This window comes from Patagioenas fasciata, unplaced genomic scaffold (genome assembly GCF_037038585.1).
Source record: "Patagioenas fasciata isolate bPatFas1 unplaced genomic scaffold, bPatFas1.hap1 Unplaced_11, whole genome shotgun sequence".
In the NCBI taxonomy this organism is placed as follows: Eukaryota; Metazoa; Chordata; class Aves; order Columbiformes; family Columbidae; genus Patagioenas; species Patagioenas fasciata.
Genome location: NW_027288522.1, coordinates 436,182 through 503,635, shown reverse-complemented (window position 1 = coordinate 503,635; position 67,454 = coordinate 436,182).

Below are 67,454 nucleotides of genomic sequence, written 5' to 3'. Positions count from 1 at the left end.
GTTTAGATAAGGGGTTAGGTTTAGATTTGGGGTTAGGGGTTAGGGTTAGGTTTAGATTTGGGGTTAGGTTTAGAGTTGGGGCTAGGGGTTGGGGTTAGGTTTAGATTTGGGGTTAGGTTTACATTTGGGGTTAGGGGTTGGGGTTAGGATTAGATTTGAGGTTAGGGGTTGGCGTTAGGGGTTGGGGTTAGGGTTTGGGGTTAGGTTTAGATTTGGGGTTAGGTTTAGATTTGGGGTGAGGGGTTGGGGTTAGGTTTAGATTTGGGGTTAGGTTTAGATTTGCTTTTAGAGGTTGGGGTTAGGTTTAGATTTGGGTTAGGTTTAGATTTGTGGTTAGGGGTTGGGGTTAGGTTTAGATTTGGGGTTAGGTTTAGATTTGGGGTTAGGGGTTGGGTTAGGGGTTGGGGTTAGGTTTAGATTTGGGGTTAGGGGTTGGGGTTAGGAGTTGGGGTTAGGTTTAGATTTGGGGTTAGGGGTTGGGTTTAGGGGTTGGGGTTAGGTTTAGATTTCGGGTTAGATTTGGATTTGGGGTTAGGGGTTGGGGTTAGGTTTAGATTTGGGGTTAGGGGTTGGGGTTAGGGTTTGGGGTTAGGTTTAGATTTGGGCTTAGGTGTTGGGTTTAGGTTAAGATTTGGGGTTAGGTTTATATTTGGGGTTAGGGGATGGGGTTACGTTTAGATATGGGGTTAGGTTTAGATTTGGGGTTAGGGGTTGGGGTTAGGTTTAGATTTGGGGTTAGGTTTAGATTCGGGGTTAGGGGTTGGGGTTAGCTTTAGATTTGGGGTTAGGTTTAGATTTGGGGTTTAGATTTGGGGTTAGGTTTAGATTTGGGGTTAGGTTTAGATTTGGGGTTAGGGGTTGGGGTTAGCTTTAGATTTGGGGTTAGGTTTAGATTTGGGGTTAGGGGTCGGGGTTAGGTTTAGATTTGGGCTTAGTTTTAGATTTGGGGTTAGGGGTTGGGGTTAGGTTTAGATTTGGGGTTAGGTTTAGATTTGGAGTTAAGTGTTGGGGTTAGGTTTAGATTTGGGGTTAGGTTTAGATTTGGGGTTAAGGGTTAAGGTTAGGTTTAGATTTGGGGTTAGGTTTAGATTTGGGGTTAAGGGTTAAGGTTAGGTTTAGATTTGGGGTTAGGTTTAGATTTGGAGTTAGGGTTTGGGTTAGGTTTAGATTTGGGGTTTAGATTTGGCGTTAGGGGTTGGGGTTAGGTTTAGATTTGGGGTTAGGTTTAGATTTTAGGTTTAGATTTGGGGTTAGGTTTAGATTCGGGGTTAGGTTTAGATTTTAGGTTTAGATTTGGGTTTAGGTTTAGATTTGGGGTTAGGTTTAGATTTTAGGTTTAGATTTGGGGTTAGGTTTAGATTTTAGGTTTAGATTTGGGGTTAGGTTTAGATTTGGGAGTAGGTTTAGATTTTAGATTTAGATTTGGGTTTAGGTTTAGATTTGGGGTTAGGTTTAGATTTTAGGTTTAGATTTGGGGTTAGGTTTAGATTTTAGGTTTAGATTTGGGGTTAGGTTTAGATTTTAGGTTTAGATTTGGGGTTAGGTTTAGATTTGGGAGTAGGTTTAGATTTTAGATTTAGATTTGGGGTTAGGTTTAGATTTGGGGTTAGGTTTAGATTTTAGGTTTAGATTTGGGGTTAGGTTTAGATTTGGGGTTAGGTTTAGATTTTAGGTTTAGATTTGTGGTTAGGTTTAGATTTTAGGTTTAGATTTGGGGTTAGGTTTAGATTTTAGGTTTAGATTTGGTGTTAGGTTTAAAATTGGGGTTAGTGGTTGGGGTTAAGTTTAGATCTGGGGTTAGGTTTAGATTTGGGGTTAGGGGGTGGGATTAGGGGTTGGGGTTAGGGGTTGGGGTTAGGTTTAGATTTGGGGTTAGGTTTAGATTTAGGGTTAGGTGTTGATGTTAGGTTTAGATTTTGGGTTAGGGGTTGGGGTAAGGTTTAGATTTGGTGTTAGGTTTAGATTTGGGGTTAGGGGTTGAGGTTAGGTTTAGATTTGGGGTTAGGGGTTGGGGTTAGGGGTTGGGGTTAGGTTTAGATTTGGGGTTAGGTTTAGATTTAGGGTTAGGGGTTGGGGTTAGGTTTAGATTTGGGGTTAGGGGTTGGGGTTGGGTTTAGATTTGGGGTTAGGGGTTGGGGTTAGGTTTAGATTTTGTTTAGGTTTAGATTTGGGGTTAGGGGTTGGGGTTAGGTTTAGATTTGGGGTTAGGTTTAGATTTGGCGTTTAGATTTGGGGTTAGGTTTAGATTTGGGGTTATGTTTAGATTTGGGGTTAGGGGTTGGGGTTAGGGGTTGGGGATAGGTTTAGATTTGGGGTTAGGGGTTGAGGTTAGGATTAGATTTGGGGTTAGGGGTTGGGGTTAGGTTTAGATTTGGGGTTAGGTTTAGATTTAGGGTTAGGGGTTGGGGTTAGGTTTAGATTTCGGGTTAGGGGTTGGGGTAAGGTTTAGATTTGGGGTTAAGTTTAGATTTGGGGTTAGGGGTTGAGGTTAGGTTTAGATTTGGGGTTAGGGGTTGGGGTTAGGGGTTGGGGTTAGGGGTTGGGGTTAGGTTTAGATTTGGGGTTAGGTTTAGATTTGGTGTTAGGGGTTGGGGTTAGGTTTAGATTTGGGGTTAGGCGTTGGGGTTGGGTTTAGATTTGGGGTTAGGGGTTGGGGTTAGGTTTAGATTTGGGGTTAGGGGTTGGGGTTAGGTTTAGATTTGGGGTTAGGTTTAGATTTGGTGTTAGGGGTTGGGGTTTGGTTTAGATTTGGTGTTAGGGGTTGGGGTTAGGTTTAGATTTGGGGTTAGGTTTAGATTCGGGGTTAGGGGTTGGGGTTAGGTTTAGATTTGGGGTTTAGATTTGGGGTTAGGTTTAGATTTGGGGTTAGGTTTAGATTTGGGGTTAGGGGTTGGGGTTAGGGGTTGGGGTTAGGTTTAGATTTGGGCTTAGGGATTGGGGTTTAGGTTAAGATTTGGGGTTAGGTTTATATTTGGGGTTAGGGGATGGGGTTACGTTTAGATATGGGGTTAGGTTTAGATTTGGGGTTTAGGGGTTGGGGTTAGGTTTAGATTTCGGGTTAGGTTTAGATTCGGGGTTAGGGGTTGGGGTTAGGTTTAGATTTGAGGTTAGGTTTAGATTTGGGGTTTAGCTTTGGGGTTAGGTTTAGATTTGGGGTTAGGGGTTGGGGTTAGCTTTAGATTTGGGGTTAGGTTTAGATTTGAGATTAGGGGTCGGGTTTAGTTTTAGATTTGGGGTTAGTTTTAGATTTGGGGTTAGGGGTAATGGTTAGGTTTAGATTTGGGGTTAGGTTTAGATTTGGGGTCAAGGTTTGGGGTTAGGTTTAGATTTGGGGTTAGGTTTAGATTTGGGGTTTAGATTTGGGGTTAGGTTTAGATTTGGGGTTAGGTTTAGATTTGGGGTTAGGGGTTGGGGTTAGGGGTTGGGGTTAGGTTTAGATTTCGGGTTAGGGGTTGGGGTAAGGTTTAGATTTGGGGTTAAGTTTAGATTTGGGGTTAGGGGTTGAGGTTAGGTTTAGATTTGGGGTTAGGGGTTCGGGTTAGGTTTAGATTTGGGGTTAGGTTTAGATTTGGTGTTAGGGGTTCGGGTTAGGTTTAGATTTGGGGTTAGTGGTTGGGGTTGGGTTTAGATTTGGGGTTAGGGGTTGGGGTTAGGTTTAGATTTGGGGTTAGGGGTTGGGGTTAGGTTTAGATTTGGGGTTAGGTTTAGATTTGGTGTTAGGGGTTGGGGTTAGGTTTAGATTTGGGGTTAGGGGTTGGGGTTAGGTTTAGATTTGGGGTTAGGTTTAGATTCGGGGTTAGGGGTTGGGGTTAGGTTTAGATTTGGGGTTAGGTTTAGATTTGGGGTTTAGATTTGGGGTTAGGTTTAGATTTGGGGTTAGGTTTAGATTTGGGGTTAGGGGTTGGGGTTAGCTTTAGATTTGGGGTTAGGTTTAGATTTGGGGTTTAGATTTGGGGTTAGGTTTAGATTTGGGGTTAGGTTTAGATTTGGGGTTAGGGGTTGGGGTTAGCTTTAGATTTGGGGTTAGGTTTAGATTTGGGGTTAGGGGTCGGGTTTAGGTTTAGATTTGGGGTTAGTTTTAGATTTGGGGTTAGGGGTTGGGGTTAGGTTTAGATTTGGGGTTAGGTTTAGATTTGGGGTTAGGGTTTGGGGTTAGGTTTAGATTTGGGGTTAGCTTTAGATTTGGGGTTTAGATTTGGGGTTAGGTTTAGATTTGGGGTTAGGGGTTGGGGTTAGGGGTTGGGGATAGGTTTAGATTTGGGGTTAGGGGTTGGGGTTAGGTTTAGATTTGGGGTTAGGTTTAGATTTGGGGTTAGGGGTTGGGGTTAGGTTTAGATTTGGGGTTAGGTTTAGATTTGGGGTTAGGGTTTGGGGTTAGGTTTAGATTTGGGGTTAGCTTTAGATTTGGGGTTTAGATTTGGGGTTAGGTTTAGATTTGGGGTTAGGGGTTGGGGTTAGGGGTTGGGGATAGGTTTAGATTTGGGGTTAGGGGTTGGGGTTAGGTTTAGATTTGGGGTTAGGTTTAGATTTGGGGTCAGGGTTTGGGGTTAGGTTTTGATTTGGGGTTAGGTTTAGATTTGGGGTTTAGATTTGGGGTTAGGTTTAGATTTGGGGTTAGGTTTAGATTTGGGGTTAGGGGTTGGGGTTAGGGGTTGGGGTTAGGTTTAGATTTGGGCTTAGGTTTAGATTTGGGCTTAGGTTTAGATTTGGGGTTAGGGGTTGTGTTTAGGTTAAGATTTGGGGTTAGGTTTATATTTGGGGTTAGGGGTTGGGGTTACGTTTAGATATGGGGTTAGGTTTAGGTTTGGGGTTAGGGGTTCGGGTTACGTTTAGATATGGGGTTAGGTTTAGATTTGGGGTTAGGGTTTGGGGTTAGGTTTAGATTTTGTTTAGGTTTAGGTTTGGGGTTAGGGGTTGGGGTTAGGTTTAGATTTGGGGTTAGGTTTAATTTCGGGGTTAGGGGTTGGGGTTAGGTTTAGATTTGGGGTTAGGTTTAGATTTGGGGTTTAGATTTGGGGTTAGGTTTAGATTTGGGGTTAGGGGTTGGGGTTAGGGGTTGGGGTTAGGTTTAGATTTGGGCTTAGGTGTTGGGTTTAGGTTAAGATTTGGGGTTAGGTTTATATTTGGGGTTAGGGGATGGGGTTACGTTTAGATATGGGGTTAGGTTTAGATTTGGGGTTAGGGGTTGGGGTTAGGTTTAGATTTGGGGTTAGGTTTAGATTCGGCGTTAGGGGTTGGGGTTAGGTTTAGATTTGGGGTTAGGTTTAGATTTGGGGTTTAGATTTGGGGTTAGTTTTAGATTTGGGGTTAGGTTTAGATTTGGGGTTAGGGGTTGGGGTTAGCTTTAGATTTGGGGTTAGGTTTAGATTTGGGGTTAGGGGTCGGGGTTAGGTTTAGATTTGGGCTTAGTTTTAGATTTGGGGTTAGGGGTTGGGGTTAGGTTTAGATTTGGGGTTAGGTTTAGATTTGGAGTTAGGTGTTGTGGTTAGGTTTAGATTTGGGGTTAGGTTTAGATTTGGGGTTAGGGGTTAAGGTTAGGTTTAGATTTGGGGTTAGGTTTAGATTTGGAGTTAGGGGTTGGGGTTAGGTTTAGATTTGGGGTTTAGATTTGGGGTTAGGGGTCGGGGTTAGGTTTAGATTTGGGGTTATGGGTTGGAGTTAGGGGTTGGGGTTAGGTTTAGATTTGGGGTTAGGGGTTGGGGTTAGGGGTTGGGTTTAGGTTTAGATCTGGGGTTAGGTTTCGATTTGGGGTTAGGGGTTGGGGTTAGGTTTAGATAAGGGGTTAGGTTTAGATTTGGGGTTAGGGGTTAGGGTTAGGTTTAGATTTGGGGTTAGGATTAGAGTTGGGGCTAGGGGTTGGGGTTAGGTTTAGATTTGGGGTTAGGTTTACATTTGGGGTTAGGGGTTGGGGTTAGGATTAGATTTGAGGTTAGGGGTTGGCGTTAGGGGTTGGGGTTAGGGTTTGGGGTTAGGTTTAGATTTGGGGTTAGGTTTAGATTTGGGGTGAGGGGTTGGGGTTAGGTTTAGATTTGGGGTTAGGTTTAGATTTGCTTTTAGAGGTTGGGGTTAGGTTTAGATTTGCGGTTAGGTTTAGATTTGTGGTTAGGGGTTGGGGTTAGGTTTAGATTTGGGGTTAGGTTTAGATTTGGGGTTAGGGGTTGGGTTAGGGGTTGGGGTTAGGTTTAGATTTGGGGTTAGGGGTTGGGGTTAGGAGTTGGGGTTAGGTTTAGATTTGGGGTTAGGGGTTGGGTTTAGGGGTTGGGGTTAGGTTTAGATTTCGGGTTAGATTTGGATTTAGGGTTAGGGGTTGGGGTTAGGTTTAGATTTGGGGTTAGGGGTTGGGGTTAGGGTTTGGGGTTAGGTTTAGATTTGGGCTTAGGTGTTGGGTTTAGGTTAAGATTTGGGGTTAGGTTTATATTTGGGGTTAGGGGATGGGGTTACGTTTAGATATGGGGTTAGGTTTAGATTTGGGGTTAGGGGTTGGGGTTAGGTTTAGATTTGGGGTTAGGTTTAGATTCGGGGTTAGGGGTTGGGGTTAGCTTTAGATTTGGGGTTAGGTTTAGATTTGGGGTTTAGATTTGGGGTTAGGTTTAGATTTGGGGTTAGGTTTAGATTTGGGGTTAGGGGTTGGGGTTAGCTTTAGATTTGGGGTTAGGTTTAGATTTGGGGTTAGGGGTCGGGGTTAGGTTTAGATTTGGGCTTAGTTTTAGATTTGGGGTTAGGGGTTGGGGTTAGGTTTAGATTTGGGGTTAGGTTTAGATTTGGAGTTAAGTGTTGGGGTTAGGTTTAGATTTGGGGTTAGGTTTAGATTTGGGGTTAAGGGTTAAGGTTAGGTTTAGATTTGGGGTTAGGTTTAGATTTGGAGTTAGGGTTTGGGTTAGGTTTAGATTTGGGGTTTAGATTTGGCGTTAGGGGTTGGGGTTAGGTTTAGATTTGGGGTTAGGTTTAGATTTTAGGTTTAGATTTGGGGTTAGGTTTAGATTCGGGGTTAGGTTTAGATTTTAGGTTTAGATTTGGGTTTAGGTTTAGATTTGGGGTTAGGTTTAGATTTTAGGTTTAGATTTGGGGTTAGGTTTAGATTTTAGGTTTAGATTTGGGGTTAGGTTTAGATTTGGGAGTAGGTTTAGATTTTAGATTTAGATTTGGGTTTAGGTTTATATTTGGGGTTAGGTTTAGATTTTAGGTTTAGATTTGGGGTTAGGTTTAGATTTTAGGTTTAGATTTGGGGTTAGGTTTAGATTTTAGGTTTAGATTTGGGGTTAGGTTTAGATTTTGAGTAGGTTTAGATTTTAGATTTAGATTTGGGGTTAGGTTTAGATTTGGGGTTAGGTTTAGATTTTAGGTTTAGATTTGGGGTTAGGTTTAGATTTGGGGTTAGGTTTAGATTTTAGGTTTAGATTTGTGGTTAGGTTTAGATTTTAGTTTTAGATTTGGGGTTAGGTTTAGATTTTAGGTTTAGATTTGGTGTTAGGTTTAAAATTGGGGTTAGGGGTTGGGGTTAAGTTTAGATCTGGGGTTAGGTTTAGATTTGGGGTTAAGGGTTGAGGTTAGGATTAGATTTGGGGTTAGGGGTTGGGATTAGGGGTAGGGGTTAGGGGTTGGGGTTAGGTTTAGATTTGGGGTTAGGTTTAGATTTAGGGTTAGGTGTTGATGTTAGGTTTAGATTTTGGGTTAGGGGTTGGGGTAAGGTTTAGATTTGGTGTTAGGTTTAGATTTGGGGTTAGGGGTTGAGGTTAGGTTTAGATTTGGGGTTAGGGGTTGGGGTTAGGGGTTGGGGTTAGGTTTAGATTTGGGGTTAGGTTTAGATTTAGGGTTAGGGGTTGGGGTTAGGTTTAGATTTGGGGTTAGGGGTTGGGGTTGGAATTAGATTTGGGGTTAGGGGTTGGGGTTAGGTTTAGATTTTGTTTAGGTTTAGATTTGGGGTTAGGGGTTGGGGTTAGGTTTAGATTTGGGGTTTAGATTTGGGGTTAGGGGTTGGGGTTAGGTTTAGATTTGGGGTTATGGGTTGGAGTTAGGGGTTGGGGTTAGGTTTAGATTTGGGGTTAGGGGTTGGGGTTAGGGGTTGGGTTTAGGTTTAGATCTGGGGTTAGGTTTCGATTTGGGGTTAGGGGTTGGGGTTAGGTTTAGATAAGGGGTTAGGTTTAGATTTGCGGTTAGGGGTTAGGGTTAGGTTTAGATTTGGGGTTAGGATTAGAGTTGGGGCTAGGGGTTGGGGTTAGGTTTAGATTTGGGGTTAGGTTTACATTTGGGGTTAGGGGTTGGGGTTAGGATTAGATTTGAGGTTAGGGGTTGGCGTTAGGGGTTGGGGTTAGGGTTTGGGGTTAGGTTTAGATTTGGGGTTAGGTTTAGATTTGGGGTGAGGGGTTGGGCTTAGGTTTAGATTTGGGGTTAGGTTTAGATTTGCTTTTAGAGGTTGGGGTTAGGTTTAGATTTGCGGTTAGGTTTAGATTTGTGGTTAGGGGTTGGGGTTAGGTTTAGATTTGGGGTTAGGTTTAGATTTGGGGTTAGGGGTTGGGTTAGGGGTTGGGGTTAGGTTTAGATTTGGGGTTAGGGGTTGGGGGTAGGAGTTGGGGTTAGGTTTAGATTTGGGGTTAGGGGTTGGGTTTAGGGGTTGGGGTTAGGTTTAGATTTCGGGTTAGATTTGGATTTGGGGTTAGGGGTTGGGGTTAGGTTTAGATTTGGGGTTAGGGGTTGGGGTTAGGGTTTGGGGTTAGGTTTAGATTTGGGCTTAGGTGTTGGGTTTAGGTTAAGATTTGGGGTTAGGTTTATATTTGGGGTTAGGGGATGGGGTTACGTTTAGATATGGGGTTAGGTTTAGATTTGGGGTTAGGGGTTGGGGTTAGGTTTAGATTTGGGGTTAGGTTTAGATTCGGGGTTAGGGGTTGGGGTTAGCTTTAGATTTGGGGTTAGGTTTAGATTTGGGGTTTAGATTTGGGGTTAGGTTTAGATTTGGGGTTAGGTTTAGATTTGGGGTTAGGGGTTGGGGTTAGCTTTAGATTTGGGGTTAGGTTTAGATTTGGGGTTAGGGGTCGGGGTTAGGTTTAGATTTGGGCTTAGTTTTAGATTTGGGGTTAGGGGTTGGGGTTAGGTTTAGATTTGGGGTTAGGTTTAGATTTGGAGTTAAGTGTTGGGGTTAGGTTTAGATTTGGGGTTAGGTTTAGATTTGGGGTTAAGGGTTAAGGTTAGGTTTAGATTTGGGGTTAGGTTTAGATTTGGAGTTAGGGTTTGGGTTAGGTTTAGATTTGGGGTTTAGATTTGGCGTTAGGGGTTGGGGTTAGGTTTAGATTTGGGGTTAGGTTTAGATTTTAGGTTTAGATTTGGGGTTAGGTTTAGATTCGGGGTTAGGTTTAGATTTTAGGTTTAGATTTGGGTTTAGGTTTAGATTTGGGGTTAGGTTTAGATTTTAGGTTTAGATTTGGGGTTAGGTTTAGATTTTAGGTTTAGATTTGGGGTTAGGTTTAGATTTGGGAGTAGGTTTAGATTTTAGATTTAGATTTGGGTTTAGGTTTATATTTGGGGTTAGGTTTAGATTTTAGGTTTAGATTTGGGGTTAGGTTTAGATTTTAGGTTTAGATTTGGGGTTAGGTTTAGATTTTAGGTTTAGATTTGGGGTTAGGTTTAGATTTGGGAGTAGGTTTAGATTTTAGATTTAGATTTGGGGTTAGGTTTAGATTTGGGGTTAGGTTTAGATTTTAGGTTTAGATTTGGGGTTAGGTTTAGATTTGGGGTTAGGTTTAGATTTTAGGTTTAGATTTGTGGTTAGGTTTAGATTTTAGGTTTAGATTTGGGGTTAGGTTTAGATTTTAGGTTTAGATTTGGTGTTAGGTTTAAAATTGGGGTTAGGGGTTGGGGTTAAGTTTAGATCTGGGGTTAGGTTTAGATTTGGGGTTAAGGGTTGAGGTTAGGATTAGATTTGGGGTTAGGGGTTGGGATTAGGGGTTGGGGTTAGGGGTTGGGGTTAGGTTTAGATTTGGGGTTAGGTTTAGATTTAGGGTTAGGTGTTGATGTTAGGTTTAGATTTTGGGTTAGGGGTTGGGGTAAGGTTTAGATTTGGTGTTAGGTTTAGATTTGGGGTTAGGGGTTGAGGTTAGGTTTAGATTTGGGGTTAGGGGTTGGGGTTAGGGGTTGGGGTTAGGTTTAGATTTGGGGTTAGGTTTAGATTTAGGGTTAGGGGTTGGGGTTAGGTTTAGATTTGGGGTTAGGGGTTGGGGTTGGGTTTAGATTTGGGGTTAGGGGTTGGGGTTAGGTTTAGATTTTGTTTAGGTTTAGATTTGGGGTTAGGGGTTGGGGTTAGGTTTAGATTTGGGGTTAGGTTTAGATTTGGCGTTTAGATTTGGGGTTAGGTTTAGATTTGGGGTTATGTTTAGATTTGGGGTTAGGGGTTGGGGTTAGGGGTTGGGGATAGGTTTAAATTTGGGGTTAGGGGTTGAGGTTAGGATTAGATTTGGGGTTAGGGGTTGGGGTTAGGTTTAGATTTGGGGTTAGGTTTAGATTTAGGGTTAGGGGTTGGGGTTAGGTTTAGATTTCGGGTTAGGGGTTGGGGTAAGGTTTAGATTTGGGGTTAAGTTTAGATTTGGGGTTAGGGGTTGAGGTTAGGTTTAGATTTGGGGTTAGGGGTTGGGGTTAGGGGTTGGGGTTAGGTTTAGATTTGGGGTTAGGTTTAGATTTGGTGTTAGAGGTTGGGGTTAGGTTTAGATTTGGGGTTAGGGGTTGGGGTTGGGTTTAGATTTGGGGTTAGGGGTTGGGGTTAGGTTTAGATTTGGGGTTAGGGGTTGGGGTTAGGTTTAGATTTGGGGTTAGGTTTAGATTTGGTGTTAGGGGTTGGGGTTAGGTTTAGATTTGGTGTTAGGGGTTGGGGTTAGGTTTAGATTTGGGGTTAGGTTTAGATTCGGGGTTAGGGGTTGGGGTTAGGTTTAGATTTGGGGTTTAGATTTGGGGTTAGGTTTAGATTTGGGGTTAGGTTTAGATTTGGGGTTAGGGGTTGGGGTTAGGGGTTGGGGTTAGGTTTAGATTTGGGCTTAGGGATTGGGGTTTAGGTTAAGATTTGGGGTTAGGTTTATATTTGGGGTTAGGGGATGGGGTTACGTTTAGATATGGGGTTAGGTTTAGATTTGGGGTTTAGGGGTTGGGGTTAGGTTTAGATTTCGGGTTAGGTTTAGATTCGGGGTTAGGGGTTGGGGTTAGGTTTAGATTTGAGGTTAGGTTTAGATTTGGGGTTTAGCTTTGAGGTTAGGTTTAGATTTGGGGTTAGGGGTTGGGGTTAGCTTTAGATTTGGGGTTAGGTTTAGATTTGGGATTAGGGGTCGGGTTTAGTTTTAGATTTGGGGTTAGTTTTAGATTTGGGGTTAGGGGTAATGGTTAGGTTTAGATTTGGGGTTAGGTTTAGATTTGGGGTCAGGGTTTGGGGTTAGGTTTAGATTTGGGGTTAGGTTTAGATTTGGGGTTTAGATTTGGGGTTAGGTTTAGATTTGGGGTTAGGTTTAGATTTGGGGTTAGGGGTTGGGGTTAGGGGTTGGGGTTAGGTTTAGATTTCGGGTTAGGGGTTGGGGTAAGGTTTAGATTTGGGGTTAAGTTTAGATTTGGGGTTAGGGGTTGAGGTTAGGTTTAGATTTGGGGTTAGGGGTTCGGGTTAGGTTTAGATTTGGGGTTAGGTTTAGATTTGGTGTTAGGGGTTCGGGTTAGGTTTAGATTTGGGGTTAGTGGTTGGGGTTGGGTTTAGATTTGGGGTTAGGGGTTGGGGTTAGGTTTAGATTTGGGGTTAGGGGTTGGGGTTAGGTTTAGATTTGGGGTTAGGTTTAGATTTGGTGTTAGGGGTTGGGGTTAGGTTTAGATTTGGGGTTAGGGGTTGGGGTTAGGTTTAGATTTGGGGTTAGGTTTAGATTCGGGGTTAGGGGTTGGGGTTAGGTTTAGATTTGGGGTTAGGTTTAGATTTGGGGTTTAGATTTGGGGTTAGGTTTAGATTTGGGGTTAGGTTTAGATTTGGGGTTAGGGGTTGGGGTTAGCTTTAGATTTGGGGTTAGGTTTAGATTTGGGGTTTAGATTTGGGGTTAGGTTTAGATTTGGGGTTAGGTTTAGATTTGGGGTTAGGGGTTGGGGTTAGCTTTAGATTTGGGGTTAGGTTTAGATTTGGGGTTAGGGGTCGGGTTTAGGTTTAGATTTGGGGTTAGTTTTAGATTTGGGGTTAGGGGTTGGGGTTAGGTTTAGATTTGGGGTTAGGTTTAGATTTGGGGTTAGGGTTTGGGGTTAGGTTTAGATTTGGGGTTAGCTTTAGATTTGGGGTTTAGATTTGGGGTTAGGTTTAGATTTGGGGTTAGGGGTTGGGGTTAGGGGTTGGGGATAGGTTTAGATTTGGGGTTAGGGGTTGGGGTTAGGTTTAGATTTGGGGTTAGGTTTAGATTTGGGGTCAGGGTTTGGGGTTAGGTTTTGATTTGGGGTTAGGTTTAGATTTGGGGTTTAGATTTGGGGTTAGGTTTAGATTTGGGGTTAGGTTTAGATTTGGGGTTAGGGGTTGGGGTTAGGGGTTGGGGTTAGGTTTAGATTTGGGCTTAGGTTTAGATTTGGGGTTAGGGGTTGTGTTTAGGTTAAGATTTGGGGTTAGGTTTATATTTGGGGTTAGGGGTTGGGGTTACGTTTAGATATGGGGTTAGGTTTAGGTTTGGGGTTAGGGGTTCGGGTTACGTTTATATATGGGGTTAGGTTTAGATTTGGGGTTAGGGTTTGGGGTTAGGTTTAGATTTTGTTTAGGTTTAGGTTTGGGGTTAGGGGTTGGGGTTAGGTTTAGATTTGGGGTTAGGTTTAATTTCGGGGTTAGGGGTTGGGGTTAGGTTTAGATTTGGGGTTAGGTTTAGATTTGGGGTTTAGATTTGGGGTTAGGTTTAGATTTGGGGTTAGGGGTTGGGGTTAGGGGTTGGGGTTAGGTTTAGATTTGGGCTTAGGTGTTGGGTTTAGGTTAAGATTTGGGGTTAGGTTTATATTTGGGGTTAGGGGATGGGGTTACGTTTAGATATGGGGTTAGGTTTAGATTTGGGGTTAGGGGTTGGGGTTAGGTTTAGATTTGGGGTTAGGTTTAGATTTGGGGTTTAGATTTGGGGTTAGTTTTAGATTTGGGGTTAGGTTTAGATTTGGGGTTAGGGGTTGGGGTTAGCTTTAGATTTGGGGTTAGGTTTAGATTTGGGGTTAGGGGTCGGGGTTAGGTTTAGATTTGGGCTTAGTTTTAGATTTGGGGTTAGGGGTTGGGGTTAGGTTTAGATTTGGGGTTAGGTTTAGATTTGGAGTTAGGTGTTGTGGTTAGGTTTAGATTTGGGGTTAGGTTTAGATTTGGGGTTAGGGGTTAAGGTTAGGTTTAGATTTGGGGTTAGGTTTAGATTTGGAGTTAGGGGTTGGGGTTAGGTTTAGATTTGGGGTTTAGATTTGGGGTTAGGGGTTGGGGTTAGGTTTAGATTTGGGGTTATGGGTTGGAGTTAGGGGTTGGGGTTAGGTTTAGATTTGGGGTTAGGGGTTGGGGTTAGGGGTTGGGTTTAGGTTTAGATCTGGGGTTAGGTTTCGATTTGGGGTTAGGGGTTGGGGTTAGGTTTAGATAAGGGGTTAGGTTTAGATTTGGGGTTAGGGGTTAGGGTTAGGTTTAGATTTGGGGTTAGGTTTAGAGTTGGGGCTAGGGGTTGGGGTTAGGTTTAGATTTGGGGTTAGGTTTACATTTGGGGTTAGGGGTTGGGGTTAGGATTAGATTTGAGGTTAGGGGTTGGCGTTAGGGGTTGGGGTTAGGGTTTGGGGTTAGGTTTAGATTTGGGGTTAGGTTTAGATTTGGGGTGAGGGGTTGGGGTTAGGTTTAGATTTGGGGTTAGGTTTAGATTTGCTTTTAGAGGTTGGGGTTAGGTTTAGATTTGGGGTTAGGTTTAGATTTGTGGTTAGGGTTTGGGGTTAGGTTTAGATTTGGGGTTAGGTTTAGATTTGGGGTTAGGGGTTGGGTTAGGGGTTGGGGTTAGGTTTAGATTTGGGGTTAGGTTTAGATTTGGTGTTAGGGGTTGGGGTTAGGTTTAGATTTGGGGTTAGGGGTTGGGGTTAGGTTTAGATTTGGGGTTAGGTTTAGATTCGGGGTTAGGGGTTGGGGTTAGGTTTAGATTTGGGGTTAGGTTTAGATTTGGGGTTTAGATTTGGGGTTAGGTTTAGATTTGGGGTTAGGTTTAGATTTGGGGTTAGGGGTTGGGGTTAGCTTTAGATTTGGGGTTAGGTTTAGATTTGGGGTTTAGATTTGGGGTTAGGTTTAGATTTGGGGTTAGGTTTAGATTTGGGGTTAGGGGTTGGGGTTAGCTTTAGATTTGGGGTTAGGTTTAGATTTGGGGTTAGGGGTCGGGTTTAGGTTTAGATTTGGGGTTAGTTTTAGATTTGGGGTTAGGGGTTGGGGTTAGGTTTAGATTTGGGGTTAGGTTTAGATTTGGGGTTAGGGTTTGGGGTTAGGTTTAGATTTGGGGTTAGCTTTAGATTTGGGGTTTAGATTTGGGGTTAGGTTTAGATTTGGGGTTAGGGGTTGGGGTTAGGGGTTGGGGATAGGTTTAGATTTGGGGTTAGGGGTTGGGGTTAGGTTTAGATTTGGGGTTAGGTTTAGATTTGGGGTTAGGGGTTGGGGTTAGGTTTAGATTTGGGGTTAGGTTTAGATTTGGGGTTAGGGTTTGGGGTTAGGTTTAGATTTGGGGTTAGCTTTAGATTTGGGGTTTAGATTTGGGGTTAGGTTTAGATTTGGGGTTAGGGGTTGGGGTTAGGGGTTGGGGATAGGTTTAGATTTGGGGTTAGGGGTTGGGGTTAGGTTTAGATTTGGGGTTAGGTTTAGATTTGGGGTCAGGGTTTGGGGTTAGGTTTTGATTTGGGGTTAGGTTTAGATTTGGGGTTTAGATTTGGGGTTAGGTTTAGATTTGGGGTTAGGTTTAGATTTGGGGTTAGGGGTTGGGGTTAGGGGTTGGGGTTAGGTTTAGATTTGGGCTTAGGTTTAGATTTGGGCTTAGGTTTAGATTTGGGGTTAGGGGTTGTGTTTAGGTTAAGATTTGGGGTTAGGTTTATATTTGGGGTTAGGGGTTGGGGTTACGTTTAGATATGGGGTTAGGTTTAGGTTTGGGGTTAGGGGTTCGGGTTACGTTTAGATATGGGGTTAGGTTTAGATTTGGGGTTAGGGTTTGGGGTTAGGTTTAGATTTTGTTTAGGTTTAGGTTTGGGGTTAGGGGTTGGGGTTAGGTTTAGATTTGGGGTTAGGTTTAATTTCGGGGTTAGGGGTTGGGGTTAGGTTTAGATTTGGGGTTAGGTTTAGATTTGGGGTTTAGTTTTGGGGTTAGGTTTAGATTTGGGGTTAGGGGTTGGGGTTAGGGGTTGGGGTTAGGTTTAGATTTGGGCTTAGGTGTTGGGTTTAGGTTAAGATTTGGGGTTAGGTTTATATTTGGGGTTAGGGGATGGGGTTACGTTTAGATATGGGGTTAGGTTTAGATTTGGGGTTAGGGGTTGGGGTTAGGTTTAGATTTGGGGTTAGGTTTAGATTCGGCGTTAGGGGTTGGGGTTAGGTTTAGATTTGGGGTTAGGTTTAGATTTGGGGTTTAGATTTGGGGTTAGTTTTAGATTTGGGGTTAGGTTTAGATTTGGGGTTAGGGGTTGGGGTTAGCTTTAGATTTGGGGTTAGGTTTAGATTTGGGGTTAGGGGTCGGGGTTAGGTTTAGATTTGGGCTTAGTTTTAGATTTGGGGTTAGGGGTTGGGGTTAGGTTTAGATTTGGGGTTAGGTTTAGATTTGGAGTTAGGTGTTGTGGTTAGGTTTAGATTTGGGGTTAGGTTTAGATTTGGGGTTAGGGGTTAAGGTTAGGTTTAGATTTGGGGTTAGGTTTAGATTTGGAGTTAGGGTTTGGGGTTAGGTTTAGATTTGGGGTTTAGATTTGGGGTTAGGGGTTGGGGTTAGGTTTAGATTTGGGGTTATGGGTTGGAGTTAGGGGTTGGGGTTAGGTTTAGATTTGGGGTTAGGGGTTGGGGTTAGGGGTTGGGTTTAGGTTTAGATCTGGGGTTAGGTTTCGATTTGGGGTTAGGGGTTGGGGTTAGGTTTAGATAAGGGGTTAGGTTTAGATTTGGGGTTAGGGGTTAGGGTTAGGTTTAGATTTGGGGTTAGGATTAGAGTTGGGGCTAGGGGTTGGGGTTAGGTTTAGATTTGGGGTTAGGTTTACATTTGGGGTTAGGGGTTGGGGTTAGGATTAGATTTGAGGTTAGGGGTTGGCGTTAGGGGTTGGGGTTAGGGTTTGGGGTTAGGTTTAGATTTGGGGTTAGGTTTAGATTTGGGGTGAGGGGTTGGGGTTAGGTTTAGATTTGGGGTTAGGTTTAGATTTGCTTTTAGAGGTTGGGGTTAGGTTTAGATTTGCGGTTAGGTTTAGATTTGTGGTTAGGGGTTGGGGTTAGGTTTAGATTTGGGGTTAGGTTTAGATTTGGGGTTAGGGGTTGGGTTAGGGGTTGGGGTTAGGTTTAGATTTGGGGTTAGGGGTTGGGGTTAGGAGTTGGGGTTAGGTTTAGATTTGGGGTTAGGGGTTGGGTTTAGGGGTTGGGGTTAGGTTTAGATTTCGGGTTAGATTTGGATTTGGGGTTAGGGGTTGGGGTTAGGTTTAGATTTGGGGTTAGGGGTTGGGGTTAGGGTTTGGGGTTAGGTTTAGATTTGGGCTTAGGTGTTGGGTTTAGGTTAAGATTTGGGGTTAGGTTTATATTTGGGGTTAGGGGATGGGGTTACGTTTAGATATGGGGTTAGGTTTAGATTTGGGGTTAGGGGTTGGGGTTAGGTTTAGATTTGGGGTTAGGTTTAGATTCGGGGTTAGGGGTTGGGGTTAGCTTTAGATTTGGGGTTAGGTTTAGATTTGGGGTTTAGATTTGGGGTTAGGTTTAGATTTGGGGTTAGGTTTAGATTTGGGGTTAGGGGTTGGGGTTAGCTTTAGATTTGGGGTTAGGTTTAGATTTGGGGTTAGGGGTCGGGGTTAGGTTTAGATTTGGGCTTAGTTTTAGATTTGGGGTTAGGGGTTGGGGTTAGGTTTAGATTTGGGGTTAGGTTTAGATTTGGAGTTAAGTGTTGGGGTTAGGTTTAGATTTGGGGTTAGGTTTAGATTTGGGGTTAAGGGTTAAGGTTAGGTTTAGATTTGGGGTTAGGTTTAGATTTGGAGTTAGGGTTTGGGTTAGGTTTAGATTTGGGGTTTAGATTTGGCGTTAGGGGTTGGGGTTAGGTTTAGATTTGGGGTTAGGTTTAGATTTTAGGTTTAGATTTGGGGTTAGGTTTAGATTCGGGGTTAGGTTTAGATTTTAGGTTTAGATTTGGGTTTAGGTTTAGATTTGGGGTTAGGTTTAGATTTTAGGTTTAGATTTGGGGTTAGGTTTAGATTTTAGGTTTAGATTTGGGGTTAGGTTTAGATTTGGGAGTAGGTTTAGATTTTAGATTTAGATTTGGGTTTAGGTTTAGATTTGGGGTTAGGTTTAGATTTTAGGTTTAGATTTGGGGTTAGGTTTAGATTTTAGGTTTAGATTTGGGGTTAGGTTTAGATTTTAGGTTTAGATTTGGGGTTAGGTTTAGATTTGGGAGTAGGTTTAGATTTTAGATTTAGATTTGGGGTTAGGTTTAGATTTGGGGTTAGGTTTAGATTTTAGGTTTAGATTTGGGGTTAGGTTTAGATTTGGGGTTAGGTTTAGATTTTAGGTTTAGATTTGTGGTTAGGTTTAGATTTTAGGTTTAGATTTGGGGTTAGGTTTAGATTTTAGGTTTAGATTTGGTTATAGGTTTAAAATTGGGGTTAGGGGTTGGGGTTAAGTTTAGATCTGGGGTTAGGTTTAGATTTGGGGTTAAGGGTTGAGGTTAGGATTAGATTTGGGGTTAGGGGTTGGGATTAGGGGTTGGGGTTAGGGGTTGGGGTTAGGTTTAGATTTGGGGTTAGGTTTAGATTTAGGGTTAGGTGTTGATGTTAGGTTTAGATTTTGGGTTAGGGGTTGGGGTAAGGTTTAGATTTCGTGTTAGGTTTAGATTTGGGGTTAGGGGTTGAGGTTAGGTTTAGATTTGGGGTTAGGGGTTGGGGTTAGGTTTAGATTTGGGGTTAGGTTTAGATTTGGTGTTAGGGGTTGGGGTTAGGTTTAGATTTGGTGTTAGGGGTTGGGGTTAGGTTTAGATTTGGGGTTAGGTTTAGATTCGGGGTTAGGGGTTGGGGTTAGGTTTAGATTTGGGGGTTAGATTTGGGGTTAGATTTAGATTTGGGGTTAGGTTTAGATTTGGGGTTAGGGGTTGGGGTTAGGGGTTGGGGTTAGGTTTAGATTTGGGCTTAGGGATTGGGGTTTAGGTTAAGATTTGGGGTTAGGTTTATATTTGGGGTTAGGGGATGGGGTTACGTTTAGATATGGGGTTAGGTTTAGATTTGGGGTTTAGGGGTTGGGGTTAGGTTTAGATTTCGGGTTAGGTTTAGATTCGGGGTTAGGGGTTGGGGTTAGGTTTAGATTTGAGGTTAGGTTTAGATTTGGGGTTTAGCTTTGGGGTTAGGTTTAGATTTGGGGTTAGGGGTTGGGGTTAGCTTTAGATTTGGGGTTAGGTTTAGATTTGGGATTAGGGGTCGGGTTTAGTTTTAGATTTGGGGTTAGTTTTAGATTTGGGGTTAGGGGTAATGGTTAGGTTTAGATTTGGGGTTAGGTTTAGATTTGGGGTCAGGGTTTGGGGTTAGGTTTAGATTTGGGGTTAGGTTTAGATTTGGGGTTTAGATTTGGGGTTAGGTTTAGATTTGGGGTTAGTTTTAGATTTGGGGTTAGGTTTAGATTTGGGGTTAGGGGTTGGGGTTAGGGGTTGGGGTTAGGTTTAGATTTCGGGTTAGGGGTTGGGGTAAGGTTTAGATTTGGGGTTAAGTTTAGATTTGGGGTTAGGGGTTGAGGTTAGGTTTAGATTTGGGGTTAGGGGTTCGGGTTAGGTTTAGATTTGGGGTTAGGTTTAGATTTGGTGTTAGGGGTTCGGGTTAGGTTTAGATTTGGGGTTAGTGGTTGGGGTTGGGTTTAGATTTGGGGTTAGGGGTTGGGGTTAGGTTTAGATTTGGGGTTAGGGGTTGGGGTTAGGTTTAGATTTGGGGTTAGGTTTAGATTTGGTGTTAGGGGTTGGGGTTAGGTTTAGATTTGGGGTTAGGGGTTGGGGTTAGGTTTAGATTTGGGGTTAGGTTTAGATTCGGGGTTAGGGGTTGGGGTTAGGTTTAGATTTGGGGTTAGGTTTAGATTTGGGGTTTAGATTTGGGGTTAGGTTTAGATTTGGGGTTAGGTTTAGATTTGGGGTTAGGGGTTGGGGTTAGCTTTAGATTTGGGGTTAGGTTTAGATTTGGGGTTTAGATTTGGGGTTAGGTTTAGATTTGGGGTTAGGTTTAGATTTGGGGTTAGGGGTTGGGGTTAGCTTTAGATTTGGGGTTAGGTTTAGATTTGGGGTTAGGGGTCGGGTTTAGGTTTAGATTTGGGGTTAGTTTTAGATTTGGGGTTAGGGGTTGGGGTTAGGTTTAGATTTGGGGTTAGGTTTAGATTTGGGGTTAGGGTTTGGGGTTAGGTTTAGATTTGGGGTTAGCTTTAGATTTGGGGTTTAGATTTGGGGTTAGGTTTAGATTTGGGGTTAGGGGTTGGGGTTAGGGGTTGGGGATAGGTTTAGATTTGGGGTTAGGGGTTGGGGTTAGGTTTAGATTTGGGGTTAGGTTTAGATTTGGGGTCAGGGTTTGGGGTTAGGTTTTGATTTGGGGTTAGGTTTAGATTCGGGGTTTAGATTTGGGGTTAGGTTTAGATTTGGGGTTAGGTTTAGATTTGGGGTTAGGGGTTGGGGTTAGGGGTTGGGGTTAGGTTTAGATTTGGGCTTAGGTTTAGATTTGGGGTTAGGGGTTGTGTTTAGGTTAAGATTTGGGGTTAGGTTTATATTTGGGGTTAGGGGTTGGGGTTACGTTTAGATATGGGGTTAGGTTTAGGTTTGGGGTTAGGGGTTCGGGTTACGTTTCGATATGGGGTTAGGTTTAGATTTGGGGTTAGGGTTTGGGGTTAGGTTTAGATTTTGTTTAGGTTTAGGTTTGGGGTTAGGGGTTGGGGTTAGGTTTAGATTTGGGGTTAGGTTTAGATTCGGGGTTAGGGGTTGGGGTTAGGTTTAGATTTGGGGTTAGGTTTAGATTTGGGGTTTAGATTTGGGGTTAGGTTTAGATTTGGGGTTAGGGGTTGGGGTTAGGGGTTGGGGTTAGGTTTAGATTTGGGCTTAGGTGTTGGGTTTAGGTTAAGATTTGGGGTTAGGTTTATATTTGGGGTTAGGGGATGGGGTTACGTTTAGATATGGGGTTAGGTTTAGATTTGGGGTTAGGGGTTGGGGTTAGGTTTAGATTTGGGGTTAGGTTTAGATTCGGCGTTAGGGGTTGGGGTTAGGTTTAGATTTGGGGTTAGGTTTAGATTTAGGGTTAGGGGTTGGGGTTAGGTTTAGATTTGGGGTTAGGGGTTGGGGTTGGGTTTAGATTTGGGGTTAGGGGTTGGGGTTAGGTTTAGATTTTGTTTAGGTTTAGATTTGGGGTTAGGGGTTGGGGTTAGGTTTAGATTTGGGGTTAGGTTTAGATTTGGCGTTTAGATTTGGGGTTAGGTTTAGATTTGGGGTTATGTTTAGATTTGGGGTTAGGGGTTGGGGTTAGGGGTTGGGGATAGGTTTAGATTTGGGGTTAGGGGTTGAGGTTAGGATTAGATTTGGGGTTAGGGGTTGGGGTTAGGTTTAGATTTGGGGTTAGGTTTAGATTTAGGGTTAGGGGTTGGGGTTAGGTTTAGATTTCGGGTTAGGGGTTGGGGTAAGGTTTAGATTTGGGGTTAAGTTTAGATTTGGGGTTAGGGGTTGAGGTTAGGTTTAGATTTGGGGTTAGGGGTTGGGGTTAGGGGTTGGGGTTAGGGGTTGGGGTTAGGTTTAGATTTGGGGTTAGGTTTAGATTTGGTGTTAGGGGTTGGGGTTAGGTTTAGATTTGGGGTTAGGGGTTGGGGTTGGGTTTAGATTTGGGGTTAGGGGTTGGGGTTAGGTTTAGATTTGGGGTTAGGGGTTGGGGTTAGGTTTAGATTTGGGGTTAGGTTTAGATTTGGTGTTAGGGGTTGGGGTTAGGTTTAGATTTGGTGTTAGGGGTTGGGGTTAGGTTTAGATTTGGGGTTAGGTTTAGATTCGGGGTTAGGGGTTGGGGTTAGGTTTAGATTTGGGGTTTAGATTTGGGGTTAGGTTTAGATTTGGGGTTAGGTTTAGATTTGGGGTTAGGGGTTGGGGTTAGGGGTTGGGGTTAGGTTTAGATTTGGGCTTAGGGATTGGGGTTTAGGTTAAGATTTGGGGTTAGGTTTATATTTGGGGTTAGGGGATGGGGTTACGTTTAGATATGGGGTTAGGTTTAGATTTGGGGTTTAGGGGTTGGGGTTAGGTTTAGATTTCGGGTTAGGTTTAGATTCGGGGTTAGGGGTTGGGGTTAGGTTTAGATTTGAGGTTAGGTTTAGATTTGGGGTTTAGCTTTGGGGTTAGGTTTAGATTTGGGGTTAGGGGTTGGGGTTAGCTTTAGATTTGGGGTTAGGTTTAGATTTGGGATTAGGGGTCGGGTTTAGTTTTAGATTTGGGGTTAGTTTTAGATTTGGGGTTAGGGGTAATGGTTAGGTTTAGATTTGGGGTTAGGTTTAGATTTGGGGTCAGGGTTTGGGGTTAGGTTTAGATTTGGGGTTAGGTTTAGATTTGGGGTTTAGATTTGGGGTTAGGTTTAGATTTGGGGTTAGTTTTAGATTTGGGGTTAGGTTTAGATTTGGGGTTAGGGGTTGGGGTTAGGGGTTGGGGTTAGGTTTAGATTTCGGGTTAGGGGTTGGGGTAAGGTTTAGATTTAGGGTTAAGTTTAGATTTGGGGTTAGGGGTTGAGGTTAGGTTTAGATTTGGGGTTAGGGGTTCGGGTTAGGTTTAGATTTGGGGTTAGGTTTAGATTTGGTGTTAGGGGTTCGGGTTAGGTTTAGATTTGGGGTTAGTGGTTGGGGTTGGGTTTAGATTTGGGGTTAGGGGTTGGGGTTAGGTTTAGATTTGGGGTTAGGGGTTGGGGTTAGGTTTAGATTTGGGGTTAGGTTTAGATTTGGTGTTAGGGGTTGGGGTTAGGTTTAGATTTGGGGTTAGGGGTTGGGGTTAGGTTTAGATTTGGGGTTAGGTTTAGATTCGGGGTCAGGGGTTGGGGTTAGGTTTAGATTTGGGGTTAGGTTTAGATTTGGGGTTTAGATTTGGGGTTAGGTTTAGATTTGGGGTTAGGTTTAGATTCGGGGTTAGGGGTTGGGGTTAGCTTTAGATTTGGGGTTAGGTTTAGATTTGGGGTTTAGATTTGGGGTTAGGTTTAGATTTGGGGTTAGGTTTAGATTTGGGGTTAGGGGTTGGGGTTAGCTTTAGATTTGGGGTTAGGTTTAGATTTGGGGTTAGGGGTCGGGTTTAGGTTTAGATTTGGGGTTAGTTTTAGATTTGGGGTTAGGGGTTGGGGTTAGGTTTAGATTTGGGGTTAGGTTTAGATTTGGGGTTAGGGTTTGGGGTTAGGTTTAGATTTGGGGTTAGCTTTAGATTTGGGGTTTAGATTTGGGGTTAGGTTTAGATTTGGGGTTAGGGGTTGGGGTTAGGGGTTGGGGATAGGTTTAGATTTGGGGTTAGGGGTTGGGGTTAGGTTTAGATTTGGGGTTAGGTTTAGATTTGGGGTCAGGGTTTGGGGTTAGGTTTTGATTTGGGGTTAGGTTTAGATTTGGGGTTTAGATTTGGGGTTAGGTTTAGATTTGGGGTTAGGTTTAGATTTGGGGTTAGGGGTTGGGGTTAGGGGTTGGGGTTAGGTTTAGATTTGGGCTTAGGTTTAGATTTGGGGTTAGGGGTTGTGTTTAGGTTAAGATTTGGGGTTAGGTTTATATTTGGGGTTAGGGGTTGGGGTTACGTTTAGATATGGGGTTAGGTTTAGGTTTGGGGTTAGGGGTTCGGGTTACGTTTAGATATGGGGTTAGGTTTAGATTTGGGGTTAGGGTTTGGGGTTAGGTTTAGATTTTGTTTAGGTTTAGGTTTGGGGTTAGGGGTTGGGGTTAGGTTTAGATTTGGGGTTAGGTTTAGATTCGGGGTTAGGGGTTGGGGTTAGGTTTAGATTTGGGGTTAGGTTTAGATTTGGGGTTTAGATTTGGGGTTAGGTTTAGATTTGGGGTTAGGGGTTGGGGTTAGGGGTTGGGGTTAGGTTTAGATTTGGGCTTAGGTGTTGGGTTTAGGTTAAGATTTGGGGTTAGGTTTATATTTGGGGTTAGGGGATGGGGTTACGTTTAGATATGGGGTTAGGTTTAGATTTGGGATTAGGGGTTGGGGTTAGGTTTAGATTTGGGGTTAGGTTTAGATTCGGCGTTAGGGGTTGGGGTTAGGTTTAGATTTGGGGTTAGGTTTAGATTTGGGGTTTAGATTTGGGGTTAGTTTTAGATTTGGGGTTAGGTTTAGATTTGGGGTTAGGGGTTGGGGTTAGCTTTAGATTTGGGGTTAGGTTTAGATTTGGGGTTAGGGGTCGGGGTTAGGTTTAGATTTGGGCTTAGTTTTAGATTTGGGGTTAGGGGTTGGGGTTAGGTTTAGATTTGGGGTTAGGTTTAGATTTGGAGTTAGGTGTTGTGGTTAGGTTTAGATTTGGGGTTAGGTTTAGATTTGGGGTTAGGGGTTAAGGTTAGGTTTAGATTTGGGGTGAGGTTTAGATTTGGAGTTAGGGGTTGGGGTTAGGTTTAGATTTGGGGTTTAGATTTGGGGTTAGGGGTTGGGGTTAGGTTTAGATTTGGGGTTAGGTTTAGATTTTAGGTTTAGATTTGGGTTTAGGTTTAGATTTGGGGTTAGGTTTAGATTTTAGGTTTAGATTTGGGTTTAGGTTTAGATTTGGGGTTAGGTTTAGATTTTAGGTTTAGATTTGGGGTTAGGTTTAGATTTTAGGTTTAGATTTGGGGTTAGGTTTAGATTTTAGGTTTAGTTTTGGGGTTAGGTTTAGATTTGGGAGTAGGTTTAGATTTTAGGTTTAGATTTGGGGTTAGGTTTAGATTTGGGGTTAGGTTTAGATTTTAGGTTTAGATTTGGGGTTAGGTTTAGATTTGGGGTTAGGTTTAGATTTTAGGTTTAGATTTGGGGTTAGGTTTAGATTTTAGGTTTAGATTTGGGGTTAGGTTTAGATTTTAGGTTTAGATTTGGTGTTAGGTTTAAAATTGGGGTTAGGGGTTGGGGTTAAGTTTAGATCTGGGGTTAGGTTTAGATTTGGGGTTAAGGGTTGAGGTTAGGATTAGATTTGGGGTTAGGGGTTGGGATTAGGGGTTGGGGTTAGGTTTAGATTTGGGGTTAGGTTTAGATTTAGGGTTAGGTGTTGGGGTAAAGTTTAGATTTGGCGTTAGGTTTAGATTTGGGGTTTAGTTTTGGGGTTAGGTTTAGATTTGGGTTTATGTTTAGATTTGGGGTTAGGGGTTGGGGTTAGGGGTTGGGGATAGGTTTAGATTTGGGGTTAGGTTTAGATTTAGGGTTAGGGGTTGGGCTTAGGTTTAGATTTGGGATAAGGTTTGGATTTGGGGTTAGGGGTTGGGGTTAGGGGTTGGGGTTAGGTTTAGATTTGGGGTTATGGGTTGGAGTTAGGGGTTGGGGTTAGGTTTAGATTTGGGGTTAGGGGTTGGGGTTAGGGGTTGGGTTTAGGTTTAGATCTGGGGTTAGGTTTCGATTTGGGGTTAGGGGTTGGGGTTAGGTTTAGATAAGGGGTTAGGTTTAGATTTGGGGTTAGGGGTTAGGGTTAGGTTTAGATTTGGGGTTAGGTTTAGAGTTGGGGCTAGGGGTTGGGGTTAGGTTTAGATTTGGGGTTAGGTTTACATTTGGGGTTAGGGGTTGGGGTTAGGATTAGATTTGAGGTTAGGGGTTGGCGTTAGGGGTTGGGGTTAGGGTTTGGGGTTAGGTTTAGATTTGGGGTTAGGGGTTGGGGTTAGGAGTTGGGGTTAGGTTTAGATTTGGGGTTAGGGGTTGGGTTTAGGGGTTGGGGTTAGGTTTAGATTTCGGGTTAGATTTGGATTTGGGGTTAGGGGTTGGGGTTAGGTTTAGATTTGGGGTTAAAGGTTGGGGTTAGGGTTTGGGGTTAGGTTTAGATTTGGGCTTAGGTGTTGGGTTTAGGTTAAGATTTGGGGTTAGGTTTATATTTGGGGTTAGGGGATGGGGTTACGTTTAGATATGGGGTTAGGTTTAGATTTGGGGTTAGGGGTTGGGGTTAGGTTTAGATTTGGGGTTAGGTTTAGATTCGGGGTTAGGGGTTGGGGTTAGCTTTAGATTTGGGGTTAGGTTTAGATTTGGGGTTTAGATTTGGGGTTAGGTTTAGATTTGGGGTTAGGTTTAGATTTGGGGTTAGGGGTTGGGGTTAGCTTTAGATTTGGGGTTAGGTTTAGATTTGGGGTTAGGGGTCGGGGTTAGGTTTAGATTTGGGCTTAGTTTTAGATTTGGGGTTAGGGGTTGGGGTTAGGTTTAGATTTGGGGTTAGGTTTAGATTTGGAGTTAAGTGTTGGGGTTAGGTTTAGATTTGGGGTTAGGTTTAGATTTGGGGTTAGGGGTTAAGGTTAGGTTTAGATTTGGGGTTAGGTTTAGATTTGGAGTTAGGGTTTGGGTTAGGTTTAGATTTGGGGTTTAGATTTGGCGTTAGGGGTTGGGGTTAGGTTTAGATTTGGGGTTAGGTTTAGATTCGGGGTTAGGTTTAGATTTTAGGTTTAGATTTGGGTTTAGGTTTAGATTTGGGGTTAGGTTTAGATTTTAGGTTTAGATTTGGGGTTAGGTTTAGATTTTAGGTTTAGATTTGGGGTTAGGTTTAGATTTGGGAGTAGGTTTAGATTTTAGATTTAGATTTGGGTTTAGGTTTAGATTTGGGGTTAGGTTTAGATTTTAGGTTTAGATTTGGGGTTAGGTTTAGATTTTAGGTTTAGATTTGGGGTTAGGTTTAGATTTTAGGTTTAGATTTGGGGTTAGGTTTAGATTTGGGAGTAGGTTTAGATTTTAGATTTAGATTTGGGGTTAGGTTTAGATTTGGGGTTAGGTTTAGATTTTAGGTTTAGATTTGGGGTTAGGTTTAGATTTGGGGTTAGGTTTAGATTTTAGGTTTAGATTTGTGGTTAGGTTTAGATTTTAGGTTTAGATTTGGGGTTAGGTTTAGATTTTAGGTTTAGATTTGGTGTTAGGTTTAAAATTGGGGTTAGGGGTTGGGGTTAAGTTTAGATCTGGGGTTAGGTTTAGATTTGGGGTTAAGGGTTGAGGTTAGGATTAGATTTGGGGTTAGGGGTTGGGATTAGGGGTTGGGGTTAGGGGTTGGGGTTAGGTTTAGATTTGGGGTTAGGTTTAGATTTAGGGTTAGGTGTTGGGGTTAGGTTTAGATTTTGGGTTAGGGGTTGGGGTAAGGTTTAGATTTGGTGTTAGGTTTAGATTTGGGGTTAGGGGTTGAGGTTAGGTTTAGATTTGGGGTTAGGGGTTGGGGTTAGGGGTTGGGGTTAGGGGTTGGGGTTAGGTTTAGATTTGGGGTTAGGTTTAGATTTAGGGTTAGGGGTTGGGGTTAGGTTTAGATTTGGGGTTAGGGGTTGGGGTTGGGTTTAGATTTGGGGTTAGGGGTTGGGGTTAGGTTTAGATTTTGTTTAGGTTTAGATTTGGGGTTAGGGGTTGGGGTTAGGTTTAGATTTGGGGTTAGGTTTAGATTTGGGGTTTAGATTTGGGGTTAGGTTTAGATTTGGGGTTATGTTTAGATTTGGGGTTAGGGGTTGGGGTTAGGGGTTGGGGATAGGTTTAGATTTGGGGTTAGGGGTTGAGGTTAGGATTAGATTTGGGGTTAGGGGTTGGGGTTAGGTTTAGATTTGGGGTTAGGTTTAGATTTAGGGTTAGGGGTTGGGATTAGGTTTAGATTTCGGGTTAGGGGTTGGGGTAAGGTTTAGATTTGGGGTTAAGTTTAGATTTGGGGTTAGGGGTTGAGGTTAGGTTTAGATTTGGGGTTAGGGGTTGGGGTTAGGGGTTGGGGTTAGGTTTAGATTTGGGCTTAGGGATTGGGGTTTAGGTTAAGATTTGGGGTTAGGTTTATATTTGGGGTTAGGGGATGGGGTTACGTTTAGATATGGGGTTAGGTTTAGATTTGGGGTTTAGGGGTTAAGGTTAGGTTTAGATTTCGGGTTAGGTTTAGATTCGGGGTTAGGGGTTGGGGTTAGGTTTAGATTTGAGGTTAGGTTTAGATTTGGGGTTTAGCTTTGGGGTTAGGTTTAGATTTGGGGTTAGGGGTTGGGGTTAGCTTTAGATTTGGGGTTAGGTTTAGATTTGGGATTAGGGGTCGGGTTTAGTTTTAGATTTGGGGTTAGTTTTAGATTTGGGGTTAGGGGTTGGGGTTAGGTTTAGATTTGGGGTTAGGTTTAGATTTGGGGTCAGGGTTTGGGGTTAGGTTTAGATTTGGGGTTAGGTTTAGATTTGGGGTTTAGATTTGGGGTTAGGTTTAGATTTGGGGTTAGGTTTAGATTTGGGGTTAGGGGTTGGGGTTAGGGGTTGGGGTTAGGTTTAGATTTGGGCTTAGGTTTAGATTTGCGGTTAGGGGTTGTGTTTAGGTTAAGATTTGGGGTTAGGTTTATATTTGGGGTTAGGGGTTGGGGTTACGTTTAGATATGGGGTTAGGTTTAGATTTGGGGTTAGGGGTTGGGGTTAGGTTTAGATTTGGGGTTAGGTTTAGAATTGGGGTCAGGGATTGAGGTTAGGTTTAAATTTGCGATTAGGTTTATATTTGTGGTTAGGGGTTGGGCTTAGGTTTAGATTTGGGGTTAGGTTTGGATTTGGGGATAGGGGTTGGGGTTAGGGGTTGGGGTTAGGTTTAGATTTCGGGTTAGGGGTTGGGGTAAGGTTTAGATTTGGGGTTAAGTTTAGATTTGGGGTTAGGGGTTGAGGTTAGGTTTAGATTTGGGGTTAGGGGTTGGGGTTAGTGGTTGGGGTTAGGGGTTGGGGTTAGGTTTAGATTTGGGGTTAGGTTTAGATTTGGTGTTAGGGGTTGGGGTTAGGTTTAGATTTGGGGTTAGGGGTTGGGGTTGGGTTTAGATTTGGGGTTGGGGTTGGGGTTAGGTTTAGATTTGGGGTTAGGGGTTGGGGTTAGGTTTACATTTGGGGTTAGGTTTAGATTTGGTGTTAGGGGTTGGGGTTAGGTTTAGATTTGGGGCTAGGGGTTGGGGTTAGGTTTAGATTTGGGGTTAGGTTTAGATTCGGGGTTAGGGGTTGGGGTTAGGTTTAGATTTGGGGTTAGGTTTAGATTTGGAGTGTAGATTTGTGGTTAGGTTTAGATTTGGGGTTAGGGGTTGGGGTTAGGGGTTGGGGTTAGGTTTAGATTTGGGCTTAGGGATTGGCGTTTAGGTTAAGATTTGGGGTTAGGTTTATATTTGGGTTTAGGGGATGGGGTTACGTTTAGATATGGGGTTAGGTTTAGATTTGGGGTTAGGGGTTGGGGTTAGGTTTAGATTTGGGGTTAGGTTTAGAATTGGGGTCAGGGATTGAGGTTAGGTTTAAATTTGCGATTAGGTTTATATTTGTGGTTAGGGGTTGGGCTTAGGTTTAGATTTGGTGTTAGGTTTGGATTTGGGGTTAGGGGTTGGGGTTAGGGGTTGGGGTTAGGTTTAGATTTGGGGTTATGGGTTGGAGTTAGGGGTTGGGGTTAGGTTTAGATCGAGGTTAGGGGTTGGGGTTAGGGGTTGGGTTTAGGTTTAGATTTGGGGTTAGGTTTCGATTTGGGGTTAGGGGTCGGGTTTAGGTTTAGATAAGGGTTTAGGTTTAGATTTGGGGTTAGGGGTTAGGGTTAGGTTTAGATTTGGGGTTAGGTTTAGATTTGGGGCTAGGGGTTGGGGTTAGGTTTAGATTTGGGGTTAGGTTTACATTTGGGGTTAGGGGTTGGGGTTAGGATTAGATTTGAGGTTAGGGGTTGGCGTTAGGGGTTGGGGTTAGGGTTTGGGGTTAGGTTTAGATTTGGGGTTAGGTTTAGATTTGGGGTGAGGGGTTGGGGTTAGGTTTAGATTTGGGGTTAGGTTTAGATTTGCGGTTAGAGGTTGGGGTTAGGTTTAGATTTGGGGTTAGGTTTAGATTTGTGGTTAGGGGTTGGGGTTAGGTTTAGATTTGGGGTTAGGTTTAGATTTGGGGTTAGGGGTTGGGTTAGGGGTTGGGGTTAGGTTTAGATTTGGGGTTAGGGGTTGGGGTTAGGAGTTGGGGTTAGGTTTAGATTTGGGGTTAGGGGTTGGGTTTAGGTTTAGATTTGGGGTTAGGTTTAGATTTGGGGTTAGTTGTTGTGGTTAGGTTTAGATTTGGGTTTAGGGGTTGGGGTTAAGTTTAGATTTGGGGTTAGGTTTAGATTTGCGGTTTAGATTTGGGGTTAGGTTTAGATTTGGAGTTAGGTGTTTGGGTTAGGTTTAGATTTGGGGTTAGGTTTAGATTTGGGGTTAGGGGTTGGGGTTAGGTTTGGATTTGGGGTTTAGATTTGGGGTTAGGTTTAGATTTGGGGTTAGGTTTAGATTTGGGGTTAGGGGTCGGGGTTAGATTTAGATTTGGGTTTAGTTTTAGATTTGGGGTTAGTTTTAGATTTGGGCTTAGGGTTTGAGGTTAGGTTTAGATTTGTGGTTAGGTGTAGATTTGGTGTTAGGGGTTGGGGTTAGGTTTAGATTTCGGGTTAGGTTTAGATTTGGAGTTAGGGGTTGGGGTTAGGTTTAGATTTGGGGTTAGGTTTAGATTTGGGGTTAGGGGTTAGGGTTAGGTTTAGATTTGGGGTTAGGTTTAGATTTTAGGTTTAGATTTGGGGTTAGGTTTAGATTTGGGGTTAGGTTTAGATTTTAGGTTTAGATTTGGGGTTAGGTTTAGATTTTAGGTTTAGATTTAGGGTTAGGTTTAGATCTGGGGTTAGGTTTAGATTTGGGGTTAGGGGTTGAGGTTAGGATTAGATTTGGGGTTAGGGGTTGGGGTTAGGGGTTGTGGTTAGGGGTTGGGGTTAGGTTTAGATTTGGGGTTATGTTTAGATTTAGGGTTAGGGGTTGGGGTTAGGTTTAGATTTGGGGTTAGGGGTTGGGGTTAGGGGTTGGGGTTAGGGGTTGGGGTTAGGTTTAGATTTGGGGTTAGGTTTAGATTTGGTCTTAGGGGTTGGGGTTAGGTTTAGATTTGGGGTTAGGGGTTGGGGTTGGGTTTAGATTTTGTTTAGGTTTAGATTTGGGGTTATGGGTTGTGGTTAGGTTTAGATTTGGGGTTAGGTTTAGATTCGGGGTTAGGGGTTGGGGTTAGGTTTAGATTTGGGGTTAGGTTTAGATTTGGGGTTTAGATTTGGGGTTAGGTTTAGATTTGGGGTTAGGGGTTGGGGTTAGGGGTTGGGGTTAGGTTTAGATTTGGGCTTAGGGGTTGGGTTTAGGTTAAGATTTGGGGTTAGGTTTATATTTGGGGTTAGTGGTTGGGGTTACGTTTAGATATGGGGTTAGGTTTAGATTTGGGGTTAGGGGTTGGCGTTAGGTTTAGATTTGGGATTAGGTTTAGAATTGGGGTCAGGGATTGAGGTTAGGTTTAAATTTGTGGTTAGGTTTATATTTGTGGTTAGGGGTTGGGGTTAGGTTTAGATTTGGGGTTAGGTTTAGATTTGGGGTTAGGGGTTGGGGTTAGGGGTTGGGGTTAGGTTTAGATTTGAAGTTATGAGTGTGAATTAGGGGTTGGGGTTAGGTTTAGATTTGGGGTTAGTTTTAGATTTGGGTTAGGGGTTGGGGTTAGGGGTTGGGGTTAGGTTTAGATTTGGGGTTATGGGTTGCAGTTAGGGGTTGGGGTTAGGTTTAGATTTGGGGTTAGGGTTTGGGGTTAGGGGTTGGGTTTAGGTTTAGATTTGGGGTTAGGTTTAGATTTGGGGTTAGGGGTTGGGGTTAGGTTTAGATATGGGGTTAGGTTTAGATTTGGGGTTAGGGGTTAGGGTTAGGTTTAGATTTGGGGTTAGGTTTAGATTTGGGGCTAGTGGTTGGGGTTAGGTTTAGATTTGGGGTTAGGTTTAGATTTGGGGTTAGGGGTTAGGGTTAGGTATAGATTTGGGGTTAGGTTTAGATTTGGGGTTAGGGGTTAGGGTTAGGTTTAGATTTGGGGTTAGGTTTAGATTTGGGGTTAGGGGTTGAGGTTAGGTTTAGATTTGGGGTTAGGGGTTGGGGTTAGGGGTTAGGGTTAGGGGTTGGGGTTAGGTTTAGATTTGGGGTTAGGTTTAGATTTGGTCTTAGGGGTTGGGGTTAGGTCTAGATTTGGGGTTAGTTGTTGGGGTTGGGTTTAGATTTTGTTTAGGTTTAGATTTGGGGTTAGGGGTTGGGGTTAGGTTTAGATTTGGGGTTAGGTTTAGATTCGGGGTTAGGGGTTGGGGTTAGGTTTAGATTTGGGGTTAGGTTTAGATTTGGGGTTTAGATTTGGGGTTAGGTTTAGATTTGGGGTTAGGTTTAAATTTGGGGTTAGGGGTTGGGGTTAGGGGTTGGGGTTAGGTTATAGATTTGGGGTTAGGTTTAAATTTGGGGTTAGGGGTTGGGGTTAGAGGTTGGGGTTAGGTTAAGATTTGGGGTTAGTTTTATATTTGGGGTTAGTGGTTGGGGTTACGTTTAGATATGGGGTTATGTTTAGATTTGGGGTTAGGGGTTGGCGTTAGGTTTAGATTTGGGGTTAGGTTTAGAATTGGGGTCAGGGATTGAGGTTAGGTTTAAATTTGCGGTTAGGTTTATATTTGTGGTTAGGGGTTGGGGTTAGGTTTAGATTTGGGGTTAGTTTTAGATTTGGGGTTAGGGGTTGGGGTTAGGGGTTGGGGTTAGGTTTAGATTTGGGGTTATGGGTTGCAGTTAGGGGTTGGGGTTAGGTTTAGTTTTGGGGTTAGGGGTTGGGATTAGGGGTTGGGTTTAGGTTTAGATTTGGGGTTAGGTTTAGATTTGGGGTTAGGGGTTGGGGTTAGGTTTAGATATGGGGTTAGGTTTAGATTTGGGGTTAGGGGTTAGGGTTAGGTTTAGATTTGGGGTTAGGTTTAGATTTGGGGCTAGGGGTTGGGGTTAGGTTTAGATTTGGGGTTAGGTTTAGATTTGGAGTTAGGGGTTGGGGTTAGGATTAGATTTGGGGTTAGGTTTAGTTTTGGGGTTAGTGCTTGGGGTTAGGTTTAGATTTGGGGTTAGGGGTTGGGGTTAGGTTTAGGTTTGGGCTTAGGGGTTGGCGTTAGGGGTTGGGGTTAGGGATTGGGCTTAGGTTTAGATTTGGGGTTAGGTTTAGATTTGGGGTTAGGGGTTGGGGTTAGGTTTAGATTTGGGGTTAGAGGTTGGGGTTAGGTTTAGATTTGGGGTTAGGTTTAGATTTGGGGTTAGGGGTTGGGGTTAGGTTTAGATTTGAGGTTAGGGGTTGGGTTAGGGGTTGGGGTTAGGTTTAGATTTGCGGTTAGGGGTTGGGGTTAGGAATTGGGGTTAGGTTTAGATGTGGGCTTAGGGGTTGGGGTTAGGGATTGGGGTTAGGTTTAGATTTGGGGTTAGGTTTGGATTTGGGGTTAGGGGTTGGGGTTAGGTTTAGATTTGGGGTTAGGGGTTGGGGTTAGGTTTAGATTTGGGGTTAGGTTTAGATTTGGGGTTAGTTATTGTGGTTAGGTTTAGATTTGGGTTTAGGAGTTGGGGTTAGGTTTAGATTTGGGGTTAGGTTTAGATTTGGGGTTTAGATTTGGGGTTAGGTTTAGTTTTGGAGTTAGGCTTAGATTTGGGGTTAGGGGTCGGGGTTAGATTTAGATTTGGGTTTAGTTTTAGATTTGGGGTTAGGGGTTGGGGTTAGGTTTATATTTTGGGTTAGGTTTAGATTTGAGGTTAGGTTTAGATTTGCGGTTAGGTTTAGATTTGGTGTTAGGGGTTTGGGTTAGGTTTAGATTTGGGGTTAGGTTTAGATTTGGAGTTAGGGGTTGGGGTTAGGTTTAGATTTGGGGTTAGGTTTAGATTTGGGGTTAGGGGTTGGGGTTGGGTTTAGATTTGGGGTTAGGGGTTGGGGTTAGGTTTAGATTTTGTTTAGGTTTAGATTTGGGGTTAGGGGTTGGGGTTAGGTTTAGATTTGGGGTTAGGTTTAGATTTGGGGTTTAGATTTGGGGTTAGGTTTAGATTTGGGGTTATGTTTAGATTTGGGGTTAGGGGTTGGAGTTAGGGGTTGGGGATAGGTTTAGATTTGGGGTTAGGGGTTGAGGTTAGGATTAGATTTGGGGTTAGGGGTTGGGGTTAGGTTTAGATTTGGGGTTAGGTTTAGATTTAGGGTTAGGTGTTGGGGTTAGGTTTAGATTTTGGGTTAGGGGTTGGGGTAAGGTTTAGATTTGGTGTTAGGTTTAGATTTGGGGTTAGGGGTTGAGGTTAGGTTTAGATTTGGGGTTAGGGGTTGGGGTTAGGGGTTGGGGTTAGGGGTTGGGGTTAGGTTTAGATTTGGGGTTAGGTTTAGATTTAGGGTTAGGGGTTGGGGTTAGGTTTAGATTTGGGGTTAGGGGTTGGGGTTGGGTTTAGATTTGGGGTTAGGGGTTGGGGTTAGGTTTAGATTTTGTTTAGGTTTAGATTTGGGGTTAGGGGTTGGGGTTAGGTTTAGATTTGGGGTTAGGTTTAGATTTGGGGTTTAGATTTGGGGTTAGGTTTAGATTTGGGGTTATGTTTAGATTTGGGGTTAGGGGTTGGGGTTAGGGGTTGGGGATAGGTTTAGATTTGGGGTTAGGGGTTGAGGTTAGGATTAGATTTGGGGTTAGGGGTTGGGGTTAGGTTTAGATTTGGGGTTAGGTTTAGATTTAGGGTTAGGGGTTGGGATTAGGTTTAGATTTCGGGTTAGGGGTTGGGGTAAGGTTTAGATTTGGGGTTAAGTTTAGATTTGGGGTTAGGGGTTGAGGTTAGGTTTAGATTTGGGGTTAGGGGTTGGGGTTAGGGGTTGGGGTTAGGGGTTGGGGTTAGGTTTAGATTTGGGGTTAGGTTTAGATTTGGTGTTAGGGGTTGGGGTTAGGTTTAGATTTGGGGTTAGGGGTTGGGGTTGGGTTTAGATTTGGGGTTAGGGGTTGGGGTTAGGTTTAGATTTGGGGTTAGGGGTTGGGGTTAGGTTTAGATTTGGGGTTAGGTTTAGATTTGGTGTTAGGGGTTGGGGTTAGGTTTAGATTTGGTGTTAGGGGTTGGGGTTAGGTTTAGATTTGGGGTTAGGTTTAGATTCGGGGTTAGGGGTTGGGGTTAGGTTTAGATTTGGGGTTTAGATTTGGGGTTAGGTTTAGATTTGGGGTTAGGTTTAGATTTGGGGTTAGGGGTTGGGGTTAGGGGTTGGGGTTAGGTTTAGATTTGGGCTTAGGGATTGGGGTTTAGGTTAAGATTTGGGGTTAGGTTTATATTTGGGGTTAGGGGATGGGGTTACGTTTAGATATGGGGTTAGGTTTAGATTTGGGGTTTAGGGGTTAAGGTTAGGTTTAGATTTCGGGTTAGGTTTAGATTCGGGGTTAGGGGTTGGGGTTAGGTTTAGATTTGAGGTTAGGTTTAGATTTGGGGTTTAGCTTTGGGGTTAGGTTTAGATTTGGGGTTAGGGGTTGGGGTTAGCTTTAGATTTGGGGTTAGGTTTAGATTTGGGATTAGGGGTCGGGTTTAGTTTTAGATTTGGGGTTAGTTTTAGATTTGGGGTTAGGGGTTGGGGTTAGGTTTAGATTTGGGGTTAGGTTTAGATTTGGGGTCAGGGTTTGGGGTTAGGTTTAGATTTGGGGTTAGGTTTAGATTTGGGGTTAGGGGTTGGGGTTAGGGGTTGGGGTTAGGTTTAGATTTGGGCTTAGGTTTAGATTTGCGGTTAGGGGTTGTGTTTAGGTTAAGATTTGGGGTTAGGTTTATATTTGGGGTTAGGGGTTGGGGTTACGTTTAGATATGGGGTTAGGTTTAGATTTGGGGTTAGGGGTTGGGGTTAGGTTTAGATTTGGGGTTAGGTTTAGAATTGGGGTCAGGGATTGAGGTTAGGTTTAAATTTGCGATTAGGTTTATATTTGTGGTTAGGGGTTGGGCTTAGGTTTAGATTTGGGGTTAGGTTTGGATTTGGGGATAGGGGTTGGGGTTAGGGGTTGGGGTTAGGTTTAGATTTCGGGTTAGGGGTTGGGGTAAGGTTTAGATTTGGGGTTAAGTTTAGATTTGGGGTTAGGGGTTGAGGTTAGGTTTAGATTTGGGGTTAGGGGTTGGGGTTAGTGGTTGGGGTTAGGGGTTGGGGTTAGGTTTAGATTTGGGGTTAGGTTTAGATTTGGTGTTAGGGGTTGGGGTTAGGTTTAGATTTGGGGTTAGGGGTTGGGGTTGGGTTTAGATTTGGGGTTGGGGTTGGGGTTAGGTTTAGATTTGGGGTTAGGGGTTGGTGTTAGGTTTACATTTGGGGTTAGGTTTAGATTTGGTGTTAGGGGTTGGGGTTAGGTTTAGATTTGGGGCTAGGGGTTGGGGTTAGGTTTAGATTTGGGGTTAGGTTTAGATTCGGGGTTAGGGGTTGGGGTTAGGTTTAGATTTGGGGTTAGGTTTAGATTTGGAGTGTAGATTTGTGGTTAGGTTTAGATTTGGGGTTAGGGGTTGGGGTTAGGGGTTGGGGTTAGGTTTAGATTTGGGCTTAGGGATTGGGGTTTAGGTTAAGATTTGGGGTTAGGTTTATATTTGGGGTTAGGGGATGGGGTTACGTTTAGATATGGGGTTAGGTTTAGATTTGGGGTTAGGGGTTGGGGTTAGGTTTAGATTTGGGGTTAGGTTTAGAATTGGGGTCAGGGATTGAGGTTAGGTTTAAATTTGCGATTAGGTTTATATTTGTGGTTAGGGGTTGGGCTTAGGTTTAGATTTGGTGTTAGGTTTGGATTTGGGGTTAGGGGTTGGGGTTAGGGGTTGGGGTTAGGTTTAGATTTGGGGTTATGGGTTGGAGTTAGGGGTTGGGGTTAGGTTTAGATCGAGGTTAGGGGTTGGGGTTAGGGGTTGGGTTTAGGTTTAGATTTGGGGTTAGGTTTCGATTTGGGGTTAGGGGTCGGGTTTAGGTTTAGATAAGGGTTTAGGTTTAGATTTGGGGTTAGGGGTTAGGGTTAGGTTTAGATTTGGGGTTAGGTTTAGATTTGGGGCTAGGGGTTGGGGTTAGGTTTAGATTTGGGGTTAGGTTTACATTTGGGGTTAGGGGTTGGGGTTAGGATTAGATTTGAGGTTAGGGGTTGGCGTTAGGGGTTGGGGTTAGGGTTTGGGGTTAGGTTTAGATTTGGGGTTAGGTTTAGATTTGGGGTGAGGGGTTGGGGTTAGGTTTAGATTTGGGGTTAGGTTTAGATTTGCGGTTAGAGGTTGGGGTTAGGTTTAGATTTGGGGTTAGGTTTAGATTTGTGGTTAGGGGTTGGGGTTAGGTTTAGATTTGGGGTTAGGTTTAGATTTGGGGTTAGGGGTTGGGTTAGGGGTTGGGGTTAGGTTTAGATTTGGGGTTAGGGGTTGGGGTTAGGAGTTGGGGTTAGGTTTAGATTTGGGGTTAGGGGTTGGGTTTAGGTTTAGATTTGGGGTTAGGTTTAGATTTGGGGTTAGTTGTTGTGGTTAGGTTTAGATTTGGGTTTAGGGGTTGGGGTTAAGTTTAGATTTGGGGTTAGGTTTAGATTTGCGGTTTAGATTTGGGGTTAGGTTTAGATTTGGAGTTAGGTGTTTGGGTTAGGTTTAGATTTGGGGTTAGGTTTAGATTTGGGGTTAGGGGTCGGGGTTAGATTTAGATTTGGGTTTAGTTTTAGATTTGGGGTTAGTTTTAGATTTGGGCTTAGGGTTTGAGGTTAGGTTTAGATTTGTGGTTAGGTGTAGATTTGGTGTTAGGGGTTGGGGTTAGGTTTAGATTTCGGGTTAGGTTTAGATTTGGAGTTAGGGGTTGGGGTTAGGTTTAGATTTGGGGTTAGGTTTAGATTTGGGGTTAGGGGTTAGGGTTAGGTTTAGATTTGGGGTTAGGTTTAGATTTTAGGTTTAGATTTGGGGTTAGGTTTAGATTTGGGGTTAGGTTTAGATTTTAGGTTTAGATTTGGGGTTAGGTTTAGATTTTAGGTTTAGATTTAGGGTTAGGTTTAGATCTGGGGTTAGGTTTAGATTTGGGGTTAGGGGTTGAGGTTAGGATTAGATTTGGGGTTAGGGGTTGGGGTTAGGGGTTGTGGTTAGGGGTTGGGGTTAGGTTTAGATTTGGGGTTAGGTTTAGATTTAGGGTTAGGGGTTGGGGTTAGGTTTAGATTTGGGGTTAGGGGTTGGGGTTAGGGGTTGGGGTTAGGGGTTGGGGTTAGGTTTAGATTTGGGGTTAGGTTTAGATTTGGTCTTAGGGGTTGGGGTTAGGTTTAGATTTGGGGTTAGGGGTTGGGGTTGGGTTTAGATTTTGTTTAGGTTTAGATTTGGGGTTATGGGTTGTGGTTAGGTTTAGATTTGGGGTTAGGTTTAGATTCGGGGTTAGGGGTTGGGGTTAGGTTTAGATTTGGGGTTAGGTTTAGATTTGGGGTTTAGATTTGGGGTTAGGTTTAGATTTGGGGTTAGGGGTTGGGGTTAGGGGTTGGGGTTAGGTTTAGATTTGGGCTTAGGGGTTGGGTTTAGGTTAAGATTTGGGGTTAGGTTTATATTTGGGGTTAGTGGTTGGGGTTACGTTTAGATATGGGGTTAGGTTTAGATTTGGGGTTAGGGGTTGGCGTTAGGTTTAGATTTGGGATTAGGTTTAGAATTGGGGTCAGGGATTGAGGTTAGGTTTAAATTTGCGGTTAGGTTTATATTTGTGGTTAGGGGTTGGGGTTAGGTTTAGATTTGGGGTTAGGTTTAGATTTGGGGTTAGGGGTTGGGGTTAGGGGTTGGGGTTAGGGGTTGGGGTTAGGTTTAGATTTGAAGTTATGAGTGTGAATTAGGGGTTGGGGTTAGGTTTAGATTTGGGGTTAGTTTTAGATTTGGGGTTAGGGGTTGGGGTTAGGGGTTGGGGTTAGGTTTAGATTTGGGGTTATGTGTTGCAGTTAGGGGTTGGGGTTAGGTTTAGATTTGGGGTTAGGGTTTGGGGTTAGGGGTTGGGTTTAGGTTTAGATTTGGGGTTAGGTTTAGATTTGGGGTTAGGGGTTGGGGTTAGGTTTAGATATGGGGTTAGGTTTAGATTTGGGGTTAGGGGTTAGGGTTAGGTTTAGATTTGGGGTTAGGTTTAGATTTGGGGCTAGTGGTTGGGGTTAGGTTTAGATTTGGGGTTAGGTTTAGATTTGGGGTTAGGGGTTAGGGTTAGGTATAGATTTGGGGTTAGGTTTAGATTTGGGGTTAGGGGTTAGGGTTAGGTTTAGATTTGGGGTTAGGTTTAGATTTGGGGTTAGGGGTTGAGGTTAGGTTTAGATTTGGGGTTAGGGGTTGGGGTTAGGGGTTAGGGTTAGGGGTTGGGGTTAGGTTTAGATTTGGGGTTAGGTTTAGATTTGGTCTTAGGGGTTGGGGTTAGGTCTAGATTTGGGGTTAGTTGTTGGGGTTGGGTTTAGATTTTGTTTAGGTTTAGATTTGGGGTTAGGGGTTGGGGTTAGGTTTAGATTTGGGGTTAGGTTTAGATTCGGGGTTAGGGGTTGGGGTTAGGTTTAGATTTGGGGTTAGGTTTAGATTTGGGGTTTAGATTTGGGGTTAGGTTTAGATTTGGGGTTAGGTTTAAATTTGGGGTTAGGGGTTGGGGTTAGGGGTTGGGGTTAGGGGTTGGGGTTAGCTTAAGATTTGGGGTTAGTTTTATATTTGGGGTTAGTGGTTGGGGTTACGTTTAGATATGGGGTTATGTTTAGATTTGGGGTTAGGGGTTGGCGTTAGGTTTAGATTTGGGGTTAGGTTTAGAATTGGGGTCAGGGATTGAGGTTAGGTTTAAATTTGCGGTTAGGTTTATATTTGTGGTTAGGGGTTGGGGTTAGGTTTAGATTTGGGGTTAGTTTTAGATTTGGGGTTAGGGGTTGGGGTTAGGGGTTGGGGTTAGGTTTAGATTTGGGGTTATGGGTTGCAGTTAGGGGTTGGGGTTAGGTTTAGTTTTGGGGTTAGGGGTTGGGATTAGGGGTTGGGTTTAGGTTTAGATTTGGGGTTAGGTTTAGATTTGGGGTTAGGGGTTGGGGTTAGGTTTAGATATGGGGTTAGGTTTAGATTTGGGGTTAGGGGTTAGGGTTAGGTTTAGATTTGGGGTTAGGTTTAGATTTGGGGCTAGGGGTTGGGGTTAGGTTTAGATTTGGGGTTAGGTTTAGATTTGGAGTTAGGGGTTGGGGTTAGGATTAGATTTGGGGTTAGGTTTAGTTTTGGGGTTAGTGCTTGGGGTTAGGTTTAGATTTGGGGTTAGGGGTTGGGGTTAGGTTTAGATTTGGGCTTAGGGGTTGGCGTTAGGGGTTGGGGTTAGGGATTGGGCTTAGGTTTAGATTTGGGGTTAGGTTTAGATTTGGGGTTAGGGGTTGGGGTTAGGTTTAGATTTGGGGTTAGAGGTTGGGGTTAGGTTTAGATTTGGGGTTAGGTTTAGATTTGGGGTTAGGGGTTGGGGTTAGGTTTAGATTTGAGGTTAGGGGTTGGGTTAGGGGTTGGGGTTAGGTTTAGATTTGGGGTTGGGGTTAGGAATTGGGGTTAGGTTTAGATGTGGGCTTAGGGGTTGGGGTTAGGGATTGGGGTTAGGTTTAGATTTGGGGTTAGGTTTGGATTTGGGGTTAGGGGTTGGGGTTAGGTTTAGATTTGGGGTTAGGGGTTGGGGTTAGGTTTAGATTTGGGGTTAGGTTTAGATTTGGGGTTAGTTATTGTGGTTAGGTTTAGATTTGGGTTTAGGAGTTGGGGTTAGGTTTAGATTTGGGGTTAGGTTTAGATTTGGGGTTTAGATTTGCGGTTAGGTTTAGATTTGGGGTTATTTTTAGATTTGGGGTTTAGATTTGGGGTTAGGTTTAGATTTGGGGTTAGGTTTAGATTTGGGTTTAGGGGTTGGGGTTAGGTTTAGATTTGGGGTTTAGATTTGGGGTTAGGTTTAGTTTTGGAGTTAGGCTTAGATTTGGGGTTAGGGGTCGGGGTTAGATTTAGATTTGGGTTTAGTTTTAGATTTGGGGTTAGGGGTTGGGGTTAGGTTTATATTTTGGGTTAGGTTTAGATTTGAGGTTAGGTTTAGATTTGCGGTTAGGTTTAGATTTGGTGTTAGGGGTTTGGGTTAGGTTTAGATTTGGGGTTAGGTTTAGATTTGGAGTTAGGGGTTGGGGTTAGGTTTAGATTTGGGGTTAGGTTTAGATTTGGGGTTAGGGGTTGGGGTTGGGTTTAGATTTGGGGTTAGGGGTTGGGGTTAGCTTTAGATTTTGTTTAGGTTTAGATTTGGGGTTAGGGGTTGGGGTTAGGTTTAGATTTGGGGTTAGGTTTAGATTTGGGGTTTAGATTTGGGGTTAGGTTTAGATTTGGGGTTAGGGGTTGGAGTTAGGGGTTGGGGATAGGTTTAGATTTGGGGTTAGGGGTTGAGGTTAGGATTAGATTTGGGGTTAGGGGTTGGGGTTAGGTTTAGATTTGGGGTTAGGTTTAGATTTAGGGTTAGGGGTTGGGGTTAGGTTTAGATTTCGGGTTAGGGGTTGGGGTAAGGTTTAGATTTGGGGTTAAGTTTAGATTTGGGGTTAGGGGTTGAGGTTAGGTTTAGATTTGGGGTTAGGGGTTGGGGTTAGGGGTTGGGGTTAGGGGTTGGGGTTAGGTTTAGATTTGGGGTTAGGTTTAGATTTGGTGTTAGGGGTTGGGGTTAGGTTTAGATTTGGGGTTAGGGGTTGGGGTTGGGTTTAGATTAGGGGCTAGGGGTTGGGGTTAGGTTTAGATTTGGGGTTAGGGGTTGGGGTTAGGTTTAGATTTGGGGTTAGGTTTAGATTTGGGTTAGGGTTTGGGGTTAGGTTTAGATTTGGTGTTAGGGGTTGGGGTTAGGTTTAGATTTGGGGTTAGGTTTAGATTCGGGGTTAGGGGTTGGGGTTAGGTTTAGATTTGGGGTTAGGTTTAGATTTGGGGTTTAGATTTGGGGTTAGGTTTAGATTTGGGGTTAGGTTTAGATTTGGGGTTAGGGGTTGGGGTTAGGGGTTGGGGTTAGGTTTAGATTTGGGCTTAGGGATTGGGGTTTAGGTTAAGATTTGGGGTTAGGTTTATATTTGGGGTTAGGGGATGGGGTTACGTTTAGATATGGGGTTAGGTTTAGATTTGGGGTTTAGGGGTTGGGGTTAGGTTTAGATTTCGGGTTAGGTTTAGATTCGGGGTTAGGGGTTGGGGTTAGGTTTAGATTTGGGGTTAGGTTTAGATTTGGGGTTTAGATTTGGGGTTAGGTTTAGATTTGGGGTTAGGGGTTGGGGTTAGCTTTAGATTTGGGGTTAGGTTTAGATTTGGGGTTAGGGGTCGGGTTTAGGTTTAGATTTGGGGTTAGTTTTAGATTTGGGGTTAGGGGTTGGGGTTAGGTTTAGATTTGGGGTTAGGTTTAGATTTGGGGTTAGGGTTTGGGGTTAGGTTTAGATTTGGGGTTAGGTTTAGATTTGGGGTTTAGATTTGGGGTTAGGTTTAGATTTGGGGTTAGGGGTTGAGGTTAGGTTTAGATTTGGGGTTAGGGGTTGGGGTTAGGTTTAGATTTGGGGTTAGGTTTAGATTTGGTGTTAGGGGTTGGGGTTAGGTTTAGATTTGGGGTTAGGGGTTGGGGTTGGGTTTAGATTTGGGGTTAGGGGTTGGGGTTAGGTTTAGATTTGGGGTTAGGGGTTGGGGTTAGGTTTACATTTGGGGTTAGGTTTAGATTTGGTGTTAGGGTTTGGGGTTAGGTTTAGATTTGGGGTTAGGAGTTGGGGTTAGGTTTAGATTTGGGGTTAGGTTTAGATTTGGGGTTTAGATTTGGGGTTAGGTTTAGATTTGGGGTTAGGTTTAGATTTGGGGTTAGGGGTTGGGGTTAGGGGTTGGGGTTAGGTTTAGATTTGGGCTTAGGGATTGGGGTTTAGGTTAAGATTTGGGGTTAGGTTTATATTTGGGGTTAGGGGATGGGGTTACGTTTAGATATGGGGTTAGGTTTAGATTTGGGGTTTAGGGGTTGGGGTTAGGTTTAGATTTCGGGTTAGGTTTAGATTCGGGGTTAGGGGTTGGGGTTAGGTTTAGATTTGGGGTTAGGTTTAGATTTGGGGTTTAGATTTGGGGTTAGGTTTAGATTTGGGGTTAGGTTTAGATTTGGGGCTAGGGGTTGGGGTTAGCTTTAGATTTGGGGTTAGGTTTAGATTTGGGGTTAGGGGTCGGGTTTAGGTTTAGATTTGGGGTTAGTTTTAGATTTGGGGTTAGGGGTTGGGGTTAGGTTTAGATTTGGGGTTAGGTTTAGATTTGGGGTTAGGGGTTGGGGTTAGGTTTAGATTTGGGGTTAGGTTTAGATTTGGGGTTTAGACTTCGGGTTAGGTTTAGATTTGGGGTTAGGGGTTGGGGTTAGGGGTTGGGGATAGGTTTAGATTTGGGGTTAGGGGTTGGGGTTAGGTTTAGATTTGGGGTTAGGTTTAGATTTGGGGTCAGGGTTTGGGGTTAGGTTTAGATTTGGGGTTAGGTTTAGATTTGGGGTTTAGATTTGGGGTTAGGTTTAGATTTGGGGTTAGGTTTAGATTTGGGGTTAGGGGTTGTGTTTAGGTTAAGATTTGGGGTTAGGTTTATATTTGGGGTTAGGGGTTGGGGTTACGTTTAGATATGGGGTTAGGTTTAGATTTGGGGTTAGGGGTTGGGGTTAGGTTTAGATTTGGGGTTAGGTTTAGAATTGGGGTCAGGGATTGAGGTTAGGTTTAAATTGGCGATTAGGTTTATATTTGTGGTTAGGGGTTGGGCTTAGGTTTAGATTTGGGGTTAGGTTTGGATTTGGGGTTAGGGGTTGGGGTTAGGGGTTGGGGTTAGGTTTAGATTTGGGGTTATGGGTTGGAGTTAGGGGTTGGGGTTAGGTTTAGATCGAGGTTAGGGGTTGGGGTTAGGGGTTGGGTTTAGGTTTAGATTTGGGGTTAGGTTTCGATTTGGGGTTAGGGGTTGGGGTTAGGTTTAGATAAGGGGTTAGGTTTAGATTTGGGGTTAGGGGTTAGGGTAAGGTTTAGATTTGGGGTTAGGTTTAGATTTGGGGCTAGGGGTTGGGGTTAGGTTTAGATTTGGGGTTAGGTTTACATTTGGGTTTAGGGGTTGGGGTTAGGATTAGATTTGAGGTTAGGGGTTGGCGTTAGGGGTTGGGGTTAGGGTTTGGGGTTAGGTTTAGATTTGGGTTTAGGTTTAGATTTGGGGTGAGGGGTTGGGGTTAGGTTTAGATTTGGGGTTAGGTTTAGATTTGTGGTTAGGGGTTGGGGTTAGGTTTAGATTTGGGGTTAGGTTTAGATTTGGGGTTAGGGGTTGGGTTAGGGGTTGGGGTTAGGTTTAGATTTGGGGTTAGGGGTTGGGGTTAGGAGTTGGGGTTAGGTTTAGATTTGGGGTTAGGGGTTGGGTTTAGGTTTAGATTTGGGGTTAGGTTTAGATTTGGGGTTAGTTGTTGTGGTTAGGTTTAGATTTGGGTTTAGGGGTTGGGGTTAGGTTTAGATTTGGGGTTAGGTTTAGATTTGCGGTTTAGATTTGGGGTTAGGTTTAGATTTGGAGTTAGGTGTTTGGGTTAGGTTTAGATTTGGGGTTAGGTTTAGATTTGGGTTTAGGGGTTGGGGTTAGGTTTAGATTTGGGGTTTAGATTTGGGGTTAGGTTTAGATTTGGGGTTAGGTTTAGATTTGGGGTTAGGGGTCGGGGTTAGATTTAGATTTGGGTTTAGTTTTAGATTTGGGGTTAGGTTTAGATTTGGAGTTAGGTGTTGGGGTTAGGTTTAGATTTGGGGTTAGTTTTAGATTTGGGCTTAGGGGTTGAGGTTAGGTTTAGATTTGTGGTTAGGTGTAGATTTGGTGTTAGGGGTTGGGGTTAGGTTTAGATTTCGGGTTAGGTTTAGATTTGGAGTTAGGGGTTGGGGTTAGGTTTAGATTTGGGGTTAGGTTTAGATTTGGGGTTAGGGTTTAGGGTTAGGTTTAGATTTGGGGTTAGGTTTAGATTTTAGGTTTAGATTTGGGGTTAGGTTTAGATTAGGGGTTAGGTTTAGATTTGGGGTTAGGGGTTGGGGTTAGGTTTAGATTTGGGGTTAGGTTTAGATTTTAGGTTTAGATTTGGGGTTAGGTTTAGATTTGGGGTTAGGGGTTGGGGTTAGGTTTAGATTTGGGGTTAGGTTTAGATTTGGGGTTAGGGGTTGGGGTTAGGTTTAGATTTGGGGTTAGGTTTAGATTTTAGGTTTAGATTTGGGGTTAGGTTTGGATTTTAGGTTTAGATTTGGGGTTCGGTTTAGATTTGGGGTTAGGTTTAGATTTTAGGTTTAGATTTAGGCTAAGGTTTAGATTTTAGGTTTATATTTGGGGTTAGGTTTAGATTTGGGGTTAGGTTTAAATTTTAGGTTTAGATTTGGGGTTAGGTTTAGATCTGGGGTTAGGTTTAGATTTGGGGTTAGGGGTTGAGGTTAGGATTAGATTTGGGGTTAGGGGTTGGGGTTAGGGGTTGGGGTTAGGGGTTGGGGTTAGGGGTTGGGGTTAGGTTTAGATTTGGGCTTAGGTTTAGATTTGTGGTTAGGGGTTGGGGTAAGGTTTAGATTTGGGGTTAGGTTTAGATATGGGGTTAGGGGTTGGGTTAGGGGTTGGGGTTAGGTTTAGATTTGGGGTTAGGGGTTGGGGTTAGGAATTGGGGTTAGGTTTAGATTTGGGGTTAGGGGTTGGGGTTAGGTTTAGATTTGGGGTTGGGTTTAGATTTGGGTTTAGGGGTTGGGGTTAGGTTTAGATTTGGGGTTTAGATTTGGGGTTAGGTTTAGATTTGGGGTTAGGGTTCGGGGTTAGATTTAGATTTGGGTTTAGTTTTAGATTTGGGGTTAGGTTCAGATTTGGAGTTAGGTGATGGGGTTAGGTTTAGATTTGGGGTTAGGGTTCGGGGTTAGATTTAGATTTGGGTTTAGTTTTAGATTTGGGGTTAGGTTTAGATTTGGAGTTAGGTGTTGGGGTTAGGTTTAGATTTGGGGTTAGTTTTAGATTTGGGGTTAGGGGTTGAGGTTAGGTTTATATTTGGGGTTAGGTTTAGATTTGGGGTTAGGGGTTAGGGTTAGGTTTAGATTTGGGGTTAGGTTTAGATTTTAGGTTTAGATTTGGGGTTAGGTTTAGATTAGGGGTTAGGTTTAGATTTGGGGTTAGGTTTAGATTTGGGGTTAGGTGTTAGGGTTAGGTTTAGATTTGGGGTTAGGTTTAGATTTTAGGTTTAGATTTGGGGTTAGGTTTAGATTAGGGGTTAGGTTTAGATTTGGGGTTAGGGGTTGGGGTTAGGTTTAGATTTGGGGTTAGGTTTAGATTTGGGGTTAGGTTTAGATTTGGGGTTAGGGGTTGGGGTTAGGTTTAGATTTGGGGTTAGGTTTAGATTTTAGGTTTAGATTTGGGGTTAGGTTTGGATTTTAGGTTTAGATTTGGGGTTAGGTTTAGATTTGGGGTTAGGTTTAGATTTTAGGTTTAGATTTGGGGTAAGGTTTAGATTTTAGGTTTATATTTGGGGTTAGGTTTAGATTTGGGGTTAGGTTTAGATTTTAGGTTTAGATTTGGGGTTAGGTTTAGATTTGGGGTTAGGTTTAGATTTTAGGTTTAGATTTGGGGTTAGGTTTAGATTTTAGGTTTAGATTTAGGGTTAGGTTTAGGTCTGGGGTTAGGTTTAGATTTGGGGTTAGGGGTTGAGGTTAGGATTAGATTTGGGGTTAGGGGTTGGGGTTAGGGGTTGTGGTTAGGGGTTGGGGTTAGGTTTAGATTTGGGGTTAGGTTTAGATTTAGGGTTAGGGGTTGGGGTTAGGTTTAGATTTCGGGTTAGGGGTTGGGGTAAGGTTTAGATTTGGGGTTAGGTTTGGATTTGGGGTTAGGGGTTGGGGTTAGGGGTTGGGGTTAGGTTTAGATTTCGGGTTAGGTTTAGATTCGGGGTTAGGGGTTGGGGTTAGGTTTAGATTTGGGGTTAGGTTTAGATTTGGGGTTTAGATTTGGGGTTAGGTTTAGATTTGGGGTTAGGGGTTGGGGTTAGCTTTAGATTTGGGGTTAGGTTTAGATTTGGGGTTAGGGGTCGGGTTTAGGTTTAGATTTGGGGTTAGTTTTAGATTTGGGGTTAGGGGTTGGGGTTAGGTTTAGATTTGGGGTTAGGTTTAGATTTGGGGTTAGGGTTTGGGGTTAGGTTTAGATTTGGGGTTAGGTTTAGATTTGGGGTTAGGGGTCGGGTTTAGGTTTAGATTTGGGGTTAGTTTTAGATTTGGGGTTAGGGGTTGGGGTTAGGTTTAGATTTGGGGTTAGGTTTAGATTTGGGGTTAGGGGTTGGGGTTAGGTTTAGATTTGGGGTTAGGGGTTGGGGTTAGGTTTACATTTGGGGTTAGGTTTAGATTTGGTGTTAGGGTTTGGGGTTAGGTTTAGATTTGGGGTTAGGAGTTGGGGTTAGGTTTAGATTTGGGGTTAGGTTTAGATTTGGGGTTTAGATTTGGGGTTAGGTTTAGATTTGGGGTTAGGTTTAGATTTGGGGTTAGGGGTTGGGGTTAGGGGTTGGGGTTAGGTTTAGATTTGGGCTTAGGGATTGATGTTTAGGTTAAGATTTGGGGTTAGGTTTATATTTGGGGTTAGGGGATGGGGTTACGTTTAGATATGGGGTTAGGTTTAGATTTGGGGTTTAGGGGTTGGGGTTAGGTTTAGATTTCGGGTTAGGTTTAGATTCGGGGTTAGGGGTTGGGGTTAGGTTTAGATTTGGGGTTAGGTTTAGATTTGGGGTTTAGATTTGGGGTTAGGTTTAGATTTGGGGTTAGGTTTAGATTTGGGGCTAGGGGTTGGGGTTAGCTTTAGATTTGGGGTTAGGTTTAGATTTGGGGTTAGGGGTCGGGTTTAGGTTTAGATTTGGGGTTAGTTTTAGATTTGGGGTTAGGGGTTGGGGTTAGGTTTAGATTTGGGGTTAGGTTTAGATTTGGGGTTAGGGGTTGGGGTTAGGTTTATATTTGGGGTTAGGTTTAGATTTGGGGTTTAGACTTCGGGTTAGGTTTAGATTTGGGGTTAGGGGTTGGGGTTAGGGGTTGGGGATAGGTTTAGATTTGGGGTTAGGGGTTGGGGTTAGGTTTAGATTTGGGGTTAGGGATTGGGGTTTAGGTTAAGATTTGGGGTTAGGTTTATATTTGGGGTTAGGGGATGGGGTTACGTTTAGATATGGGGTTAGGTTTAGATTTGGGGTTTAGGGGTTGGGGTTAGGTTTAGATTTCGGGTTAGGTTTAGATTCGGGGTTAGGGGTTGGGGTTAGGTTTAGATTTGGGGTTAGGTTTAGATTTGGGGTTTAGATTTGGGGTTAGGTTTAGATTTGGGGTTAGGTTTAGATTTGGGGCTAGGGGTTGGGGTTAGCTTTAGATTTGGGGTTAGGTTTAGATTTGGGGTTAGGGGTCGGGTTTAGGTTTAGATTTGGGGTTAGTTTTAGATTTGGGGTTAGGGGTTGGGGTTAGGTTTAGATTTGGGGTTAGGTTTAGATTTGGGGTTAGGGGTTGGGGTTAGGTTTAGATTTGGGGTTAGGTTTAGATTTGGGGTTTAGACTTCGGGTTAGGTTTAGATTTGGGGTTAGGGGTTGGGGTTAGGGGTTGGGGATAGGTTTAGATTTGGGGTTAGGGGTTGGGGTTAGGTTTAGATTTGGGGTTAGGTTTAGATTTGGGGTCAGGGTTTGGGGTTAGGTTTAGATTTGGGGTTAGGTTTAGATTTGGGGTTTAGATTTGGGGTTAGGTTTAGATTTGGGGTTAGGTTTAGATTTGGGGTTAGGGGTTGTGTTTAGGTTAAGATTTGGGGTTAGGTTTATATTTGGGGTTAGGGGTTGGGGTTACGTTTAGATATGGGGTTAGGTTTAGATTTGGGGTTAGGGGTTGGGGTTAGGTTTAGATTTGGGGTTAGGTTTAGAATTGGGGTCAGGGATTGAGGTTAGGTTTAAATTGGCGATTAGGTTTATATTTGTGGTTAGGGGTTGGGCTTAGGTTTAGATTTGGGGTTAGGTTTGGATTTGGGGTTAGGGGTTGGGGTTAGGGGTTGGGGTTATGTTTAGATTTGGGGTTATGGGTTGGAGTTAGGGGTTGGGGTTAGGTTTAGATCGAGGTTAGGGGTTGGGGTTAGGGGTTGGGTTTAGGTTTAGATTTGGGGTTAGGTTTCGATTTGGGGTTAGGGGTTGGGGTTAGGTTTAGATAAGGGGTTAGGTTTAGATTTGGGGTTAGGGGTTAGGGTTAGGTTTAGATTTGGGGTTAGGTTTAGATTTGGGGCTAGGGGTTGGGGTTAGGTTTAGATTTGGGGTTAGGTTTACATTTGGGGTTAGGGGTTGGGGTTAGGATTAGATTTGAGGTTAGGGGTTGGCGTTAGGGGTTGGGGTTAGGGTTTGGGGTTAGGTTTAGATTTGGGTTTAGGTTTAGATTTGGGGTGAGGGGTTGGGGTTAGGTTTAGATTTGGGGTTAGGTTTAGATTTGTGGTTAGGGGTTGGGGTTAGGTTTAGATTTGGGGTTAGGTTTAGATTTGGGGTTAGGGGTTGGGTTAGGGGTTGGGGTTAGGTTTAGATTTGGGGTTAGGGGTTGGGGTTAGGAGTTGGGGTTAGGTTTAGATTTGGGGTTAGGGGTTGGGTTTAGGTTTAGATTTGGGGTTAGGTTTAGATTTGGGGTTAGTTGTTGTGGTTAGGTTTAGATTTGGGTTTAGGGGTTGGGGTTAGGTTTAGATTTGGGGTTAGGTTTAGATTTGCGGTTTAGATTTGGGGTTAGGTTTAGATTTGGAGTTAGGTGTTTGGGTTAGGTTTAGATTTGGGGTTAGGTTTAGATTTGGGTTTAGGGGTTGGGGTTAGGTTTAGATTTGGGGTTTAGATTTGGGGTTAGGTTTAGATTTGGGGTTAGGTTTAGATTTGGGGTTAGGGGTCGGGGTTAGATTTAGATTTGGGTTTAGTTTTAGATTTGGGGTTAGGTTTAGATTTGGAGTTAGGTGTTGGGGTTAGGTTTAGATTTGGGGTTAGTTTTAGATTTGGGCTTAGGGGTTGAGGTTAGGTTTAGATTTGTGGTTAGGTGTAGATTTGGTGTTAGGGGTTGGGGTTAGGTTTAGATTTCGCGTTAGGTTTAGATTTGGAGTTAGGGGTTGGGGTTAGGTTTAGATTTGGGGTTAGGTTTAGATTTGGGGTTAGGGTTTAGGGTTAGGTTTAGATTTGGGGTTAGGTTTAGATTTTAGGTTTAGATTTGGGGTTAGGTTTAGATTAGGGGTTAGGTTTAGATTTGGGGTTAGGGGTTGGGGTTAGGTTTAGATTTGGGGTTAGGTTTAGATTTTAGGTTTAGATTTGGGGTTAGGTTTAGATTTGGGGTTAGGAGTTGGGGTTAGGTTTAGATTTGGGGTTAGGTTTAGATTTGGGGTTAGGGGTTGGGGTTAGGTTTAGATTTGGGGTTAGGTTTAGATTTTAGGTTTAGATTTGGGGTTAGGTTTGGATTTTAGGTTTAGATTTGGGGTTCGGTTTAGATTTGGGGTCAGGTTTAGATTTTAGGTTTAGATTTAGGCTAAGGTTTAGATTTTAGGTTTATATTTGGGGTTAGGTTTAGATTTGGGGTTAGGTTTAAATTTTAGGTTTAGATTTGGGGTTAGGTTTAGATCTGGGGTTAGGTTTAGATTTGGGGTTAGGGGTTGAGGTTAGGATTAGATTTGGGGTTAGGGGTTGGGGTTAGGGGTTGGGGTTAGGGGTTGGGGTTAGGGGTTGGGGTTAGGTTTAGATTTGGGCTTAGGTTTAGATTTGTGGTTAGGGGTTGGGGTTAGGTTTAGATTTGGGGTTAGGTTTAGATATGGGGTTAGGGGTTGGGGTTAGGTTTAGATTTGGGGTTAGGGGTTGGGGTTAGGAATTGGGGTTAGGTTTAGATTTGGGGTTAGGGGTTGGGGTTAGGTTTAGATTTGGGGTTGGGTTTAGATTTGGGTTTAGGGGTTGGGGTTAGGTTTAGATTTGGGGTTTAGATTTGGGGTTAGGTTTAGATTTGGGGTTAGGGTTCGGGGTTAGATTTAGATTTGGGTTTAGTTTTAGATTTGGGGTTAGGTTCAGATTTGGAGTTAGGTGATGGGGTTAGGTTTAGATTTGGGGTTAGGGTTCGGGGTTAGATTTAGATTTGGGTTTAGTTTTAGATTTGGGGTTAGGTTTAGATTTGGAGTTAGGTGTTGGGGTTAGGTTTAGATTTGGGGTTAGTTTTAGATTTGGGGTTAGGGGTTGAGGTTAGGTTTATATTTGGGGTTAGGTTTAGATTTGGGGTTAGGGGTTAGGGTTAGGTTTAGATTTGGGGTTAGGTTTAGATTTTAGGTTTAGATTTGGGGTTAGGTTTAGATTAGGGGTTAGGTTTAGATTTGGGGTTAGGTTTAGATTTGGGGTTAGGTGTTAGGGTTAGGTTTAGATTTGGGGTTAGGTTTAGATTTTAGGTTTAGATTTGGGGTTAGGTTTAGATTAGGGGTTAGGTTTAGATTTGGGGTTAGGGGTTGGGGTTAGGTTTAGATTTGGGGTTAGGTTTAGATTTGGGGTTAGGTTTAGATTTGGGGTTAGGGGTTGGGGTTAGGTTTAGATTTGGGGTTAGGTTTAGATTTTAGGTTTAGATTTGGGGTTAGGTTTGGATTTTAGGTTTAGATTTGGGGTTAGGTTTAGATTTGGGGTTAGGTTTAGATTTTAGGTTTAGATTTGGGGTAAGGTTTAGATTTTAGGTTTATATTTGGGGTTAGGTTTAGATTTGGGGTTAGGTTTAGATTTTAGGTTTAGATTTGGGGTTAGGTTTAGATTTGGGGTTAGGTTTAGATTTTAGGTTTAGATTTGGGGTTAGGTTTAGATTTTAGGTTTAGATTTAGGGTTAGGTTTAGGTCTGGGGTTAGGTTTAGATTTGGGGTTAGGGGTTGAGGTTAGGATTAGATTTGGGGTTAGGGGTTGGGGTTAGGGGTTGTGGTTAGGGGTTGGGGTTAGGTTTAGATTTGGGGTTAGGTTTAGATTTAGGGTTAGGGGTTGGGGTTAGGTTTAGATTTCGGGTTAGGGGTTGGGGTAAGGTTTAGATTTGGGGTTAGGTTTGGATTTGGGGTTAGGGGTTGGGGTTAGGGGTTGGGGTTAGGTTTAGATTTCGGGTTAGGGGTTGGGGTAAGGTTTAGATTTGGGGTTAAGTTTAGATTTGGGGTTAGGGGTTGAGGTTAGGTTTAGATTTGGGGTTAGGGGTTGGGGTTAGGTTTAGATTTGGGGTTAGGTTTAGATTTGGTGTTAGGGGTTGGGGTTAGGTTTAGATTTGGGGTTAGGGGTTGGGGTTGGGTTTAGATTTGGGGTTAGGGGTTGGGGTTAGGTTTAGATTTGGGGTTAGGGGTTGGGGTTAGGTTTACATTTGGGGTTAGGTTTAGATTTGGTGTTAGGGTTTGGGGTTAGGTTTAGATTTGGGGTTAGGGGTTGGGGTTAGGTTTAGATTTGGGGTTAGGTTTAGATTCGGGGTTAGGGGTTGGGGTTAGGTTTAGATTTGGGGTTAGGTTTAGATTTGGGGTTTAGATTTGGGGTTAGGTTTAGATTTGGGGTTAGGTTTAGATTTGGGGTTAGGGGTTGGGGTTAGGGGTTGGGGTTAGGTTTAGATTTGGGCTTAGGGATTGGGGTTTAGGTTAAGATTTGGGGTTAGGTTTATATTTGGGGTTAGGGGATGGGGTTACGTTTAGATATGGGGTTAGGTTTAGATTTGGGGTTTAGGGGTTGGGGTTAGGTTTAGATTTCGGGTTAGGTTTAGATTCGGGGTTAGGGGTTGGGGTTAGGTTTAGATTTGGGGTTAGGTTTAGATTTGGGGTTTAGATTTGGGGTTAGGTTTAGATTTGGGGTTAGGTTTAGATTTGGGGCTAGGGGTTGGGGTTAGCTTTAGATTTGGGGTTAGGTTTAGATTTGGGGTTAGGGGTCGGGTTTAGGTTTAGATTTGGGGTTAGTTTTAGATTTGGGGTTAGGGGTTGGGGTTAGGTTTAGATTTGGGGTTAGGTTTAGATTTGGGGTTAGGGGTTGGGGTTAGGTTTAGATTTGGGGTTAGGTTTAGATTTGGGGTTTAGATTTGGGGTTAGGTTTAGATTTGGGGTTAGGGGTTGGGGTTAGGGGTTGGGGATAGGTTTAGATTTGGGGTTAGGGGTTGGGGTTAGGTTTAGATTTGGGGTTAGGTTTAGATTTGGGGTCAGGGTTTGGGGTTAGGTTTAGATTTGGGGTTAGGTTTAGATTTGGGGTTTAGATTTGGGGTTAGGTTTAGATTTGGGGTTAGGTTTAGATTTGGGGTTAGGGGTTGGGGTTAGGGGTTGGGGTTAGGTTTAGATTTGGGCTTAGGTTTAGATTTGGGGTTAGGGGTTGTGTTTAGGTTAAGATTTGGGGTTAGGTTTATATTTGGGGTTAGGGGTTGGGGTTACGTTTAGATATGGGGTTAGGTTTAGATTTGGGGTTAGGGGTTGGGGTTAGGTTTAGATTTGGGGTTAGGTTTAGAATTGGGGTCAGGGATTGAGGTTAGGTTTAAATTGGCGATTAGGTTTATATTTGTGGTTAGGGGTTGGGCTTAGGTTTAGATTTGGGGTTAGGTTTGGATTTGGGGTTAGGGGTTGGGGTTAGGGGTTGGGGTTATGTTTAGATTTGGGGTTATGGGTTGGAGTTAGGGGTTGGGGTTAGGTTTAGATCGAGGTTAGGGGTTGGGGTTAGGGGTTGGGTTTAGGTTTAGATTTGGGGTTAGGTTTCGATTTGGGGTTAGGGGTTGGGGTTAGGTTTAGATAAGGGGTTAGGTTTAGATTTGGGGTTAGGGGTTAGGGTTAGGTTTAGATTTGGGGTTAGGTTTAGATTTGGGGCTAGGGGTTGGGGTTAGGTTTAGATTTGGGGTTAGGTTTACATTTGGGGTTAGGGGTTGGGGTTAGGATTAGATTTGAGGTTAGGGGTTGGCGTTAGGGGTTGGGGTTAGGGTTTGGGGTTAGGTTTAGATTTGGGTTTAGGTTTAGATTTGGGGTGAGGGGTTGGGGTTAGGTTTAGATTTGGGGTTAGGTTTAGATTTGTGGTTAGGGGTTGGGGTTAGGTTTAGATTTGGGGTTAGGTTTAGATTTGGGGTTAGGGGTTGGGTTAGGGGTTGGGGTTAGGTTTAGATTTGGGGTTAGGGGTTGGGGTTAGGAGTTGGGGTTAGGTTTAGATTTGGGGTTAGGGGTTGGGTTTAGGTTTAGATTTGGGGTTAGGTTTAGATTTGGGGTTAGTTGTTGTGGTTAGGTTTAGATTTGGGTTTAGGGGTTGGGGTTAGGTTTAGATTTGGGGTTAGGTTTAGATTTGCGGTTTAGATTTGGGGTTAGGTTTAGATTTGGAGTTAGGTGTTTGGGTTAGGTTTAGATTTGGGGTTAGGTTTAGATTTGGGTTTAGGGGTTGGGGTTAGGTTTAGATTTGGGGTTTAGATTTGGGGTTAGGTTTAGATTTGGGGTTAGGTTTAGATTTGGGGTTAGGGGTCGGGGTTAGATTTAGATTTGGGTTTAGTTTTAGATTTGGGGTTAGGTTTAGATTTGGAGTTAGGTGTTGGGGTTAGGTTTAGATTTGGGGTTAGTTTTAGATTTGGGCTTAGGGGTTGAGGTTAGGTTTAGATTTGTGGTTAGGTGTAGATTTGGTGTTAGGGGTTGGGGTTAGGTTTAGATTTCGGGTTAGGTTTAGATTTGGAGTTAGGGGTTGGGGTTAGGTTTAGATTTGGGGTTAGGTTTAGATTTGGGGTTAGGGTTTAGGGTTAGGTTTAGATTTGGGGTTAGGTTTAGATTTTAGGTTTAGATTTGGGGTTAGGTTTAGATTAGGGGTTAGGTTTAGATTTGGGGTTAGGGGTTGGGGTTAGGTTTAGATTTGGGGTTAGGTTTAGATTTTAGGTTTAGATTTGGGGTTAGGTTTAGATTTGGGGTTAGGGGTTGGGGTTAGGTTTAGATTTGGGGTTAGGTTTAGATTTGGGGTTAGGGGTTGGGGTTAGGTTTAGATTTGGGGTTAGGTTTAGATTTTAGGTTTAGATTTGGGGTTAGGTTTGGATTTTAGGTTTAGATTTGGGGTTCGGTTTAGATTTGGGGTTAGGTTTAGATTTTAGGTTTAGATTTAGGCTAAGGTTTAGATTTTAGGTTTATATTTGGGGTTAGGTTTAGATTTGGGGTTAGGTTTAAATTTTAGGTTTAGATTTGGGGTTAGGTTTAGATCTGGGGTTAGGTTTAGATTTGGGGTTAGGGGTTGAGGTTAGGATTAGATTTGGGGTTAGGGGTTGGGGTTAGGGGTTGGGGTTAGGGGTTGGGGTTAGGGGTTGGGGTTAGGTTTAGATTTGGGCTTAGGTTTAGATTTGTGGTTAGGGGTTGGGGTTAGGTTTAGATTTGGGGTTAGGTTTAGATATGGGGTTAGGGGTTGGGTTAGGGGTTGGGGTTAGGTTTAGATTTGGGGTTAGGGGTTGGGGTTAGGAATTGGGGTTAGGTTTAGATTTGGGGTTAGGGGTTGGGGTTAGGTTTAGATTTGGGGTTGGGTTTAGATTTGGGTTTAGGGGTTGGGGTTAGGTTTAGATTTGGGGTTTAGATTTGGGGTTAGGTTTAGATTTGGGGTTAGGGTTCGGGGTTAGATTTAGATTTGGGTTTAGTTTTAGATTTGGGGTTAGGTTCAGATTTGGAGTTAGGTGATGGGGTTAGGTTTAGATTTGGGGTTAGGGTTCGGGGTTAGATTTAGATTTGGGTTTAGTTTTAGATTTGGGGTTAGGTTTAGATTTGGAGTTAGGTGTTGGGGTTAGGTTTAGATTTGGGGTTAATTTTAGATTTGGGGTTAGGGGTTGAGGTTAGGTTTATATTTGGGGTTAGGTTTAGATTTGGGGTTAGGGGTTAGGGTTAGGTTTAGATTTGGGGTTAGGTTTAGATTTTAGGTTTAGATTTGGGGTTAGGTTTAGATTAGGGGTTAGGTTTAGATTTGGGGTTAGGTTTAGATTTGGGGTTAGGTGTTAGGGTTAGGTTTAGATTTGGGGTTAGGTTTAGATTTTAGGTTTAGATTTGGGGTTAGGTTTAGATTAGGGGTTAGGTTTAGATTTGGGGTTAGGGGTTGGGGTTAGGTTTAGATTTGGGGTTAGGTTTAGATTTGGGGTTAGGTTTAGATTTGGGGTTAGGGGTTGGGGTTAGGTTTAGATTTGGGGTTAGGTTTAGATTTTAGGTTTAGATTTGGGGTTAGGTTTGGATTTTAGGTTTAGATTTGGGGTTAGGTTTAGATTTGGGGTTAGGTTTAGATTTTAGGTTTAGATTTGGGGTTAGGTTTAGATTTGGGGTTAGGTTTAGATTTTAGGTTTAGATTTGGGGTTAGGTTTAGATTTTAGGTTTAGATTTAGGGTTAGGTTTAGGTCTGGGGTTAGGTTTAGATTTGGGGTTAGGGGTTGAGGTTAGGATTAGATTTGGGGTTAGGGGTTGGGGTTAGGGGTTGTGGTTAGGGGTTGGGGTTAGGTTTAGATTTGGGGTTAGGTTTAGATTTAGGGTTAGGGGTTGGGGTTAGGTTTAGATTTCGGGTTAGGGGTTGGGGTAAGGTTTAGATTTGGGGTTAGGTTTGGATTTGGGGTTAGGGGTTGGGGTTAGGGGTTGGGGTTAGGTTTAGATTTCGGGTTAGGGGTTGGGGTAAGGTTTAGATTTGGGGTTAAGTTTAGATTTGGGGTTAGGGGTTGAGGTTAGGTTTAGATTTGGGGTTAGGGGTTGGGGTTAGGTTTAGATTTGGGGTTAGGTTTAGATTTGGTGTTAGGGGTTGGGGTTAGGTTTAGATTTGGGGTTAGGGGTTGGGGTTGGGTTTAGATTTGGGGTTAGGGGTTGGGGTTAGGTTTAGATTTGGGGTTAGGGGTTGGGGTTAGGTTTACATTTGGGGTTAGGTTTAGATTTGGTGTTAGGGTTTGGGGTTAGGTTTAGATTTGGGGTTAGGGGTTGGGGTTAGGTTTAGATTTGGGGTTAGGTTTAGATTCGGGGTTAGGGGTTGGGGTTAGGTTTAGATTTGGGGTTAGGTTTAGATTTGGGGTTTAGATTTGGGGTTAGGTTTAGATTTGGGGTTAGGTTTAGATTTGGGGTTAGGGGTTGGGGTTAGGGGTTGGGGTTAGGTTTAGATTTGGGCTTAGGGATTGGGGTTTAGGTTAAGATTTGGGGTTAGGTTTATATTTGGGGTTAGGGGATGGGGTTACGTTTAGATATGGGGTTAGGTTTAGATTTGGGGTTTAGGGGTTGGGGTTAGGTTTAGATTTCGGGTTAGGTTTAGATTCGGGGTTAGGGGTTGGGGTTAGGTTTAGATTTGGGGTTAGGTTTAGATTTGGGGTTTAGATTTGGGGTTAGGTTTAGATTTGGGGTTAGGTTTAGATTTGGGGCTAGGGGTTGGGGTTAGCTTTAGATTTGGGGTTAGGTTTAGATTTGGGGTTAGGGGTCGGGTTTAGGTTTAGATTTGGGGTTAGTTTTAGATTTGGGGTTAGGGGTTGGGGTTAGGTTTAGATTTGGGGTTAGGTTTAGATTTGGGGTTAGGGGTTGGGGTTAGGTTTAGATTTGGGGTTAGGTTTAGATTTGGGGTTTAGATTTGGGGTTAGGTTTAGATTTGGGGTTAGGGGTTGGGGTTAGGGGTTGGGGATAGGTTTAGATTTGGGGTTAGGGGTTGGGGTTAGGTTTAGATTTGGGGTTAGGTTTAGATTTGGGGTCAGGGTTTGGGGTTAGGTTTAGATTTGGGGTTAGGTTTAGATTTGGGGTTTAGATTTGGGGTTAGGTTTAGATTTGGGGTTAGGTTTAGATTTGGGGTTAGGGGTTGGGGTTAGGGGTTGGGGTTAGGTTTAGATTTGGGCTTAGGTTTAGATTTGGGGTTAGGGGTTGTGTTTAGGTTAAGATTTGGGGTTAGGTTTATATTTGGGGTTAGGGGTTGGGGTTACGTTTAGATATGGGGTTAGGTTTAGATTTGGGGTTAGGGGTTGGGGTTAGGTTTAGATTTGGGGTTAGGTTTAGAATTGGGGTCAGGGATTGAGGTTAGGTTTAAATTGGCGATTAGGTTTATATTTGTGGTTAGGGGTTGGGCTTAGGTTTAGATTTGGGGTTAGGTTTGGATTTGGGGTTAGGGGTTGGGGTTAGGGGTTGGGGTTATGTTTAGATTTGGGGTTATGGGTTGGAGTTAGGGGTTGGGGTTAGGTTTAGATCGAGGTTAGGGGTTGGGGTTAGGGGTTGGGTTTAGGTTTAGATTTGGGGTTAGGTTTCGATTTGGGGTTAGGGGTTGGGGTTAGGTTTAGATAAGGGGTTAGGTTTAGATTTGGGGTTAGGGGTTAGGGTTAGGTTTAGATTTGGGGTTAGGTTTAGATTTGGGGCTAGGGGTTGGGGTTAGGTTTAGATTTGGGGTTAGGTTTACATTTGGGGTTAGGGGTTGGGGTTAGGATTAGATTTGAGGTTAGGGGTTGGCGTTAGGGGTTGGGGTTAGGGTTTGGGGTTAGGTTTAGATTTGGGTTTAGGTTTAGATTTGGGGTGAGGGGTTGGGGTTAGGTTTAGATTTGGGGTTAGGTTTAGATTTGTGGTTAGGGGTTGGGGTTAGGTTTAGATTTGGGGTTAGGTTTAGATTTGGGGTTAGGGGTTGGGTTAGGGGTTGGGGTTAGGTTTAGATTTGGGGTTAGGGGTTGGGGTTAGGAGTTGGGGTTAGGTTTAGATTTGGGGTTAGGGGTTGGGTTTAGGTTTAGATTTGGGGTTAGGTTTAGATTTGGGGTTAGTTGTTGTGGTTAGTTTTAGATTTGGGTTTAGGGGTTGGGGTTAGGTTTAGATTTGGGGTTAGGTTTAGATTTGCGGTTTAGATTTGGGGTTAGGTTTAGATTTGGAGTTAGGTGTTTGGGTTAGGTTTAGATTTGGGGTTAGGTTTAGATTTGGGTTTAGGGGTTGGGGTTAGGTTTAGATTTGGGGTTTAGATTTGGGGTTAGGTTTAGATTTGGGGTTAGGTTTAGATTTGGGGTTAGGGGTCGGGGTTAGATTTAGATTTGGGTTTAGTTTTAGATTTGGGGTTAGGTTTAGATTTGGAGTTAGGTGTTGGGGTTAGGTTTAGATTTGGGGTTAGTTTTAGATTTGGGCTTAGGGGTTGAGGTTAGGTTTAGATTTGTGGTTAGGTGTAGATTTGGTGTTAGGGGTTGGGGTTAGGTTTAGATTTCGGGTTAGGTTTAGATTTGGAGTTAGGGGTTGGGGTTAGGTTTAGATTTGGGGTTAGGTTTAGATTTGGGGTTAGGGGTTAGGGTTAGGTTTAGATTTGGGGTTAGGTTTAGATTTTAGGTTTAGATTTGGGGTTAGGTTTAGATTAGGGGTTAGGTTTAGATTTCGGTTTAGGTTTAGATTTGATGTTAGGTGTTAGGGTTAGGTTTAGATTTGGGGTTAGGTTTAGATTTTAGGTTTAGATTTGGGGTTAGGTTTAGATTAGGGGTTAGGTTTAGATTTGGGGTTAGGTTTAGATTTGGGGTTAGGTGTTAGGGTTAGGTTTAGATTTGGGGTTAGGTTTAGATTTTAGGTTTAGATTTGGGGTTAGGTTTAGATTAGGGGTTAGGTTTAGATTTGGGGTTAGGGGTTGGGGTTAGGTTTAGATTTGGGGTTAGGTTTAGATTTGGGGTTAGGTTTAGATTTGGGGTTAGGGGTTGGGGTTAGGTTTAGATTTGGGGTTAGGTTTAGATTTTAGGTTTAGATTTGGGGTTAGGTTTGGATTTTAGGTTTAGATTTGGGGTTAGGTTTAGATTTGGGGTTAGGTTTAGATTTTAGGTTTAGATTTGGGGTAAGGTTTAGATTTTAGGTTTATATTTGGGGTTAGGTTTAGATTTGGGGTTAGGTTTAGATTTTAGGTTTAGATTTGGGGTTAGGTTTAGATTTGGGGTTAGGTTTAGATTTTAGGTTTAGATTTGGGGTTAGGTTTAGATTTTAGGTTTAGATTTAGGGTTAGGTTTAGATCTGGGGTTAGGTTTAGATTTGGGGTTAGGGGTTGAGGTTAGGATTAGATTTGGGGTTAGGGGTTGGGGTTAGGGGTTGTGGTTAGGGGTTGGGGTTAGGTTTAGATTTGGGGTTAGGTTTAGATTTAGGGTTAGGGGTTGGGGTTAGGTTTAGATTTCGGGTTAGGGGTTGGGGTAAGGTTTAGATTTGGGGTTAGGTTTGGATTTGGGGTTAGGGGTTGGGGTTAGGGGTTGGGGTTAGGTTTAGATTTCGGGTTAGGGGTTGGGGTAAGGTTTAGATTTGGGGTTAAGTTTAGATTTGGGGTTAGGGGTTGAGGTTAGGTTTAGATTTGGGGTTAGGGGTTGGGGTTAGGTTTAGATTTGGGGTTAGGTTTAGATTTGGTGTTAGGGGTTGGGGTTAGGTTTAGATTTGGGGTTAGGGGTTGGGGTTGGGTTTAGATTTGGGGTTAGGGGTTGGGGTTAGGTTTAGATTTGGGGTTAGGGGTTGGGGTTAGGTTTACATTTGGGGTTAGGTTTAGATTTGGTGTTAGGGTTTGGGGTTAGGTTTAGATTTGGGGTTAGGGGTTGGGGTTAGGTTTAGATTTGGGGTTAGGTTTAGATTCGGGGTTAGGGGTTGGGGTTAGGTTTAGATTTGGGGTTAGGTTTAGATTTGGGGTTTAGATTTGGGGTTAGGTTTAGATTTGGCGTTAGGTTTAGATTTGGGGTTAGGGGTTGGGGTTAGGGGTTGGGGTTAGGTTTAGATTTGGGCTTAGGGATTGGGGTTTAGGTTAAGATTTGGGGTTAGGTTTATATTTGGGGTTAGGGGATGGGGTTACGTTTAGATATGGGGTTAGGTTTAGATTTGGGGTTTAGGGGTTGGGGTTAGGTTTAGATTTCGGGTTAGGTTTAGATTCGGGGTTAGGGGTTGGGGTTAGGTTTAGATTTGGGGTTAGGTTTAGATTTGGGGTTTAGATTTGGGGTTAGGTTTAGATTTGGGGTTAGGTTTAGATTTGGGGCTAGGGGTTGGGGTTAGCTTTAGATTTGGGGTTAGGTTTAGATTTGGGGTTAGGGGTCGGGTTTAGGTTTAGATTTGGGGTTAGTTTTAGATTTGGGGTTAGGGGTTGGGGTTAGGTTTAGATTTGGGGTTAGGTTTAGATTTGGGGTTAGGGGTTGGGGTTAGGTTTAGATTTGGGGTTAGGTTTAGATTTGGGGTTTAGATTTGGGGTTAGGTTTAGATTTGGGGTTAGGGGTTGGGGTTAGGGGTTGGGGATAGGTTTAGATTTGGGGTTAGATGTTGGGGTTAGGTTTAGATTTGGGGTTAGGTTTAGATTTGGGGTCAGGGTTTGGGGTTAGGTTTAGATTTGGGGTTAGGTTTAGATTTGGGGTTTAGATTTGGGGTTAGGTTTAGATTTGGGGTTAGGTTTAGATTTGGGGTTAGGGGTTGGGGTTAGGGGTTGGGGTTAGGTTTAGATTTGGGCTTAGGTTTAGATTTGGGGTTAGGGGTTGTGTTTAGGTTAAGATTTGGGGTTAGGTTTATATTTGGGGTTAGGGGTTGGGGTTACGTTTAGATATGGGGTTAGGTTTAGATTTGGGGTTAGGGGTTGGGGTTAGGTTTAGATTTGGGGTTAGGTTTAGAATTGGGGTCAGGGATTGAGGTTAGGTTTAAATTGGCGATTAGGTTTATATTTGTGGTTAGGGGTTGGGCTTAGGTTTAGATTTGGGGTTAGGTTTGGATTTGGGGTTAGGGGTTGGGGTTAGGGGTTGGGGTTAGGTTTAGATTTGGGGTTATGGGTTGGAGTTAGGGGTTGGGGTTAGGTTTAGATCGAGGTTAGGGGTTGGGGTTAGGGGTTGGGTTTAGGTTTAGATTTGGGGTTAGGTTTCGATTTGGGGTTAGGGGTTGGGGTTAGGTTTAGATAAGGGGTTAGGTTTAGATTTGGGGTTAGGGGTTAGGGTTAGGTTTAGATTTGGGGTTAGGTTTAGATTTGGGGCTAGGGGTTGGGGTTAGGTTTAGATTTGGGGTTAGGTTTACATTTGGGGTTAGGGGTTGGGGTTAGGATTAGATTTGAGGTTAGGGGTTGGCGTTAGGGGTTGGGGTTAGGGTTTGGGGTTAGGTTTAGATTTGGGTTTAGGTTTAGATTTGGGGTGAGGGGTTGGGGTTAGGTTTAGATTTGGGGTTAGGTTTAGATTTGTGGTTAGGGGTTGGGGTTAGGTTTAGATTTGGGGTTAGGTTTAGATTTGGGGTTAGGGGTTGGGTTAGGGGTTGGGGTTAGGTTTAGATTTGGGGTTAGGGGTTGGGGTTAGGAGTTGGGGTTAGGTTTAGATTTGGGGTTAGGGGTTGGGTTTAGGTTTAGATTTGGGGTTAGGTTTAGATTTGGGGTTAGTTGTTGTGGTTAGGTTTAGATTTGGGTTTAGGGGTTGGGGTTAGGTTTAGATTTGGGGTTAGGTTTAGATTTGCGGTTTAGATTTGGGGTTAGGTTTAGATTTGGAGTTAGGTGTTTGGGTTAGGTTTAGATTTGGGGTTAGGTTTAGATTTGGGTTTAGGGGTTGGGGTTAGGTTTAGATTTGGGGTTTAGATTTGGGGTTAGGTTTAGATTTGGGGTTAGGTTTAGATTTGGGGTTAGGGGTCGGGGTTAGATTTAGATTTGGGTTTAGTTTTAGATTTGGGGTTAGGTTTAGATTTGGAGTTAGGTGTTGGGGTTAGGTTTAGATTTGGGGTTAGTTTTAGATTTGGGCTTAGGGGTTGAGGTTAGGTTTAGATTTGTGGTTAGGTGTAGATTTGGTGTTAGGGGTTGGGGTTAGGTTTAGATTTCGGGTTAGGTTTAGATTTGGAGTTAGGGGTTGGGGTTAGGTTTAGATTTGGGGTTAGGTTTAGATTTGGGGTTAGGGGTTAGGGTTAGGTTTAGATTTGGGGTTAGGTTTAGATTTTAGGTTTAGATTTGGGGTTAGGTTTAGATTAGGGGTTAGGTTTAGATTTCGGTTTAGGTTTAGATTTGATGTTAGGTGTTAGGTTTAGGTTTAGATTTGGGGTTAGGTTTAGATTTTAGGTTTAGATTTGGGGTTAGGTTTAGATTTGGGGTTAGGGGTTGGGGTTAGGTTTAGATTTGGGGTTAGGTTTAGATTTGGGGTTAGGGGTTGGGGTTAGGTTTAGATTTGGGGTTAGGTTTAGATTTTAGCTTTAGATTTAAGGTTAGGTTTGGATTTTAGGTTTAGATTTGGGGTTCGGTTTAGATTTGGGGTTAGGTTTAGATTTTAGGTTTAGATTTAGGCTAAGGTTTAGATTTTAGGTTTATATTTGGGGTTAGGTTTAGATTTGGGGTTAGGTTTAAATTTTAGGTTTAGATTTGGGGTTAGGTTTAGATTTGGGGTTAGGTTTAGATTTTAGGTTTAGATTTGGGGTTAGGTTTAGATCTGGGGTTAGGTTTAGATTTGGGGTTAGGGGTTGAGGTTAGGATTAGATTTGGGGTTAGGGGTTGGGGTTAGGGGTTGGGGTTAGGTTTAGATTTGGGCTTAGGTTTAGATTTGTGGTTAGGGGTTGGGGTTAGGTTTAGATTTGGGGTTAGGTTTAGATTTGGGGTTAGGGGTTGGGTTAGGGGTTGGGGTTAGGTTTAGATTTGGGGTTAGGGGTTGGGGTTAGGAATTGGGGTTAGGTTTAGATTTGGGGTTAGGGGTTGGGGTTAGGTTTAGATTTGGGGTTGGGTTTAGATTTGGGTTTAGGGGTTGGGGTTAGGTTTAGATTTGGGGTTTAGATTTGGGGTTAGGTTTAGATTTGGGGTTAGGTTTAGATTTGGGGTTAGGGTTCGGGGTTAGATTTAGATTTGGGTTTAGTTTTAGATTTGGGGTTAGGTTTAGATTTGGAGTTAGGTGATGGGGTTAGGTTTAGATTTGGGGTTAGGGTTCGGGGTTAGATTTAGATTTGGGTTTAGTTTTAGATTTGGGGTTAGGTTTAGATTTGGAGTTAGGTGTTGGGGTTAGGTTTAGATTTGGGGTTAGTTTTAGATTTGGGGTTAGGGGTTGAGGTTAGGTTTATATTTGGGGTTAGGTTTAGATTTGGGGTTAGGGGTTAGGGTTAGGTTTAGATTTAGGGTTAGGTTTAGATTTTAGGTTTAGATTTGGGGTTAGGTTTAGATTAGGGGTTAGGTTTAGATTTGGGGTTAGGTTTAGATTTGGGGTTAGGTGTTAGGGTTAGGTTTAGATTTGGGGTTAGGTTTAGATTTTAGGTTTAGATTTGGGGTTAGGTTTAGATTAGGGGTTAGGTTTAGATTTGGGGTTAGGGGTTGGGGTTAGGTTTAGATTTGGGGTTAGGTTTAGATTTCGGGTTAGGTTTAGATTTGGGGTTAGGGGTTGGGGTTAGGTTTAGATTTGGGGTTAGGTTTAGATTTTAGGTTTAGATTTGGGGTTAGGTTTGGATTTTAGGTTTAGATTTGGGGTTAGGTTTAGATTTGGGGTTAGGTTTAGATTTTAGGTTTAGATTTGGGGTAAGGTTTAGATTTTAGCTTTATATTTGGGGTTAGGTTTAGATTTGGGGTTAGGTTTAGATTTTAGGTTTAGATTTGGGGTTAGGTTTAGATTTGGGGTTAGGTTTAGATTTTAGGTTTAGATTTGGGGTTAGGTTTAGATTTTAGGTTTAGATTTAGGGTTAGGTTTAGATCTGGGGTTAGGTTTAGATTTGGGGTTAGGGGTTGAGGTTAGGATTAGATTTGGGGTTAGGGGTTGGGGTTAGGGGTTGTGGTTAGAGGTTGGGGTTAGGTTTAGATTTGGGGTTAGGTTTAGATTTAGGGTTAGGGGTTGGGGTTAGGTTTAGATTTCGGGTTAGGGGTTGGGGTAAGGTTTAGATTTGGGGTTAAGTTTAGATTTGGGGTTAGGGGTAGAGGTTAGGTTTAGATTTGGGGTTAGGGGTTGGGGTTAGGGGTTGGGGTTAGGGGTTGGGGTTAGGTTTAGATTTGGGGTTAGGTTTAGATTTGGTCTTAGGGGTTGGGGTTAGGTTTAGATTTGGGGTTAGGGGTTGGGGTTGGGTTTAGATTTTGTTTAGGTTTAGATTTGGGGTTATGGGTTGTGGTTAGGTTTAGATTCGGGGTTAGGGGTTGGGGTTAGGTTTAGATTTGGGGTTAGGTTTAGATTTGGGGTTTAGATTTGGGGTTAGGTTTAGATTTGGGGTTAGGTTTAGATTTGGGGTTAGGGGTTGGGGTTAGGGGTTGGGGTTAGGTTTAGATTTGGGCTTAGGGGTTGGGTTTAGGTTAAGATTTGGGGTTAGGTTTATATTTGGGGTTAGTGGTTGGGGTTACGTTTAGATATGGGGTTAGGTTTAGATTTGGGGTTAGGGGTTGGCGTTAGGTTTAGATTTGGGATTAGGTTTAGAATTGGGGTCAGGGATTGAGGTTAGGTTTAAATTTGCGGTTAGGTTTATATTTGTGGTTAGGGGTTGGGGTTAGGTTTAGATTTGGGGTTAGGTTTAGATTTGGGGTTAGGGGTTGGGGTTAGGGGTTGGGGTTAGGTTTAGATTTGAAGTTATGAGTGTGAGTTAGGGGTTGGGGTTAGGTTTAGATTTGGGGTTAGTTTTAGATTTGGGGTTAGGGGTTGGGGTTAGGGGTTGGGGTTAGGTTTAGATTTGGGGTTATGGGTTGCAGTTAGGGGTTGGGGTTAGGTTTAGTTTTGGGGTTAGGGTTTGGGGTTAGGGGTTGGGTTTAGGTTTAGATTTGGGGTTAGGTTTAGATTTGGGGTTAGGGGTTGGGGTTAGGTTTAGATATGGGGTTAGGTTTAGATTTGGGGTTAGGGGTTAGGGTTAGGTTTAGATTTGGGGTTAGGTTTAGATTTGGGGCTAGGGGTTGGGGTTAGGTTTAGATTTGGGGTTAGGTTTAGATTTGGGGTTAGGGGTTAGGGTTAGGTATAGATTTGGGGTTAGGTTTAGATTTGGGGTTAGGGGTTAGGGTTAGGTTTAGATTTGGGGTTAGGTTTAGATTTGGGGTTAGGGCTTGAGGTTAGGTTTAGATTTGGGGTTAGGGGTTGGTGTTAGGGGTTAGGGTTAGGGGTTGGGGTTAGGTTTAGATTTGGGGTTAGGTTTAGATTTGGTCTTATGGGTTTTGGTTAGGTCTAGATTTGGGGTTAGGGGTTGGGGTTGGGTTTAGATTTTGTTTAGGTTTAGATTTGGGGTTAGGGGTTGTGGTTAGGTTTAGATTTGGGGTTAGGTTTAGATTCGGGGTTAGGGGTTGGGGTTAGGTTTAGATTTGGGGTTAGGTTTAGATTTGGGGTTTAGATTTGGGGTTAGGTTTAGATTTGGGGTTAGGTTTAGATTTGGGGTTAGGGGTTGTGGTTAGGGGTTGGGGTTAGGTTTAGATTTGGGCTTAGGGGTTGGGTTTAGGTTAAGATTTGGGGTTAGTTTTATATTTGGGGTTAGTGGTTGGGGTTACGTTTAGATATGGGGTTAGGTTTAGATTTGGGGTTAGGGGTTGGCGTTAGGTTTAGATTTGGGGTTAGGTTTAGAATTGGGGTCAGGGATTGAGGTTAGGTTTAAATTTGCGGTTAGGTTTATATTTGTGGTTAGGGGTTGGGGTTAGGTTTAGATTTGGGGTTAGGTTTAGATTTGGGGTTAGGGGTTGGGGTTAGGGGTTGGGGTTAGGTTTAGATTTGAAGTTATGAGTGTGAGTTAGGGGTTGGGGTTAGGTTTAGATTTGGGGTTAGTTTTAGATTTGGGGTTAGGGGTTGGGGTTAGGGGTTGGGGTTAGGTTTAGATTTGGGGTTATGGGTTGCAGTTAGGGGTTGGGGTTAGGTTTAGTTTTGGGGTTAGGGGTTGGGATTAGGGGTTGGGTTTAGGTTTAGATTTGGGGTTAGGTTTAGATTTGGGGTTAGGGGTTGGGGTTAGGTTTAGATATGGGGTTAGGTTTAGATTTGGGGTTAGGGGTTAGGGTTAGGTTTAGATTTGGGGTTAGGTTTAGATTTGGGGCTAGGGGTTGGGGTTAGGTTTAGATTTGGGGTTAGGTTTAGATTTGGAGTTAGGGGTTGGGGTTAGGATTAGATTTGGGGTTAGGTTTAGTTTTGGGGTTAGTGTTTGGGGTTAGGTTTAGATTTGGGGTTAGGGGTTGGGGTTAGGTTTAGATTTGGGCTTAGGGGTTGGCGTTAGGGGTTGGGGTTAGGGATTGGGCTTAGGTTTTGATTTGGGGTTAGGTTTAGATTTGGGGTTAGGGGTTGGGGTTAGGTTTAGATTTGGGGTTAGAGGTTGGGGTTAGGTTTAGATTTGGGGTTAGGTTTAGATTTGGGGTTAGGGGTTGGGGTTAGGTTTAGATTTGGGGTTAGGGGTTGGGTTAGGGGTTGGGGTTAGGTTTAGATTTGCGGTTAGGGGTTGGGGTTAGGAATTGGGGTTAGGTTTAGATGTGGGGTTAGGGGTTGGGGTTAGGGATTGGGGTTAGGTTTAGATTTGTGGTTAGGTTTGGATTTGGGGTTAGGGGTTGGGGTTAGGTTTAGATTTGGGGTTAGGGGTTGGGGTTAGGTTTAGATTTGGGGTTAGGTTTAGATTTGGGGTTAGTTATTGTGGTTAGGTTTAGATTTGGGTTTAGGGGTTGGGGTTAGGTTTAGATTTGGGGTTAGGTTTAGATTTGGGGTTTAGATTTGCGGTTAGGTTTAGATTTGGGGTTATTTTTAGATTTGGGGTTTAGATTTGGGGTTAGGTTTAGATTTGGGGTTAGGTTTAGATTTGGGTTTAGGGGTTGGGGTTAGGTTTAGATTTGGGGTTTATATTTGGGGTTAGGTTTAGATTTGAGGTTAGGTTTAGATTTGCGGTTAGGTTTAGATTTGGTGTTAGGGGTTAGGGTTAGGTTTAGATTTGGGGTTAGGTTTAGATTTGGAGTTAGGGGTTGGGGTTAGGTTTAGATTTGGGGTTAGGTTTAGATTTGGGGTTAGGGGTTGGGGTTAGGTTTAGATTTGGGCTTAGGTTTAGATTTGGGGTTAGGGGTTGGGGTTAGGTTTAGATTTGGGGTTAGGTTTAGATTTTAGGTTTAGATTTGGGGTCAGGTTTAGATTTTAGGTTTAGATTTGGGGTTAGGTTTAGATTTTAGGTTTACATTTGGGGTCAGGTTTAGATTTGGGGTTAGGTTTAGATTTTAGGTTTAGATTTGGGGTTAGGTTTAGATTTTAGGTTTAGATTTGGGGTTAGGGTTAGATTTGGGGTTAGGTTTAGATTTTAGGTTTAGATTTGGGGTTAGGTTTAGATTTTAGGTTTAGATTTGGGGTTAGGTTTAGATTTGGGGTTTAGATTTGGGGTTAGGTTTAGATTTGGGGTTAGGTTTAGATTTTAGGTTTAGATTTGGGGTTAGGTTTAATTTTAGGTTTAGATTTGGGGTTAGGTTTAGATTTGGGGTTAGGTTTAGATATTAGGTTTAGATTTGGGTTTAGGTTTAGATTTTAGGTTTAGATTTGGGGTTAGGTTTAGATTTGGGGTTAGGTTTAGATTTTAGGTTTAGATTTGGGGTTAGGTTTAGATTTGGGGTTAGGGGTTGGGGTTAGGATTAGATTTGGGGTTAGGTTTAGTTTTGGGGTTAGGGTTTGGGGTTAGGTATAGATTTCGGGTTAGTGGTTGGGGTTAGGTT